The 72,089-nt window shown below is 39.7% G+C and overlaps 2 protein-coding genes across 3 annotated transcripts; one reads left to right on the top strand and one right to left on the bottom strand.

Moving 5' to 3' along the window:
* The first annotated feature begins 38,875 nt into the window (after positions 1–38,875).
* C1GALT1C1 (C1GALT1 specific chaperone 1) lies at positions 38,876–42,879 on the top strand. The gene is made up of 2 exons (XM_065901163.1): positions 38,876–39,046; positions 41,126–42,879. The coding sequence occupies exon 2, from the start codon at positions 41,131–41,133 to the stop codon at positions 42,085–42,087; it is 957 nt and encodes a 318-aa protein (XP_065757235.1). The 5' UTR covers positions 38,876–39,046; positions 41,126–41,130; the 3' UTR covers positions 42,088–42,879.
* A 10,532-nt stretch (positions 42,880–53,411) lies between these two features.
* On the bottom strand, positions 53,412–62,072 carry MCTS1 (MCTS1 re-initiation and release factor). 2 transcript variants are annotated; one of them, XM_065900782.1, is made up of 6 exons: positions 61,724–62,072; positions 60,379–60,531; positions 59,747–59,844; positions 56,391–56,524; positions 54,379–54,446; positions 53,412–53,618 (listed from the first exon to the last, which is right to left on the bottom strand). In XM_065900782.1, the coding sequence occupies exons 1-6, from the start codon at positions 61,732–61,734 to the stop codon at positions 53,537–53,539; spliced, it is 546 nt and encodes a 181-aa protein (XP_065756854.1). In that variant the 5' UTR covers positions 61,735–62,072; the 3' UTR covers positions 53,412–53,536. The 2 variants fall into 2 exon arrangements, with proteins under 2 accessions (XP_065756854.1, XP_065756853.1); XM_065900781.1 differs by lacking the exon at positions 61,724–62,072 and adding an exon at positions 61,102–61,115 and having other exon boundaries at positions 53,537–53,618.
* Positions 62,073–72,089: the final 10,017 nt, after the last annotated feature.

Raw genomic sequence — 72,089 nt, 5'->3', positions numbered from 1 at the left:
AGGCAGGGTTTCTGTACTCCAACCTTTGTTTGGAGTCACACAGCTTGTCCTATGATCCATGACATGCTCTCTTGCCTATCTTTGCCTCCTGGATCTTGGCAATGACGGCAGGAAGTAAGGGAGGAATGATGATCAAAACAAAGAAAAAATAAGCTGAGAAAAGAGCATGGTGTTCTTTCAGAAAAGCACTACAGGAAATAAGTTCAAGAAAAACGATTCTTAGGCATTTGTATTCATTAATAGTTCATTCCTAGGTACACCTGTTCAGTTTAGCCATTTTGGTTGTAATTTCCAATACCGCACTTTAAGATCCTCACTTTAGTCCCTTGCCTCATCTCTTCAGTCTCCTAATTAACCAGAACATTCAACCATGTGTTTGCCACTTAATATTACCTAACCTCAATATTCTAATTTTCCTTTAGTAAGAGTACTCCTAAATGTTACTTAAATCTAACCACTTCCTCAAAGCTTATCTGGACTATTCTCACTAACTCAACTTATTTCTCCAGCCATCCTTCTTCCTTTTCATTTCCTTAATCTGTGATGCTTTGCGAATACCTTTGTGTAGCTCCATAATTCATGGACTCTTTTATGATTTACCTTAGGTAATTAGTTTCCTGGAATATAGCCATAGTCCACAAAACTAATGTTCATAGCTCTCTTGGGACTACCTGAAATCCTAGATGAGCATTTCTGAAGACAAGTTACATAAAGAGGTTTAAGAACATACGGGACATATAGAGTCAAACGCAAGAATGTTCAGTGAAGAATTGTTTGTAATAGAAAAAGACTAGATAAATCCATCACTTGGAAAATGGTTAAATGTATCAGGGCACAACCATCCTGTGGATTAGTATGAATCTTTCCTGTACAAATGTACACAGTTTGTCTTAAGTTGGGTTTGCTAGAAGCAGGGCCTGAGACAAGGATTCTTGTGCATGTGATTCATTGGAGAGGTGCTCTCAGGAGAAGGGAGTAAGGCAGTCAAGAGAGAACCAGGGGGGAAAGCTAGGCAAGAATTTGGTCTTAGCTGGAGACTAGCTTCAACCTGACCCCACAGAGATCCTCTGGAGTATACATTGCACTACAGAGTATCCCTCCCCTAACTCGAGGAAAGGGCCTTTTGTATCCCCATGCCCATCAGTCCAACAGTTCTCAAAACGTTGGAGTTCCCTTTCTTCAGTGTACCAAATAAACGGCCATGGGTCCCTTTGGGAAAGGATGGAAGGAATCATTACTACATACACTTGCAGTTTATGTATACCTTGCACTGGTATTGCAGGGTCCTTTCTACCTGGAGACTTGGACCCCCATTTAGTCCATGGGTTCCAGGTCTGAAAACTCTCATATCCAGAAACTCAGCAAGAGGGCATGACTTTGTATTGGAGCAACTGCTCTCAGCATCCTGATTATTCAAGCTTGATTGCTTTTGATTTTGCAGATTGAGCAGTGTCCTTGTTGCCTGCCCATCTATTTTGCCCCTAGGGATATCATATGATATGCAGCACCTCCTCAACTCCCACTGGGTCAGGCCCCCTTGGCTGCCACTCTGACCTAGTTCCTTATTATGATTGTTGCATCCACCTAGCTTCTGGCAGTTGAGCATAACCACCTGGCCTCTATTACTTCAGTTTCCCCACCACCCGCTTTGCTAGTTATGAGCCTAACTCTGTGATTGCCTCTCCTGCTATCCACCCTGGCCTGCATGTGGCCTGCACATGAACTTCTCAGTGATGCTGGCGCCCTCTCACCAGCACATTCCTCATGGCCTTGGTGAACGGTGTGTTCCCTGAGCCCTCACGTGCAACATAATCCTCCAGTGGATCTTCTGGCCTCACATAACATATCCACTCCCAGGGTCCACTCTGAGCCTTCTAAGCCGCTGTCTGTCATGGCAGTTCAGGCGTTTCTACCCAAAGTTAATATCAACCAACATGTTTTCCATGCTTCTAGGATCCAACCTTCTAAGTGTGTTCGTATCGTTATACAGGGTCCTTGCCAGGGTGTTAAATCCTGTATCACAGGAGAATATTCCTATATTCACAAACTATCTTTTATCCAAACTTGTGTTCTACCCCTCCATGGTTTAGCAAAATCTTTGCACATACCTACTCTCCCAGCTCCCACTGATACATTTTGACAGATGCTGCAGTTTTATCAGGGTATTGTCCCTTTCCTATCTTAGCAGCATAGCACATCCCCAGTTGGATTACATGGTGATTTAACCCTTGTTATTGGAGGAGCAAGGTGGGGAGGTGGGGAGGCAAACCCTGAGGGGGGAAGGCACATATTATCTTGTAATGGAGAGGCCTCTGTACTGTGTTCAAGCAAATGAGGAATGCTAGCTCTTAATAAGGAGGAATGGGCCACTTCTACAGGCTCAGAGGGTCAAGGCAATCTGGAAATTTAAGGTTTTCAAGGCCCAGAAGTCCCTTTCTCATATGTCAGTCTCATTCTTTTCCCCCCCCTTGGCATTGCAGACCTGCCTTAGTTGGGATTTTAACTACCTTTGGAGATTGACTACCCTTATGACTAAGTCTTGGGCCTGATCCTTCCCTTTCTCTCTCATCCTGCTGCAGGAGTGACAGCCTCTTTATATGCTACCAAAGAGGTTCTATGGCTTTCACACTTAACTTTAAATTGCCAACTAATCGCTTTCAGCTTTTTGTAATCTTTTTCCAGAGTGTCAATCAAACTTAGAATAACCACCAAATTCTATTATTTTACAGATTACTAGTCTCCCCATATTTCTAAAATATATATAAGCCAATAGCTAATATATTCCCTTGCACCAATGAAAGTTTTAACTGCACTGTGACCTCGTGTCAGGGAATATCCATGCTCCATCTCTCACCAGTATGGCATCTTCAGTGCCCGCCAGGCAGTGGGTAATCCAGGTCCAAAACCCTGTAACACGTGCTTCCACAGACCACTCTGGGCACCAACTATCACAGAGTCTGGGTTCCCCAGGCAACAGACTCTGAGATAGGGACTAGTGCGTGAGATGTTAATTTGGGAGTGCCCTTCGGATCAACACCTGTGGAAAGGCAGTGGAGGAAACAGCATTGGTCAGTGAAGCTATAATGCAGTCCTAACAAAGGCCTCAGCCAACCCCATGGTAAGCTCTGGAAATAGAATAACTGGTTGTCCCAAACTGGGTTAAGAGGCCTGGGCCTCTATACCCCTGCATTGATTAGTCATCGGATGTAGGCTTCCCTTGGGTGAGGCACTTTTCTTTAGCTGAGGTGATCCCTAAGGAAAGCTGACACCTGAGGGCCATCTTCTAGATGCGCTCCCAGCAGCTGAGGGAATAACATCTTCGTTGCTGAAAGGAGATCTAGGCAGCACATTAGAGCATTCAGCACATGTGCTGATAGTCACACCGTGTGAATGCAAACTTTCTGATCTGCTTTCTAATGGGTATAGAAAATAACACATTCACTAGATCAATAGCCACATATGTTAATCTGCTCTAGTGATGATACCACATTTGACACAGCAGTTGGTACTACTACTTAGTAAAATTTTTGGTACTTCATTTTGTCACCTGCCGTGATTCATCTGGTTTTTTTTCAGGGGCCACACAGTGAGTTAAATAGGAACCTGATGGGGACTGCACTGTATAAGTTGTTGAGAGCACTAAATTCTGCAATTCTCCCTGGGATGCAGTATGGTTTTTAAATTTTATTTACTTACTTAACTTACTATCTTGATATGCGGGAGTGAGGAATTTCTGAGGCTTCTATTTGGCCTTTCCTACCACAATAGTTCTTACTCTACTGGTCAGGGAACCAATGTGAGAGTTCTGCCAACTGCTGAATTTCTCCAGTCTAGTTACACAGTCTGGAACTAGGGAAATGACCATCGGGTAGGTCCATACACCCAGCAGACCCATGATGAACCATTCCTGGGCCAGGACTCCATTAGTTATCTGACCCCCAAATGTTCCCTCTTGAACGAACTAAGGGCACTGGGTTTCTCCACTGTAAAGTTACTATTTTTCCCCTTGCAATCAGTAAGTATCTTGGGGGAGGTACTTTGAGACTACACAAATATCCGATTTCTTCTCAAACTTTTGCCCACTTATGTTAGCATCTATCTTATCCACAACAATTATTATTATGATATTTGTCTAATGGTGATTTTGTATTTTTCTCATTTTTTCTACATTTTTTACTTAGAATTCATCTGTAAGGTTTGTCCCTTCTCCCCAATATTTAGGTGACTTCTAAGCTCACTTAGGGGTCATTGTATTCATCACAATTTGTAATTTTGTTTTTCTGTGTAATTGGTATGGGTCTGTCCCTACTATCAAGTAGTCAAGCAGTCCCTAAGCAGCAATGCATTGGCAGCTGCTAGGTTGACTTACTACACTTTCATGGATTCAGCCAATTGGAAGACAACGAGCCTAAATGGATACAGACAGTTTATTACTTACACAGGCAGCAAAAACAAGATCATCATGGTGTCGGCACCCCATGTCCCTAGTCCCACAGGATGACATTGAATTGGAGGGACCACATGACAGATGACATGAGCAGTGAGTCACTGTTGCAGAGGAGCCAAATCTAAACTACAGCCAAGCAGCTTATACTGCAGCTATACTGAAAGGGATTGTGTCCGTGATGGTGGAAAGCTCTATGCCTTACCAGAACCAGAGAGACAGATGAGAAACTGTTTCATGGTAGCCTCCCACAGGATAGGGAGGTAGATAAGAAATAGTCTTGTAACAGTTCCTCACAATGTTGCTTATCTTGCCATGTTCCAGAGAGGATTACAGGGCATTCCTCTAAGACTTGAGTCAGACCATTGTTGAGCCTTGGCTACGTGGCCTGTGTGGAGACATTCATGGTCACCAAGGCACCGTGGAGGAACTATTCCCCTGCACCCACAACTAGGGTGAAAGTTCCATGATTCTAAATTCTATATCTGGCTTGTTCACTGCTATACCCCCACTGCCCAGAATAGTGCCTGACATATAGGAGGTGCTCAGTAAACACTTGATTTATGAATTAATTAATTAATAGGGACATAATGTCTGCTCTTCTGAAGTGAGGAGATGTCTGCCATCCCTCTCTCTACCTCAAAGTGGGATCCATGTCCTTCTCTTTCCTGGTTCTTCTTTAGCTCTAATGATTTACCTCTGTCACTGCTATTCAGTTTGCTTGCACTACTAAAATCAGACTCAACAAATGACATTTCTAAGATGTTTTTTTACTCCCCTTCCCTCTTCCCCATTGAATGCTCTGAGACCAGTCTCTGAGAAAGTTGGACTGACTCTTAGAATGTTGAGTCACTGACTTTCTGTTAGAGCAGTGTGGTTCTCAACCCAGGCTGCACCTTAGAATTAGCTTTAAAAGAGAAGAAAAAGGAAACTTTTTCCCAGGTTTCACCCTTAGACTCTGATGTATAATAATTACTCTGCTGTGGGGCCAGGACATGGGTAATTGCTTTAACTCTCCAGGTAGTGTTAATGTACAACCAGGGTGGAGCACCACTGCCTGAAGTAGAGGACAGTAACCCACACCAAGTGCTTTTGGGTGCACCTGCTTTTGAGACCTTAAATATTTTTAACAGGAAACAAAATGTTTCATTCCACAAAAGAGAGAGAACAATGAAATGTAAATGGCACCAGAGATGAATTAGACTGGACCGAAAGACAGTAGTGCTTGAGCGCTGGGTTCTGAAGTCAGATGACCTGGGTTGGAGCACAGACTCAGCCACTAACCAGCCAGGTGATCTTGGGCAATTCACTTAAGTTCTCTAACCGAAGTTGGAAAGCACCAATCACCATGCCTGGCATGTAACAGGTCCTCAGTATGTGTTTATTTACTCTGAACATGAATCTCTGAACTTCATCTTAAATTGAGGGTAATAATGCCCACCTGCCTGCCTACCTCCTAGACTGAAAATAAATAATGGCTGTAAAGGCACTTTACAGATGTTTAGGTGTTATAAAAATGTAAAGTATAAACATTATTTTTCTTTTATGGAAATGTTAAACATATATATCACTTTTTGGAAACTTTTCTAAGAATTTTTCTGCCTGTAGTCTCACAGAGCCTCACAACAGCCCTAGGATTAAACTGGGCAGTAAATTAACTAATAAGAAAACTGAGACAAGAGAAGTTGTTGCTCAGCAGAACTAAGAACTGGATCCTAGAACGGTTAACTCCAAGGCAGAGACTCTCTTCACCAGATGACTGTTATGAAAGGTCTATTCATAGATCCCCTAAATAAGTAGGTTGGTCATCTGATCAGTGCTCTGGACTGTTGAACATGTTGGGACAGTTTCTATTACTTGTCCCTTTCAAAGCAGGAAGGAAATCCAATCACTATTCCCTGGGTCTGTGTTCAGTCCTTAGGTACACAGTTTATTTAGTTTTTGGTTTCCCTCCATCTCTGTTTTCTCATATAAAACATTTCAGTGACCATGCTGCTGATACATCGAGAAAAAAAAAAAAAGACACCTTCCCCACTTCGCTACCATCACCTTAGTTTCTTGCTATGTGCCGCTTTTCTAATTTCAACACTGAAAAACACTGTGACAATGGCAACACTAAAGACCAATAGCCACAAGATGGCAGAGTTTACCATTTCATTTTTTTCTTGCTTACATCATTCATTCATTCATTCATTCAAGAATTATTCTTCGAATGTCCACTATGTGTCTAGTGCTTTTCTAGGAGTCAAAAGGATTACAAAAGAGGCACACTATGTGATATGATTCCTGTCCTTGATGAGCTTGGGGGAGGGCAGCCTGTGGGGAAGAAAAAACACACCTGAGAACATTTAAATGAAAATACACATTAATGTGTGATTACAGGCCAAATGAATGATACAGGCTGCTGTATGACTTTACAATGAGCCAGAATGGGCAGGAAAGCCTGCATGGAGGGGGTGAAAAATGAGCTGGGGCTTGAAGGATTAATAAAATAGATAGGTTGGAAAGAAAGAATAAATCCTAGGCAAAGGGACCAGTGTGGGTCATGCTACTGAGGTAGAAATGAGCAAAACATGTGCCCAGGTCAATGATGAGACTAACCTGGTTATAACAAATGGATATTGGGTAAACAAGATTGAAATAAATTAGATCTCCATTGATTTTGCTAGAATGATGCTCACCATAAAAGCTAAAATTGTCTATTAAGTCTGCCAATAACTGTAGCCTTTGGGCAGGCAATTTGGTCTAGCTTCAGTTCTGTCATTTGTGAAATGTGCAGGTTGGACAAGATGACCTCTAACAGCCCTTCCAAATATCCTACCACCTTTTTTCAGAGCCCCTATGTATTTAGATCTATTATTATTATGTAACTATAGTTACCACAGGCAGAGTTATGAGACTCTGAAGTCAGACTAGAACTAAGTCCTCATTCTGCTACTATCTTTGTGACTTTGAACAAGTTGGCCTTTTCTGGGACAGTGTTTGTTCTCAGACTCATGAGACTTTAATGAGATCACACATGGAAACTGCTTAGTACAGTGTCTGGAATATAACATGCACTCAACAATATTACTGTTACATCTTACAGATGATTGATTAGTCTGAGCAAGTACCTATTAAAATGTACAGCAAAACCAGAATATCAAAGGGCCTGTGACAGTATGCTGTCTCAGCCTGCTGGGGAAAAAACTCCCTCATGATATACAAACATGATTGAATCTTCCTGTAACCTTGAGAAATAAAGGGAACTTTGAAGGAGGCAAGAAAAGCTACAGAAGGTTGAATTGGGGCCTCCGAGAATTAAAATGTATTGTTTACTTTATATGCTAATAACATCATCTGGAATGCAGAAACAATGGAGTAGGCCCCAAAGGATTGGTTTTCGAAATGGTAGCAAACCTCTGAGGGTACCAATATAAAATTTATACTTGATCTAATCTATCCTACTTTGGATCTTTGTGTCCCTGATTCTCCAAAACTCCCTGATTACCTTGAGAAAACTGAATTAATTTCCCATGTCCTTTGTTTGGGGGAATTAGCTAACAGCCCATTTTCCTCCACTCCAGTGTTATCTGATGTGCTTAAGCCACTGCTGCTCCTTTGAATAGATATCATTCTAAAAGGGATCTTTGGGTAGGAAAAGCCTTCATGAGGCAAGGGATTGAATCTCCAAAGGTGGAATCTAAGAAAATAAGACATGCAGTGGAGGAAATAGATTCAGGAAGAGCACATCACTCTGTGTGCTTCAAATCAGGCAGTGGCCAGGAGCAGGTGTTTAGAATCAGACAGATGGGATTTCAAATCCAATTTCAAGTCCTAGATCTACAACATACTAGCTGGGTGATCCAGGTAAATAAATTAAGTCCATTTCCGGAACTGTAAAATGAGGATAATAAGGATCTATCTTACCAGGTTAGAAAGATTAAGTAAGATGACATAAAGTTATCCAAGAAGAATCTGGGGTTTTTTTTGTTTTTTTTGCGGTACGCGGGCCTCTCACTGTTGCGGCCTCTCCCGTTGCGGAGCACAGGCTCCGGACGCACAGGCTCAGCGGCCATGGCCAACGGGCCCAGCCACTCCGCGGCATGTGGGATCTTCCAGACCGGGGCACAAACCCGTGTCCCCTGCATCGGCAGGCGGACTCTCAACCACTGCGCCACCAGGGAAGTCCCAGGTATAATTTTTTGAATGCTTACATATTGTTATTATTTAATCACATCTGGTGATTAAATAGAACTGACCGTGTCCTAGTCTTTTCTGAAACCATGGTGGGCTCCTCCCAGAGAGCCCTGGGGCCTGTGAGGTGGTCCACCCTCTTTTATTTCAGGCAGAGGGTGGAAGGAGCAGCAATGATGGGAAGCCCAGACCTCTCTCTGGCCACCGGTCCCTCTTCATGGGTAATAGCCACATGCAAGACACAAAGAGGGAAACTTAGAAAGACAGGTGAAACCCATACCTTCCTCACTACAAGTGAAAAATAAAAGCACAATTCAGAATAAATTATGCCCAGACTTCTGCTGGGAGAAGTTTGCCCACTGTTTTACATAAAGGCCACCAGGTCTATTAACACCCTGAGTGCTTAAAGAGTGGAGTTGGGGGAAGCAGGTAACAGGCAAGAGCTTTCCTCTCTTCTACCCTCCCAACAACTACCCTTCCCAGCAAACCTCAAACCTCAGTTTTTCAGACCCCTTCAGTCTGCTCCCAGAAACCTCAAATGGTTTCTGCTTCCCACTTTAGAGCCTCCAGGCTTTTCCCAAGTCGTTCCCCTCTATCAAAATGTACCTATTTGTTCCCTCAAGTCCTTACTCTTTACCAGATGTCAGTGATATAATTCGGGGTTAAAGCACACTAATATTTTGATGATTTTGTTTCCACTAACTGCAGATAAGAGTTTCAAAGAATGCATTATGAAGGATATTAAATCAACAAATATTTTTGAGGGCTTAGTGTGCACCCAGCATTGTGCTAGATCCTTTAACACTGTACCAAGGAACAGAAGATTTGCCACAGTGGGTCTACCCAGGCTACTACCCAGCTGCTAACATTAGCAACAAAGAATATGCTCAGGAAAAAACAGAGATGGAACGTTCATAAAACCTTTCTGGCTGGCAATTTAGCCAAACAAAGCAAAAGCTTTAAATTTTTATATAATCCTTGACCCAGTAATTTTGCTCCTAAGAATTTTTACTAAGGAAGTAACCAGAGATATATACAAAGATGCAAGCACAATGATGTGTATTGCAGGATTATTATTTATAATACCAAAAACTTGAAAACAATCTATCCAGAATAGAGGACTGGGTAAATAATTCATTCTGCATCCACACGATAGAATACTGTATATACATTAAGGTCATATTAATACAAAACTCTTTAAAGAGAGAAAAAAATTATTTATTGCTGAGTGTGAAATTTTTTCTTTTAATTTTATGCATAGAAAAAAGATTGAAAAGACATATACCCTAAATGTTGAAAAAAATGATTATCTCAAAATGATAGGATTACTAAAGACCTTTTTTTCAACTACATGTTTTAAATTTTCCTGAAGAAACATTCTTTTTTAATTGGAAAAAACAATAAAACTTATCTATTTTTTAAATTTAATATTCCCTGAGGACTGTCTTCCTTATAACATCAAAGAGTAGCTAAAATCCCAGCTTCTCCTAATGTAGCCATTTATGGTTTTGCATTTATAAGTGTGTCTAACACTTTTAATCCTTTTGATTTCTGGTTAGTAACTTCTTATATTATTATCTTTTTAATCACTATACATTCAAAGAAAGTTGCAAGAAATGTATAGGGAAGTCCCATGCAATGTTTCCTTGGTATCCCCAATATTAGCATCTTATACAACTATAATGCAACATCAAAACCAAAAATTGACATTGGTACAATTCACAGTGCTTATTCAGATTTCACTAGTTATACATGTATTCATTTGTGTCTGAGTATGTGTATGGGTGGGTATTTAGCTCTATATAATTTTATCACATGTATAGCCTTGTGTAACCACCACAACAATGAAGATATAGAATATTTTCATTACCACAAGGATCTTTCATGTTGCCAAACTTACCCACCTCCCTCTCCAATTCCCTAACCCCTAGGAACCACTAAACATTCTTCCATCTCTATAATTTTGTTGCTTCAGAAATGTTGTATAAATGGAATCACACAAGATGCAACCTTTTGGGAGTAGCCTTTCTCACTAAGCATAATTTGGTGATTCATCCAGGTTGTTGTATGTATTCATAGTTTGTTACTTTTTCTTGCTAAGTAGTATTCCAAGGTATGGATGTGCCAGTTTGTGCAACCATTCATCCACTGAAGGACAGTGGGCTGTTTCCAGTTTTTGGCTATTACAAATAAAATTTCTATGGGCATTCGTGTGCATTTTAGTATTTTTTTAATTCTCAATTTATGTCACCCAAGAACCCAAGAAAGCCTCCTTCTCCTGTATACTAGGACTTGTTGAAAAAATCCATGTTTACCTTACCCATACTGGCACAATTTTATGAGAAACAAGTTAGACTAAGAAAAGAACATGGAGTTACACTGTATTTTCTCACTGAATTTTTTAATTTATCTGTCTCTGTCCCTCGACTATGAACTATATGGAGGCAGGGATCATGACTGAATTGCTTCTACTCCTAAGGCAGGGCACAGGACCTAGCACAGAGTAGGTGTTTAGAAAATGTTAGGATCTCTAGTGTGGGTGGGGCCCAGGGATAGATGTTCTATGAGAAACTCCACGGATTATAATAGGCAGTCAAGGTTGAGAACTACTATTCAGCTGAATAAATTAATATGTAAAGGAGAAGAAGGAAAGCTCATGATAGGAGAGGGCAGACTCAGGACAGAGGTGTGGATAATGATGTTCTATTATCCTTCTCCACCTTAAAGAGAGAGTTCTGTGTCCAGATTAACCTCTAGACTGCATGGTAGAGATCAGTAATTTCCAGTGCTGTGTTTGAGAAGTGCTATTGTTGAATTCCTACCTCTGACTAGGGCAAAGAAAAGCCAGCTTTTGTCTTCCCTGTGGTGTTTTCCCTATTTGAAAGGCTGCCCCACACATCTCTGGAGGCCCAGACACCTTGAGGAGTTTGATGGAAAAAGAAACTGGTGATATGAATTACCTGGAGGCGCTTATTTGTTTAGATGGCATAATTACATTTGGCAGAGCTTTGGAGGAGAGGAACAATGGCTCCTTATATTACTGGATCGCCTGGAAAACACAGCCTAAAATTGTCCCTTGACAAATGCCAGTCCTGCCAGACCTCAATAAAATACATTGGACATATAAAATCACAACAGGGGCTGGGCACAGACTGGGGAAAGATGACTGAATGTCCAGGGCCCAACATTTAAAAACACTGGGGGGATTCTGTAGACACTACAGGACCTGATTAAAGGACTGTTCAAAGATTGCAAAACACCACAGTGAGTTGGCTCCTGAGATCAGAAACAGAAGACAGAGCTGAAGAAGGAGGGGAAGGCTTGTAAAAATACCAGGGCCTGTCAGTCAGAAAGACTTGTTCTTGGGGCTCAACTGTGTTGCATATCAGAGTAAAGCTGCTGGGGGAGGCCTTCAAGATGGCGGAGGAGTAAGACGTGGAGATCCTCTTCCTCCCCACAAATACATGAAAAATACATCTTCATGCGGAACAACTCCTACAGAACACCTACTGAACGCTGGCAGAAGACCTCAGACTTCCCAAAAGGCAAATACATCTACACCTACCTGGGTAGGGCAAAAGAAAAAACAGACAAAAGAATAAGGACGGGTCCTGCACCTCTGGGAGGGAGCTGTGAAGGAGGAAAAGTTTCCACACACTAGGAAGCCCCTTCCCTGGCAGAGGCAGGGGGTGGGCATGGGGGAAGCTTCAGAGCCATGGAGGAGAGCGCAGCAACAGGGTTGCAGAGGGCAAAGCAGAGAGATTCCCGCACAGAGGATCAGGGCGACCACCACTTACCAGTCCGAGAGGCTTGTCTGCTCACCCGCTGGGGCGGGTCGGGGTGGGAGCTGAGGCTCGGACATTGGAGGTCAGATCCCAGGGAAAGGACTGGGGTTGCCTGCGTGAACACAGCCTGAAGGGGGCTAGTGCGCCACAGCTAGCCGGGAGGGAGTCCGGGAAAAAGCCTGGACCTGTTTAAGAAGCAAGAGACCATTGTTTCAGGGTATGCGAGGAGAGGGGGTTCCTTCCCTGTCTGCCCAAAGAAGGCAGAGCACCACCTAAAAGAGCTACAGAGATGGGCGCAAGCCGTGGCTATCAGCTTGGAACCCAGAGACAGGCATGAAAGGCTAACTCTCCTGCTGCAGCCACCAAGAATCCTGTGTGCAATCACAGGTCACTATCCACACCTCCCCTCCCGGGAGCCTGGGCAGCCTGCCACTGCACTGTACCATTTTTCTAGGTTCCCATAAATGCATTAATACACAATATTTGTTTTTCTTTTTCTGACTTACTTCACTCTATATGACAGTCTCTAGATCCATCCACGTCTCTATAAATGACCCAATTTCGTTCCTTTTTATGGTTGAGTAATATTCCATTGTGTATATACACCACATCTTCTTTATCCATTCCTCTGTCAATGGCATTTAGGTTGCTTCCATGACCTGGCTATTGTAAATAGTGCTGCAACAAACATTGGGGTGCATGTGTCTGGCTTTCTCTGGGTATATGCCCAGTAGTGGGATTGCTGGGTCACATGGTAATTCTATTTCTAGTTTTTTAAGGAACCTCCATACTGTTCTCCATAGTGGCTGTATCAATTTACATTCCCACCAACAGTGCAAGAGGGTTCCCCTTTCTCCACACCCTCTCCAGCATTTGTTGTTTGTAGATGTTCTGATGATGCCCATTCTAACCGGTGTGAGGTGATACCTCATTGTAGTTTTGATTTGCATTTCTCTAATAATTAGTGATATTGAGCAGCTTTTCATGTGCTTCTTGGCCATCTGTATGTCTTCTTTGGAGAAATGTCTATTTAGGTCTTCTGCCCATTTTTGGATTGGGTTGTTTGTTTTTTTAATATTGAGCTGCATGAGCTGTTTATATATTTTAGAGATTAATCCTTTGTTTGTTGATAAATTTGCAAATATTTTCTCCCATTCTGAGGGTTGTCTTTTCTTCTTGTTTGTAGTTCCTTTGCTTTGCAAAAGCTTTTAAGCTTCATTAGGTCCCATTTGTTTACTTTTGTTTTTATTTCCATTACTCTAGGAGGTGGATCAAAAAAGATCTTGCTGTGATTTATGTCAAAGAGTGTTCTTCCTATGTTTTTCTCTAAGAGTTTTATAGTGTCTGGCCTTACATTTAGGTCTCTAATCCATTTTGAGTTTATTTTTGTGTATGGTGTTAGGGAGTGTTCTATTTCATTCTTTTACATGTAGCTGTCCAGTTTTCCCAGCACCACTTATTGAAGAGACTGTCTTTTCTCCATGGTATACCCTTGCCTCTTTTGTCATACATTAGTCGACCATAGGTGCATGGGTTTATCTCTGGGCTTTCTATCCTGTTCCATTGATCTATATTTCTGTTTTTGTGCCAGTACCATATTGTCTTGATTACTGTAGCTTTGTAGTATAGCCTGAAGTCAGGCAGTCTGCTTCCTCCAGCTGTTTTTTTCCCTCAAGACTGCTTTGGCTATTCGGGGTCTTTTGTGTCTCCATACAAATTTTAAGAGTTTTTGTTCTAGCTCTGTAAAAAATGGCATTGGTAATTTGATAGGGATTGCATTGAATCTGTAGATTGCTTTGGGTAGTACAGTCCTTTTCACAATATTGATTCTTCCAATCCAAGAACATGGTATATCTCTCCATCTGTTGGTATCATCTTTAATTTCTTTCATCAGTGTCTTACAGTTTTTAGCATACAGGTCTTTTGTCTCCCTAGGTAGGTTTATACCTAGGTATTTTATTCTTTTTGTTGCAGTGGTAAATGGGAGTGTTTCCTTAATTTCTCTTTCAGATGTTTCATCATTATTGTATAGGAATGCAAGAGATTTCTGTGCATTAATTTTGTATCCTGCAACTTTACCAATTTCATTTATTTGTTCTAGTAGTTTTCTAGTGGCATCTTTAGGATTCTCTATGTATAGTATCATGTCATCTGCAAACAGTGACCGTTTCACTTCTTCTTTTCCAATTTGTATTCCTTTTATTTCTTTTTCTTCTCTGATTGCCGTGGCTAGGACTTCCAAAACTATGTTGAATAATAGTGGTGAGAGTGGACATCCTTGTCTCCTTCCTGATCTTAGAGGAAATGCTTTCAGTTTTTCACTGTTGAGAATGATGTTTGCTGTGGGTTTGTTGTATATGGCCTTTATTATGTTGAGGTAAGTTCCCTCAATGCCCACTTTCTGGAGAGTTTTTATCATAAACGGGTGTTGAATTTTGTCAAAGGCTTTTTCTGCATCTATTGAGATGATCATATGGTTTTTCTTCTTCAATTTGTTAATATGGTGTATCACATTGATTGATTTGCATATATTGAAGAATCCTTGCATCCCTGGGATAAATCCCACTTGATCATGGTGTCTGATCCTTTGAATGTGTTGTTGGATTCTGTTTGCTAGTATTTTGTTGAGGATTTTTGCATCTGTATTCATCAGTGATATTGGTCTGTAATTTTCTTTTTTTGTAGTAGCTTTGTCTGGTTTTGGTATCAGGGTGATGGTGGCCTCATAGAATGAGTTTGGGAGTGTTCTTTCCTCTGCAATTTTGTGGAAGAGTTTGAGAAGGATGGGTGTTAGCTCCTCTCTAAATTTTGATAGAATTCACCTGTGAAGCCATCTGGTCCTGGACTTTTGTTTGTCGAAAGATTTTTAATCACAGTTTCAATTTCATTACTTGTGATTGGTCTGTTCATATTTTCTATTTCTTCCTGGTTCAGTATTGGAAGGTTATACCTTTCTAAGAATTTGTCCATTTCTTCCAGGTTGTCCATTTTATTGGCATAGAGTTGCTTGTAGTAGTCTCTTAGGATGCTTTGTATTTCTGCGGTGTCTTTTGTAACTTCTCCTTTTTCGTCTCTAATTTTATCAATTTAAGTCCTCTCCCTCTTTTTCTTGATGAGTCTGGCTAATGGTTTATCAATTTTGTTTATCTTCTCAAAGAACCAGCTTTTAGTTTTATTGATCTTTGCTATTGTCTTGTTTCTATTTCATTTATTTCTGCTCTGATCTTTATGATTTCTTTCCTTCTGCTAACTTTGGGTTTTGTTTGTTCTTCTTTCTCTAGTTTGTTTAGGTGTAAGGTTAGATCGTTTATTTGAGATTTTTCTTGTTTTTTGAGGTAGGTTTGTATAGCTATAAACTTCCCTCTTAGAACTACTTTTGCTGCATCCCATAGGTTTTGGATTGTCGTGTTTTCATTGTCATTTGTCTCTAGGTATTTTTTTTTTTTTTTGCAGTACGCAGGCCTCTCACCCCTGTGGCCTCTCCCGTTGCGGAGCGCAGGCTCCGGACGCGCAGGCTCAGCGGCCATGGCTCACGGGCCCAGCCTCTCCGCGGCACGCAGGATCCTCCCGGACCGGGGCATGAACCCGCGTCCCCCGCATCGGCAGGCAGACTCTCAACCGCTGCGCCACCAAGGAAGCCCCATGTCTCTAGGTATTTTTGATTTCCTCTTTGATTTCTTCAGTGATCTCTTGGTTATTTAGTAACGTATTGTTTAGCCTGCATGTGTTCGTGTTTTTAACGTTTTTTTCCCTGTAATTGATTTCTAATCTCATAGCGTTGTGGTCAGAAAAGATGCTTGATATCATTTCAATTTTCTTAAATTTACTGAGGCTTGATTTGTGGCCACAGATGTGATCTGTCCTGGAGAATGTTCCATGCACAGTTGAGAAGAAAGTGTTATCTGCTGTTTTTGGATGCAATGTCCTACAAATGTCAATTAAATCTATCTGGTCTATTGTGTCATTTAAAGCTTGTGTTTCCATATTAATTTTCTGTTTGGATGATCTGTCCATTGGTGTAAGTGAGGTATTAAAGTCCCCCACTATTTTTGTGTTGCTGTTGATTTCCTCTTTTAGAGCTGTTAGCAGTTGCCTTATGTATTGAGGTGCTCCTATGTTGGGTGCATATATATTTATAATTGTTATACCTTCCTCTTGGATTGATCCCTTGAACATTATGTAGTGTCCTTCCTTGCCTCTTGTAACATTCTTTATTTTAAAGTCTATTTTATCTGATATGAGTATTGCTACTCCAGCTTTGATTTCCATTTGCATGGAATGTCTTTTTCCATCCCCTCACTTTCAGTCTGTATGTGTCCCTAGGTCTGAAGTGGGTCTCTTGTAGACAGCATATATATAGTTCTTGTTTTTGTATCCATTCAGCAAGCCTGTGTCTTTCGGTTGGGGCATTTAATCCATTCACGTTTAAGGTAATTATTGATAGGTATGTTCCTATGACCATTTTCTTAATTGTTTTGGGTTTGTTTTTGTAGGTCCTTTTCTTCTCTTGTGTTTCCCACTTAGAGAAGTTCCTTTAGCATTTGTTGTAGAACTGGTTTGGTGGTTCTGAGTTCTCTTATCTTTTGCTTGTCTGTAAACCTTTTGATTTCTCCATCAATCTGAATGAGATCCTTGCCAGGTAGTGTAATCTTGGTTGTAGGTTCTTCCCTTTCATCACTTTAAATATATACCTTTTTCCTATATTTTTTGGTTGCATGTCTTTTGATCACCTCTTCATCCAATACACCTTTTGTAGTACAATTTCTATAGAGAGAACAGAAAAACAACTCAGTTTTTTTCTGAGAGTTTGAAAAGTATTTTGCAGCTTCACAACTCACCACCACTGGTCAATGTCATGTAAATTTTTTGGATTGTTATAAAATTTGGGAAATCCTCGGTCATTTCTTTTATACGTAAGCTGTAAGATTTTACGATGTGTCACTTTTTTAAGTAATAACTAATCTTAAATAAGCTTTAGATTTACCACTTCAGAAATGTTTCCACAAGTCATTCCTACACTCGTACAGCCAGCAATAACTTAACTATATGCAGAAGTGATAGCAAACCACATAAGTATATCCCACTAACTCCAAATAAATGTATACGCAATTCAATTTCTCTTTGGTTTGATCCCCAAAAGAATAGCTCTGATGAAGACAGAACTCTCCCTAGAAAACAAAACAAGGTAGGGAATTCCCTGGTGGTCCAGTGGTTAGGACTCCATGCTTCCACTGCCGAGGCCCCAAGTTCAATCCCTGGTCAGAGAACTAAGATCCCACAAGTCACTCAGTGCAGCCAAAAAAAAAGAGAAGCAAAGCAAGGCAGAAAATATGAAAAGGCAGAAGTGTTTTCTGGGTAGGAAGAAGGTAGAAGACACTCATTCTTAATATACCTTGTATCATTCAAAGTTAATAAAAGTATTCCCTTCCCATGTACGTTTGAAAGTATTCTAGCATTGTGAATTCCATTGTAGAATTTGGAACACCACACCCCAGAAGAATGAAGCCTCAGAGGAAAGCTGGTGGACCTAACTTAAGGTAGGAGAGGTTTCACCCCCATTGAACTTCAAACCTAGGCTGTGGCAAAAGATTTTCTAAAGGAAGACAGCAAGGGAATTCCCTGGAGGTCCAATGGTTTGGACTCTGTGCTTCCACTGCAGGGGGCGCAGGTTCAATCCCTGGGCAGGGAACTAAGATCCCACAAGCTTCACAGCGTGGCCCGCCCCAAAAAAACAGAAGAAGAAGAAGACAGCAAAGACCAAAATCCTAAAAGAAAAGATAGACAGATTTAACTGTATTAAACTTTAAAACATCTGTGTGGTTAAAGTAAACAAAATCAAACATCAAACAAAAAAACTAGAAGAAAAAGTACCTGTCATTCATATTACAAAGGCTTAATAGCCCCAGTACAGAAACCCATTAAAAATTTTGAAGCATGAGGAATCTAACAGGAGAACCATCAAAGAACATGAACAGGCCATTTACAGAGGAAGAAATACAAAAGGCAAAAGTTGAAAGAACTGGCCAAGATTTAAGGAAACTAAGCCCTCTCACCCTGCTATCAGGAATGTAAATTAGTTCACCTTTATATGGGGCAATTTGACAATATAAAAATAACACTAACATTTATAAAGAGCTTACTATTTACCAAGTACTCTGTGAAGTGCTTTATACTGACTGAGCTATTCAATCCCCACTCAACTTGTATGGACATTCAATGTGTATCATGTGTAATAACGAAAAACTCAAGATTCCTCAGACACTGAACAATAGGGTTTGGTTAAATAGAACATGGAATCTCTATACAGTAGGATTGAAATGATTTATATTTACCAACATGGAAAACCCTGTAAAATGTAGTAAGTTTTTAAAAAGGCGACAAAAGAGAATGTACAATATACCTGTTAAGTAACAAAATTCAACTAAGTTGTTTTTTAAAGATTTATTATTTATTTATTTATTTATTTATTTTTGGCTGTATCAGGTCTTAGTTGTGGCATGCAGGATCTTTGTTGAGGCATGCAGGATCCTTCCTTGCAGTGTGCAGGCTCTTCGTTGTGGTGCGTGGGCTTCTCTCTAGTTGTGGCATGCAGGTTTTCTCTTCTCTAGTTGTGGTGCACAGGCTCCAGGGCACGTGGGCTCTGTAGTTTGCAGCACATGGGCTCTAGTTGAGGCACGCAAGCTCAGTAGTTGTGACATGCGGGCTTAGTTGCTCCTCGGCACGTGGGATCTTAGTTCCCTGACCAGGGATCAAACCCACGTCCTCTACATTGCAAGGTGGATTCTTTACCACTGGACCACCAGGGAAGTCCCTCAACTGAGTAAGCTTTAAAGATTTTATTGGCTTTATTCAACAATTCATGAATTGGGCAGCATCCCATCTAGCAAATAGAAAGGAACTCTGAAGAGCAGTACAAAATAGAAGACGTTTACAAGCAGAAGGTGGAGGGACAAGGAAATTACTAGCAACGAGTGGATTGTTTCAAGCAAGGTCACCTTCCTTTGGGGGACAGCAGGGGTCTATCAGGTGGATTACCTCACTACGGCTGACCAGACAATTCCAGACCGACTGGAATTACATTCCTGGGAGAGGCTGAAACTGCAATTAGGTTAGGTATTAAGTCTCAGTTTGGTGATGTGGGCTTAGCACAAGTGACTCCATTTGGGGCCTATTGTCTCTTTTTTAACAATTCCCCCCTTCTGATCAGACTCTCAGCTTAACTGGGAGATGTGATCAAAATTTAAGGCATTAGTGGCACTTTCAGCTACCACTCTGAAGTTCCCACAGTTTTTGCTGATCCTCTGTGTAGTATTCACAGGTCATGACTTTTTAGCTGAACCTCTGTGTCATTCACGGGTCATAACTTCAGGTTCACAATTTTTTAGCTAGTCGTTCTCTTCGTTCTTTCCTGACATTCCAGTCTTAGAACATTTGCTTGGTGGTGAGCAGCTGCAACCATGCATTTAAAGCTTTTGAGAGAACACAGCACACCAGGGAGACTACTATGACTGTGGTAAGCAGGATAATTCCCAAAGTCTGGAGTGCACTTTGGAGTCATGGTCCCCAAGACCCAAACCAATCAACTACATCAAAGAAAGAACCCGTTGAAGGAGTTACTTTCTTAAGCCAGTGGCTTATTCAGTGATCTTATACAGCTGAGTTTCAACTTCAGCAGTACTAATCCAGGTGCAGCAAATGGTGCTGGCCACAGCACAAACAACTCGTTGCTCAGCTAAAAGATAATCAAGGGTTATCTTTTTATCAAGAGCAATCTTGATCAGAGAGTGTAAGGACTTTTGTTGGGCAGCTATGGCTTTTGCAGTAGATTCTGTAGTATTTTCGAGAGTTAAGGAGAGGTTCCTGATCATAGCCTTACTTGTATTCACTCCTAACCGGGGAAGTAGGGACCTGCCAAAGGAAGTGAATCCTGAATCACGAACACCTCCTGGGAGGTCTTTTCTAACTGGACGATGTAAATTCAGGGGAGTTGACCAATGAGGTGTCTCAGTTTGATTGTGGACAGCTAGGGGCACATTTAGATAACCTAAGAGGCATTGATTGCTCAGTTATGCACCAGCCATCTAGGCATTCATAGGCTCGAGGAGAATGACAAACACCACAGACAAAGATAAATCCTGTCAGGGCACAAACCATTCCCACCAAGGTGGTATTGTTAATGGATTGCTGCATTTGTCCATTCAAGCCAGGGGTCAGTTAGGTTTTCAGCACAATTGGAAAGTAAACCTCTAAGCCTGAAATGAAAAGTTGTTCTAATTCCTTGCAAAGATGAGTGCTGCTGGTGAGAGCTTTTCATGATTGGGGGAAGATCTGATTTAGATAATCATAAGAGCATGGGGGTGCATATGTACTATGATTTATACAGGTATTTGTATCTAACTGGGCAAGTACAGTTATAATTGAAGAAAAGTCAAAGAAGGCACAGGATGTTCTGGCCATGAAAGTCAGACTCTAAGTGACTCCTGGTGGGGGCGGGGGGCGTCAATTGGGAATAGAAGAGAAATTGGTCACAGGGAGAACCAGGGGGTCTTCTGGCATCACAGACAGGCATTTTTGATGACAAATCCAGCAGTCTGAAAGGTTAACTCTATTAGCAATGGCCTGGAAGAGTAAAGGAAAGAAAGAGAAGGAGAGAGAGTTTCATGTTTAGCTAAAGTATGAAGTCTTGATTTGGCATCTTGGCAGTCTACATCAATGTTAGCTACTTCTCTTCCTCTGATTTGGAGTCTCCAGTGTCTACACAGGACCAGTTGTCGGGTGCAGCCTTCTTTAGCTGTGAGATGTGTACCCAAGGTTCAAGTCCCTGAAGTTTGGCTGCCATCTGGATAAACAAGGAAGACCTGGTATAGTCCCTTCCAAGAAAATTTAACAGCAGCCTTTATTCTTAGTGATTCCAAATCAGAAGGGTGGGAGAAAATTGGAAACGTTAGTTTGGAGAGCCAGATATTTGAGGAAACTAAAAGAATTGAGGATCCAGTCCAGTTTACAGGTATATAACAAAACTTCAAAGACAGTTAACAGGACTAAAATCTAGTATCTACAAAGATGCAAACATAATTTTTCTCTCTACAATCACCTCCATTTTTTTACCAAGATAATCACAGTAAAACTAATTTGTTTGCATTAAAACTGGCCTTGTGGGCTTCCCTGGTGGCGCAGTGGTTGAGAGTCCGCCTGCTGATGCAGGGGACATGGGTTCGTGCCCCGGTCCGGGAAGATCCCACATGCCGCGGAGCGGCTGGGCCCGTGAGCCATGGCCGCTGAGTCTGCGCGTCTGGAGCCTGTGCTCCGCAGCAGGAGAGGCCACAACAGTGAGAGGCCCGCGTACTGAAAAAGAAAAAGAAAAAAAAAAAAAAAAACTGGCCTTGTTATTTACATAAGTGCAGCAAGAATAGTGATTGACCATATAAGTTCTTTTTAAGACAGCTTTGCTGGAACTTTTCATAAGAAATCTCAGCTTGAACTCTTAAAAGCCTCTGAGGACAGGAAGCCTAGCCAAGATTTTGCCTATAGTTGTGTGAATTCCTCTCTTCTTCAGATCCCCAAAATATCCTGAGCTTTCTAAGCCTGCCAGGAAGTGACCTTCCTTACTTACCTGGTAAGGCTGCCGGGAATCCAGTAAGCAAAGTACCAGGTCGATGTTTCTGAGAGGCTTTATTGGCTCCATGAAGTCAACCTTAGTACCTTAAAGCTGTCTGGTCATATCTGAGTCTATGCATGTCTCTCTCAAATATGACTTTCCTGTCAAAGCCTTGGTATTGTAATACAGCCAGTATTTCTAATTGTGTTCTGTTACAAGGAGAACAAACAAATCCTTATTGAACTTATTCAAATAACTAATTAGGGCTTCCCTGGTGGTGCAGTGGTTGAGGGTTCGCCTGCTGATGCAGGGGGCACAGGTTCGTGCCCCGGTCCGGGAAGATCCCGCATGCCGCGGAGTGGCTGGGCCCGTGGGCCGTGGCTGCTGAGCCTGCACGTCCGGAGCCTGTGCTCCGCAACGGGAGAGGCCACAACAGTGGGAGGCCCGCATACCGCAAAAACAAAAAACAAAAAACAAAAAACTAACTATATTGCCATGAAAAGAATACTCAAGAGTTTCTAAATTATGGAGGGATTGGGTAAGGAGAAAAAGTACATGTTTCATCTTTGCTTACAAAGGTATACTTTACCAAATTGCTGCATGTCATAGCTAGCTTAAGAGAAAAAGTTTCCTTAAATCTGGAAAAGCAAAACATTAAGGAACCAGCAATGTTTCAACCAAAAAGTCATTAAAAATTATAATCATCCTCCTCAGTTCATTCAGACCCATGTAATTAATACTTGTTCTGCTTGAATCCAATTTTTCCATTAGCTCTGGAAATTCTCACTGAGTTCAGCTTTATGATATTAAAGTTATCAGAAACCTGTACTTGTCAAAGTTCATTCCGTGAATCTCCTTGAAGATGGAAGTACTTTGCAGGAACATTTTTTACAAAAGTATCAGAGTAAAAGAGTAACTGTCTGTAAAAAGACTTAAAAAATGCTCATTGTTAAAGATCTGATGAGAATTAATTACAATGGAATTGATGAAGAAATTTGGTTATTTCTGTGACATACAACATTTTAAGATAATAATTGGAATTATTACTGATAACATACCAGGACACTTCAAATTCCCAGGAATTTCATACAATTTCTGGATCACATATATCTATACAAATACAACATAAAGAAGGCTTAGTACTACTTATTTGACAATGCTTCCCATGTAATTTAGCATATCAAATATGCCTAATAAGTTTAACATCTCTCTTTTTCTAAGGAGAGTAATGTTGTGATTTTCCAGGGGCTTCTGGAAAAATCTCAAAGTTACTTCCAGGTCAAAAAGACTTCATTTAGAATTTGATTTTTTTTTGGTCGGGGGGGCAGTTTTCAAAAATATCAAAAGGCTTTAAAAACATTTGGTCAAATAGGATCATAGGTCACTGAAACAATACTTAATTATCTATTTAGCCATAGTGACAATTAGACTTCACAGGCAAATACAGAAAATTGAATACTTGTAAACAAACCAACAAAATACCTTAGCTCTTTTAATAGAGAAGACTCAATTTTCTTACGTAATCAAAGACTTGATAAAGACAATGTGAAACAGGAAATTATTATTTTTTGCGGTACGCGGGCCTCTCACTGTTGTGGCCTCTCCAGTTGCGGAGCACAGGCTCTGGATGCGCAGGCTCAGCGGCCATGGCCCACGCGCCCAGCCGCTCCACAGCATGTGGGATCCTCCTGGACTGGGGCACGAACCCACGTCCCCTGCATCAGCAGGCGGACCCTCAACCACTGTGCCACCAGGGAAGCCCGAAACAGGAAATTATTTTGATAAGACACAAAATCTTTATCTTCTAGGCAAATTACTTAAAAGAAAGAAAAACCATTTACAATCTCTTACAAGAGCAGATCAATAGTGCACAAAATCTTTGTCCTTTTAACAGAGAGAAAACCAAATTCTAATATTGCACCAGCTACTTTTGATATTAAAACTCAATTTTCACTCAAATAAATTCATTCTAATATTAGCCAGCTTAACCATGCATAAAATTATTTCCCAAGATTCCTTTCCCATAAACCTTTTACAACTTTCTTTTTTTACATTTAGATTTTGTCCTATGTTTTCCTTCTTTTCCATTCTGAAATAACCAGCCTTAGGACAAAATTACTTCCCTTTCCCTCAACAAAAATGCATTTCCATTCCTCATACCTTCTTTTACTGAAAACATACATCCTACTTGCCTTGCATATGGAAACTTTCCCTTATTATTTCTAGTAGTTTTAATTACATATAACTTTTAACCCTTAAAAACTTTAATTTCTACTGAAAATAAATAAGTAAACAATTGTGAACTATTTTATACATTAGCATTTTGTGGCAAATTTATAAACATTTTATATTTTCTAGAAACATATGCTTTTGCATAGTGATTTTTTTTCAGTGTGGCACAAAACATGTTTACTAATAAACCCAAATATCTTTAGCTGCTCTGTAAAACAAAACCAAAAGTGGATAAACCTACATTCAGTAATTAGTGTTTCAGTATTTCATCTTATTTGGAAATTATCTAGATATTTAATGACTATCATTTAATTTAACTTAGCAAAACTTTAAGGTTTCAGGTTACCAAAAAGATTTGGGGAAACTGCTTAAGCAGATATACTGTAAAATATAATTATTACTAAAAAGTTCACCTAAAAACTCTTATCTCACTTACATCTATTTAATTCACTTGTTTTCAACAATTATGCTTAGATTACTTCATCATACCAAGTTATGTTTCTTACTGACAAGTTTTATAAGAGATATCATGAACTTATTTGACTAATAAACCTAGGTAGAATAAAAGTTGTATGTCTGCATTATATTCAATGTTGATAACTCTAAAGACATGTCTATTTTAATTAAACCAACAGATTTAAATTAGCTTTAATACCAAATATTTTCCTAGATCACACGAACCTGAAAAGCATTTGGGTTAGTTTCTATTATATTTTTTGAGAATTTTATAAATACTTAATTCATATAGGCATTCATTTTCTTTAAGCCAATTAAACAGAACTCTTTTACAAATTAATTTTGGCAATACCATCTGGAGGTAAAAAAAAAAATACCACACATCTATAACATATATAGAGACACACATAAACATACAGATGCAAACTTTATAGTTGACACTTTATAGTTCTTGTCCTAAAATTTTAACCATGAGACAGATACGATAATATAAAACTCACTAGCTTATAAAAGAACAGTTGAAATAAGTATACCTGCTCCAATGGCTATGGCTAAAGCTTCTTCTAATAATATTTGTGGAGAAGACACTGAAGATTTGTATTTGTCCTTAACAAGTAACCTTATAGAAGCTGTGGACCAGATTTGGGGCAAGAGAGCTTTTATAGCAGTTTGTATTTTTTAAAAGCCTTCCCCCCACTTTTTTCTTTCATTCTCAGGAATTAGCAATGGTCTAGATAAGAGTTCCCAGATAAAGACTAGGTAAAACATTTACTTCTCAAAGGCTCAGGGAAAGTATGCAAGTTCCTCCAAGAAGGACTTTTGTTCTTTAAAGACCAGAATTTTTACAATACTTACAAGCTTTCTGAGATAAGTAGGGGAGGTTTTCGGATAGGTAAAAAAGATAGGTGGATTTTGCATTTTTTCTGGAGCCACATTTCTGGTTTTGCAAAGATCTGTAAGATAAGGACAGTTGCTTTTAATTTCTCAAGAAATTGGGTTGCAACTGAAATGGCATCATAGGTTGTTCCACTCATCCAACCACATTATCTTCAATCTGCTTTTCTGTATCAGGGAAAAGATTCCCAACTAAGATGAAAACCAAAATATTTCTATGTTCTGGATTTAGAAATATTTGTCTTTGGAATGTTTTAGTAAATCCTTCCACAAAGGCTTCAGAAGGTTTTTCTTTCCCTCTGGGTGTATAGTTTTCATTTTAGCTTGGGGGAGAAGGCCTTTAAAAAAGTTCCCAGGGCTTCCCTGGTGGCGCAGTGGTTGAGAGTCCGCCTGCCAATGCAGGGGACACGTGTTCGTGCCCCGGTCCGGGAAGATCCCACGTGCCGTGGAGCGGCTGGGCCCATGAGCCATGGCTGCTGAGCCTGCGCGTCCGGAGCCTGTGCTCCGCAGCGGGAGAGGCCACAACAGTGAGAGGCCCGCGTACCACAAAAAAAAAAAGTTCCCAATAGGTTTTGACTATCAGCTTCAATTTGGCCAACTTCTGACCGCGGAGCTACTTTAAAAAAAAAAAATCCTTTCAAATATCTTGTCAGGTTTCATCCGGGAAAAACAGTAAATATTTCTGGCAGTATTGAACAATTCCTTGGACTAAAGAGGTGCCCCCAAAGAGGGTGCAAACGGTATTTTATTTTCCTTTCTCTACAGGATACAACAGACAGAGATCTGGGAGAGCCAACTGTAGCAAAAATTATTACCCTTAGCCAGCTTCTGCCAGTTTTCCCAGGATCCCATCTGCAAGCTCTGAGTGGGGTTTAAAGTAGAGAGTGTAAGCTCTGGTATCTACCAGAATTTGGTAAAGTTTTTGATTGATTTTAACTTTAGTTTCCCCTTGGCTGCTTAAGGGAATAAAGTAGCAGTTTACTAGAAAAATCCCTCAGAGTCTCATCAACTCTCGCCCCTCCTTAGAAGGTAGATATGGGGGCATTCAAGCTGATGTGAAGAATTTGCATAGGACCTTTGAGGATCTCTTTTCCAGTATCCCAGTTGATTACAATAGATATCAATCTCTAGGACAGCATTTTGATGATGGACCCCTAGGAGGGTGTAATTCAGGAGGCCTTGGTGTTGTTTTAGATACCTTTTGTGTCTTTGATTTTCCATTAGCCTTTTACAACAAAATTTTCACTGAAGCTATTTTGGAATCTAGAAGCCTTTTGGAAGCTTCTACATATCAATTAAAATAGGTATCCCATTCTGTTTGTTTGATTTGGGAACCTTTGATTTTTAGTGAACCTCTTAACTGAACGATCTTGTCTACTTGGAACATTCCCCATAATGGCCATTGTAATTCTAGGATTTTTTTTAGCAAGATTCTGCCATTTTTGTAGATATTTATAGCTTCCGGGACCATAGTTCTTACACATAAAATAAGCAGGTGTGCCAAAAGGTGGTGCATTCAACTCTGGAATTTAAGGATCCCATTTCTTTTAGCTAATCCTTTTTGGTCTCTTGGAGCCAAACTACAGTAGTCTGTCCTTAATCACAGGGGAAACATTCCAAGAAAGACCCCTAGTGGATGCCTGAAACTAAGGATAGTACCAAACCCTATATATATTTTTTCCTATACGAACATACATACATATTGTAAAGTTTAATTTATAAATTAGGCACAGTAAGAGAGTTACAATAATAACTAATAACAAAATAGAACAATTATAACAATATACTGTAATAAAAATTATGTGAATGTGGTCTCTGTCACAAAATATTTTATTGTACTATACTCAGCCTTCTTGTGATGATGTGAAATGATAAATGCCTATGTGATGACATGAAGTGAGGTGAATGACGTAGGCATTGTGATGTAGGGTTAGGCTACTATTGACTTTCTTATGATATGTCAGAAGGATCATCTGCTTTGGGTGATCCTAGATCATCGAGCCATGATGTTGATGGCTGGATGTCAGGAGCGGACAATGTCACTGGTTGGGGATCCTGGGCAGGATGGAGCTGGAGGGCTCAAGGTTTCATCAAGCTACTCAGAATTGTGTGCAATTTAAAATTTATGAATTGTTTAATTCTAGAATTTTCCATTTAATACTTTCAGACCATGGTTGACTAGGGGTAACAGAAACTATGGAAGGTGAAACTACAGATATGGCGGGACTACTGTAATACCTAAGAGGGTTGTGCTGCTGCATTGGGGATTGTGTGGTGTTTTACAGCATACCTCATTGCATGGAAATTTTCTTGAGGTTGGTGATCAACTTATCCTAACACAGGAATCTTAGAGTTAGGTGGTGAGTGCTCCATCAGTTTTTAAGTACTTGACCCATGCCCACCAATTTTGTGACTTTTGGCTTCCAACAATCCCATTAGCAATAGCCCTTATCTACACAAAACAAGACAAACAAACATGTGCACCTTAACACACCAGCAGTAACCAAGAGATGTTACTGTGGCCTGGACAAGAGAAGGCCCTGTACACACCACCAGCAATTCCCAATGTGGAACCTGGGACTCGGGAAAGGACTGAACCAGAAGACCCAGCAAGTGGGGACTACAGACTGGGATTCTAAACAAATGGGGAACTATTGACAGAATCGCCAGCAGTTCCCAACGTGGAATCTGGGGACTAAACTAAGGGCTGGGGTTTTCCAGTCAAATAGGGGATTGTGGTCTAACTACCAGAAGGTCCCAATGTGGAACTGCAGAAAGCCAATTAGATTGAAAGCTCAAGGCAAAGAGAGTGGAGCTCAGAACCAAGAGGAACTTACCCACGGCCCTCGGAAATGGCGAGAAAGAGAACTCAAGGGGTTCACAAGGTATCACTCCTGTGTTTCTCATTGTCCCTGAAGCCATCAGAAGTCTCCTTCAGTCCCACTGCTGCCACCGAATCTGTTAAATAACAAAGTTCAACTGAGTAAATTTTAAATATCTTATTGGCTTTATTAAACAATTCATGAATTGGGCAGCATACCATCTACCAAATAGGAAAATGCTCTGAGGAGCTGTACAAAATGGAAGACTTTTACAGGTAGAAGGAGGCAGAACAAGGAAGTTATTCTAACAGAGAGCTGGTTGTTTCAAGCAAGGTTACCTTCCTCTGGGGGACAGCAGGGGTCCATCAAGGAGATTACCTTTTTAGTGCTAACCAGGAAATTCCAGACTGACTGGTTAAGATTACATTCCTAGGAGAGGCTGAAACTGTAATTCAGTTTCCTATGTATTAAGTCTCCATTTGGTGACATGGGCTTAGCACAAGTGACTCCATTTGGGGCCTTATCTCCTTTCTTTAAAAATTAATTTATTAATTTATTTGTTTATTTTTGGCTGTGTTGGATCTTCGTTGCTGCACATGGGCTTTCTCTGGTTGCAGCGAGTGGGGGCTACTCTTCGTTGAGGTGCATGGGTTTCTCATTCTGGTGGCTTCTCTTGTTACGGAGCACAGGCTCTAGGAGCATGGGCTTCAGTAGTTGTGGCACGTGGGCTCAGTAGTTGTGGTTCGCGGGCTCTAGAGCACAGGCTCAGTAGTTGTGGCACATGGGCTTAGTTGCTCCGCGGCATATGGGATCTTCCTGGACCGGGGCTCAAACCCATGTCTCCTGCATTGGCAGGCGGATTCTTAACCACTGTGCCACCAGGGAAGCCCCCTTATCTCCTTTTTAACATACAATTTCCATAGTATAAAAAACTGTATGAATATGTGTCTATATATGTATATGTATACAGAAACATCTCTTGGATATGTACACCAAAATAACAAGGGTTGTTTCTACGTGGTGGGAGTTTTAGATGATCTTGATTTTCTGCTTTATACCTTTCTATTATGTCTTCTGAATTTTTGTTATCACTATTCCTGCTGCCCAGGAGTAAGGTCAGCTTGATGAGCATACAACCTGTGCTATCACACAGGGTCCCATGCTTAGAAGAGCCCATGTTTGGTTTAATATTCTGCTGTCACTATTTTGAAATTCTGAGTAATTCATGAACAAGGGGCCCCACATTTTCATTTTGCACTGAGCCCTACAAATTACATTGCTGGTCCTGTCAGGAGTATAGCTTGCCTCTTCAACTCTCATCCGGAAATGTGTTGTTCTACAACCACCACGTGAGAACTTGCTACTCTCATTTTTGTTCCTTCAAGTAGAAGGGTAATACCTCTCAACAAGGAGGCTTTTGACCTATTTTTTCCACTGTCAGCAAGACTATCAATCCTCTCCCTGAAGGGAAGGGAAAGCCTCTGAGGGCAGATTATTTTTTCTTCCCTACTAGATTTTAGTTTTACACTCTCTCCCAGCCCCTGACAGGATGGATTGCAGGTGTCCTTAATAGAGTACCTACGTTCCAACATGCCAATTCTAGGAGGAGAAAAATCTGTTCTCCTGTGATCCACAATCAATCCCAGCCACTACTCTAGCATCAAATGCATATGTGTACATTTACATATGTGAATTATTGTTAAGTCATTCTATAATGAGCCTTCGTGCCTAGAGCCTTGCCAAGCAAGGTTTTCATAATATCCCTAAGTAGTTTAGCAACAACTCAGAGCAACAACTAAAGCCAATCTTCATAGCTATCAGTGAATATACCCACGCCCATATTCATGAGATTTCCTTATAGTTTATTCCCATCAGCTAAGCTTTTTATTGTCAGGAAGTTTCATGTAATTCTCCACCTGGAGATTTCACTGTGCATTCCTTCCTTTGGATCTTTTATAAAGATTTTTTTTAAACTAGCCTCCCCACCAATCCCTAAGAAATCATATTTTCAAAATGTCAAAATAATGTCCTTAACCTCCTTTAACTCTACGTCTGTTTCTTATTTCTAAGGTGATATCTACTGAGAGGAAAGAGGGTCAAGGTCCTATAGTGACTCAATTCCCTTAAAAACAGTGGTCATGGGAATTCCCTGGTGGTCCAGTGGTTAGGACTCTGCGCTTTCACTACTGTGGGCCCGGGTTCAATCCCTGGTTGGGGAACTAAGATCCTGCAAGTGTGGCATGGCCCCAAAACAAACAAACAAAAACCTAAAAAACAAACAAACCCAAAACAGTGGTCGTAAGATCTTGTCAAAAACTTTTGGAGGTCAATTTATATTATATCCATCAAATGTCTTATCTGCATGTTGTTTAATCCTTCAAATAAACCCACTTAGCTAGATAAGAATTATAGAAATCACCACATTTCCTCTAAGGAGTTCTTTTGGTTCAAATATCCTCTACTAGCTTTACTGACATGACATCAAACTCCCCAGTTTTTGAGTGACCTCCATTGTTCCATAACTGTCACATAAACAAAAAACTTTTAATTATGGATATTTTCAAACACACACAAAAGTACAGAAAATAGTGCAATGGAATTCCAGGTAGCTACTACTCAGCTTCAGCAATTACATTTGCCTATCTCAATCATCACTTTTTAATTTTGTTTCTCGATTTAGAGGAAATTTTGAGCATTAGATTCTAACTAGGAATACAGCCAAGTTCATATTCTCGCTTGAAATAAAGCTGTCACCTAAGTAGCAGTTATCTAGTTAAAATCAAAGAGCATCCCCATTTCCAGATTTTCCATCTCTAACCAACCTTCTTTCTAACTCCCTCTCCTCCCGCCCCTGAGCTGCAACTGGCACTTGTCCCAGCTAACTGGTCTAATCCTTTCAACTACTTAAATGTAGGACAGGAGGACTTTGAGAATAGATTTGCTTAGCATACTGCAGAAGAGGCAAAATTGCCCTCTGACCACTGCATCCCAGGGCAATTCCATTTCAATTCTTTAACTTCTGTAGAAGTGAACAAATAACAGCATTGGAATAAAGCTTATTTTTCAGAACTTTTGTTCAAAGCTCAGTGTAAAAGCATGCCCACGTCTATCCATGTGAAAGTGGATATTACACAAAGTAGGCAAGAAGAGCAAGGCTCAGAGGGAATAAGATGGAAGATTAAGTTATGGATTAAGGGAAAGGAAGCAATGTTTTTAGCCTCCTTCTGGGAGACTTTATCTCCTTTATCTTCCCAGCAACTTCAGGTATAATCTAATTCCCATTTTACATATGAGGAAACTGAGGAAATTCAAACCTCAGAAGTCCTATGGCTCAAGACATCAGTTTGTTAATGTTGCAGGAGGAACTGAATCTGATCTATTTGACTCCAGAGCCATGCCTTTCTAAGTCAGGAGCACTGGAAATTGGTTGGGATCCCCAGAACAATCCTTTCTGAGGCCTGAGCCTGCAAACAAATACCACTTTGTAATAAGACTTTCTCTCTTTCTCACCAGATGGTCCCCTAAATTAGTTGAAGCCTGTGGGCCTTAAATATAAAATAGGCAGATGCAGCTTGATTATAATACAGCAGTTTGGTTTTAGTTGCAAGTGTTATGCTTAAAATGCAAGAATGTGATTGATTTACAGAATTTTTTTTAAAGGATAGGGGTTTTTTTGTGCTTGGCCAGCCCAGCTCCTGAATGCCTGGCTGCTCTCCAAAACAGACAGAACTACACCTAGGCAGGCCACCAAAAGTAAGGGTTCTATTTCTCTGGGACAGCCCTGAGCAACAGGACCTTCGCGCAATCCATACTGCTGATGCTGCCTCTATGAGACCCACCGGAGGCAGTTCTTGCTCTTCCTCCCTTAGCCAGACTAGGCGAGAGGTATTTCGTCAAGAAGTCCCCAGCTTGCTGGAATAATATCCACCCAGCTCCTTCTTTGCCATTGGCATTTACCCTAGCCTGCCTGGATCTAGAAGCTGATCCCTCTGGACTAAAGATCGTGCCTCTTCTTCTCCAATGAATTGAGGGGACAAGAGGCAGCTTTAAAACTTGCTTCTCTTTTACTCACACTTAGTATGCCTGTTTCGTCTGTACGTAAAGACTCCACTCACCTACAGCTATGAAAAACCCCGCTCTAACTTTGGAACTGAGAAATCATTCTTTATTCAGACACGTGCTTCCTCCACAAAGCATAGCAGCTGGGTGCATTGGAGGCAGCAGTGAGGGTGCAGGATCCAGGAAGGATGGGGAAGAAAGCAATTCTGAAAGGGAGTGAGGAGCAGTCTCAGGGAAGGGAGATGTCATCAGAGGGTTAAGCAGGCAGCAGGAAGGAAGAGGAATTCACTATTGAGGAGAAATGGAGAAGGGACTAAGTACCAAGCACTATGCTAGATGCTTCACATATACCAAGTGAGGAGGGACTGGAAATGGAGAGAAATTTATGAATGCTATTAAACTAGTGCAGGCAAGAAGTAATTAGGGACTTAAGAGAGTGGTGGCAGTTTGAATGGGAAAGAGAGGACAGAAGCAGGATTCACTGTGAAGTGAGGCTCGGCCCGACTTAGCAATTGATTGGGTGTAGAGGTCAAGGAGAAGGAGGAAACCAAGAGCTTTGGTTTTCATAATAAGTGACTGGGAAGATAAGAGGAAATGATTGTCAGGAGATGGATTTAGACAAGGTTAATCAATTCAGTTTGGGGCCTATTTAAGCTTTAAAAAATTTTTGTTATGCAAATTTCAAAACATAGACGAAAAGAGAGAATAGGATATACCACTACCTAACTCAACAATTATCAACTCACAGCCAATCAATACCCTTACCTATTCCTTCTCTCCCCAACGGGATTATTTTGAAGTAAATCCCGGACATCATATGATATTATCCATAAACACTTCAGTATGTATTTCTGAAAGATATTCCTAACATAGCCACATATAATTATCTCACCTAAAAAGGTAACATTAAGCCTTTAATGTCATCAAATACTTAATGTCATTGGTAATTATTCAAACTTCCTCAATCGGCCCCTTGTTTGTTTGATTTATATAGTTGATTGGTTAAAACCAGGATCCAGATAAGCAGTCCCATTGAATGTAAGATTCTGTCTGAAACAGCCATATGGAGATATCAAGCAGGCAACTGAAATTTTGGGTCCAAAATTCAAGAGGTAGCGGCCAGAAATATAGATGTGGAAATCATCTTCCCAGAGAGAATCGTTGAAGCTATTTGAATAGATGAAGCTATTGAGTATGTATTAAAGGGGAAGAATATAACAATAAAAATGGCCCAAGGATAGAACCCTGGGGAAAAACTACATTTTGAAGAGAAGAAAGAGACTGAGGATGGGGACGAGGAGGGATTAGTCTGGGAAAGAAACAAGAAGCTGAAAAGTTGAAAAAGAAAACAAGATAGTGTTGTCCCCAGAACCAAGAAATGAAAGTGTTGCACAGAGGGAGGACCACACAATTTTCCTCACTCAATGTTTTCCCTCAAAAGAGCCTTGTACTAGGACTCAGTCCCTACTCTACTGTGTGACTTTCTAGCTGTGTTACAAGTTGAGCAAGTCACCTCCCTAAGTCCAAGATTCTTCAGATTTAAAAACAGATAAGACCAGTCCTGATTAACAGGCTGCTATGAGGATCAAATGAGAATGGAATCATGTGAAGAAGGCCTTTGTTAACTGCAAAGCACTGGACAAATAGGAGAGGCTGTTCGTTCAATACATCCTTATTGTTATTTTTATTAATTATGTGAAAACATAACTGCTGAGTGGAGGATTTAAAGTTTTTAATATTAGGAAATCCTGAATTTGAAAGGCCATGATTCTTCAAGAGTCTCATTAGATATAATAGCCGGCTCTTAGGAGCATCTATTGTGTGCTAGACACCATTCTAAATCCTCCACATACCTTAACTCATTTGATCCTCAAAAAAAAATCTTATGAGATAGGTACTACTATTAACCTTGTTTTACAGATGAGGAAGCTAAGGCTGAGAGAAGTGACCTAACTTGCCCTAGGTCACACAACTAGGAAAGTAGCTGAGCCAGAGCTTAAGCCAAGTCTTTCCTATACCAGAGCCTGACTTCTTAATCACTACACCGAACTTCCTCTTAAAAATATGCCTTGGAAAATTAGAAGACCACCATATTGCAACCCTAATGAATTATGGATCTAGGCATCAATAGCAGCTACCATCACAAAGACAACCAGACAGGGCTTCCCTGGTGGCACAGTAGTTAAGACTCCACCTGCCAATGCAGGGGACACGGGTTCGAGCCCTGGTCCAGAATATCCCACATGCCGCGGAGCAACTAAGCCCACGTGCCACAACTACTGAGCCTGTGCTCTAGAGCCCATGAGCCACAACTACTGAGCCTGCGTGCCACAACTACTGAAGCCTGCGCACCTACAACCCATGCACTAAAACGAAGAGCAGCCCCTACTCGCCGCAACTAGAAGCCCGTGCACAGCAACAAAGACCCAATGCAGCCAAAAATAAACAAAACGAAATAAATAAAACATTAAAAGACAACCAGACATAATGTTCCTGAAGGAAGCACATGCCACCACCTATGAAGTAATTTTGCACCCCCTCCCTCCCCCGCAAAAAATTGAACCTGAATCAAACAAAGCTTTTAGATTAGGGTTATGGTTGCCAGATGAATTTCAGGATGCCCAGTTAAAACTGAATTTCAGATAAACAACAAATAATATTTTTAGTGTAAGCATGTCCCATGCAATATTTAGTATGTCCCATACACTAAATCTAGGACACAGTTATACTAAAAAAGTATTCATTGTTTATCTGAAATTCAATTTTAACTGGGAACTCTGTATTTCTATTTGCTAAATCTGGCAACCCTACTTTAGATCCAACTACCCATTTATAAGGAACACAAACAGCAGAGAAACACATTAAAGGAACCAGAATAAGGCTATCTGCACCAGACTGGGTAAATGTACAAGACAAACAACCAGATTTCTTTAACAAAGAAATGTCAAGAGCGAGAGAGAAAGAGAAAAAGAGAAACCTATAGACTAAAGAGACTTAAAAGACACAAAACTCGATCACTATGTGTAGACTATTTAGATTCTGCTTCAGATTATTAAAATACCATGACACTTGTGATATTATTGGTAATTTGAACACTGTCAAGTAATTCCATAAGTATATTAAGGAATTATTCATTTTTTAGTTTTCTAGTGGTATTGTGGGGTTTTTTTTATTGTGGGGTTTTTTAAGAAGCCCTTATCTCTTATACATTTTGAAATGTTTATGGATGAAATGACATGTCCCAGAAGTGCTTCACAATAATATGGAAAGGAGGGAAGTGGAAAGAGTATAGATGTAATAAGATTGGCTTTGAATTGAGGATGTTGAAGCTTCCTTAAAAAGTACACGTGATTTCATTATACTTTTCTATTTCGGTATATGTTTGAAGTTCCCCATAATAAAAAAAGGCTTTTGAAAAAAACAATAGCTAAAACAGAGCCTGACCTGTAAACACTTAATACATATTTGTTGGCAGGCAAATGGGTTTGTTAATTTTAAAAAAGGAAAGCTTCCAGATGGTCATCAAATGGAAAAACATTTTAAAATGAGATTGCAAGCATGAATATGCCTGAAAACACAAATGAGATTCATTTAGGGACCAAACTATACTCAAATGGAAACAATAATGAATTTGCTCAGACAAGGGAATTTGTTTATTAAAGATGAACAGTTGTGAAATTCTGGGCAGAAGAGGTTCATATATTATAGCTATTAATTTTGGTAAACACAGAAGACATTTTAAACCCTTCAAAAAGATGTTATGCAGAAAACAATCCACCTTAGATTTTCTTCAATATTTATTATTCCACTGAACTGTTGTAGAAAGTCATGTTAATTTCCCAAAGGCCTTTGGACAGATTTCGAAAATTTGAATGTTCAAATGCAAGTGATCGCCAATTACTAAAAATTAATGATTTCTCATGCTGAATAATGCATGCACTTGGCAGGAGGACTTTACCAAAAATGCAGTGTTGTCAGTTTTTAATGCAATCTTGCCTTACCTGCTGGGTACATGAAGGCAACCAAATTCAAAAGCAACCCTCAGCCCCCCACACACAAGGAGCAGGTTAGTGTGTTTACTGAAGTGTTTAGTGCAGGTGAGATAAGCTGTTTATTTTATGCTTAATGTTACACTATATGGATGCACCGTAATTAATTCAACCATTCTCTTATTGATGGATATTTCCCACTATTATCAACAACAATGCATTTGACCTTATACATTTAGCCTTACATTCTGGTGCTTTAATTTCTGGGGGAGAGATTACAAGAAATGGGTTAGCTGGGCCAAAGAATATTTATAAATAGTTTTAATTTTAGCAGAAACTAATTGCATGTATTTTTAAAATTAGGGCTACGATGTGGAATGGCATTTTAAAAATGAATCACCTAACTACAAATCAACCATCTCACTAACCTCACTTCAAATGCAAAGTATGTTTAAGCTCTGCTTTAAGTAGAGAACTGGGTTCTTAGACAATCTCTCATTGACAGCACTTTTGGTGTTGAAAATTCCATGGTTTATTCTGTTTCAGAGCATCTTGTATCAGTACTTCCAGTTTGGTATTCCTTCCTGTACTAGAAGGAAGCAGCATCTTAAACTGACTCCTTGCCACTGTCTCTGAATTCTGAGTGCCATTTCTGTCTTTCCTTGGTCCCTTTTTGCAAGGAGAGACTGGCTGTCCGCACTCTTTAAAAGGTATTTTTATTGGTATCTTTTCCTCTTATTCTTTTTGTCCCTCTAATTTTAAAGATCTTTTTATTTGCTGTTCTTCAAATTCAAAAATAACAAATGCTTGTTATAACCAGTGAAACAAGGCAACAGGAGGATGTATAAACACAAAGCTAATCATCACACGTCGACCTCCTGATGTGATCAATATTAATAGCCTGCTGAGCAGCCTTCCACAACTCCCCTTGCTCATACAAACAGATCAAACATATGTGCACATATGTAAAATTGTTTGTTTTCACCAAAGTATAATCATACTATACACATTATTCTGCAACTTGTTTCACTTAACTATATATATATATATACACACATATATTTATATATATGTGACAATAGACAATATATGTTATTTAAGAAAATATAGTGGAGATACTCTGCAGTCATAAGTTCTTTTCCAGTTCTAGAATTCATTTTTGTATTCCTTTAGAGAACATACAACCATGTATTTGTAATGAATTGTTTAATGTCTTTCTTCCCTGCTAGACTGAGAGCTCCTTGAAGGCAGGGGGCTAATTTTGTTCACCACTATATCTCCAGAATTTAGGGTAGTGCTGCCAGGACAGTAATTGCCTTTATAAAATCTATTTGTTCATTGTTTCAGTGCTTCTTGAAACCTTCAGTCCACTTAAACTGGGTCATTGCCAATACTCAAATGTACGTGTCTTTAGAAACTCAGGCCTGAGTAAATCACCACTCAAAGTTATTTAGATGGAAACTGGTGACAGTACATTTAAAAAATTTGTAAGACTTCGTGCTTTTTAGCAAAAAACCCTTTCTGCCACAAAAAAAATGAATTTTAAAGGACAGATCACATGTTTAGCAGAAAGAGAGCTCTACACTTATAATTAGAGCTTAATTCTAGTCCCACCTCTGCCATTAATTACTGTGTGGCCTTTAGAAAGTTCCTTATCCTTTCTGGTCCTGGTTCATCTGTTGCTCTAACATTCATTAATTCCAAAACTATGTACTGTCCCCTGCGTGCGGCACTAGGTTAAGTGCTAGTGATACAGGGGTGAGTGATTTAACAGCTAACAGTTAACGAATGCTTACTGCATGCTTGGTCTTTTGCTAATGGAGTCAAAGGCACTATCTCATTTAATCTTCCATGATAGCACTACCGTGATACTTTCTGTACTTTACAAAGGAGGAAACTGAGGCATAGCGAGGTAAAGTAACTTTCCCAGCATACCAAAGGACGCGGTGAAGACAGGATTGGAAGCCGGACAGTGGGGCTTCAGATGCCGTTCCAATAACCTTAGTGATCCTTGCCCTCATAATTCAACGACTATTGGCCTGCATTTAATCCCAGCCCAGTACCGGGGGGAGCGCCCTCTTGTCAATGGGAGGTTGCAGTACCTCAGGTGCTTGTCAGAGAAACCACTGAGAGACCTGACACGATCTCAGTCAGGTGAAACACTCTACCTCGCTCTCGCAGTTTCCACAACCGGAAAATGAAGCGGTGGGACGTGTCAGCGGGTCGTACGCACGCACGCCTCTCTGGGCGTCCCATTGGGTACGGGTGAGCGTGCGGGTCACGCCAGCAGGACGCGCTTCTCTGAACTCGGCACGGGGCGGGGAGAAAGGGCGCGCTGCGTGCGCGCTGGCCCTTCCGACGTCGGCGCGGGCGGGCGGCTCCGCCTGGCCTAGGGCTCCTTTGCCCCGCCCCGCTGCCCGCGCCCTTGTGGCGTCTACTTCCGGGCCCTCAACGCCTTTAGCGAAACCAACGAGAAGAAACCGCCTGCATGTAGAGCAGCCCGACCAGGAACGTAACCGAGTAGCGCGCGAACGTGAGAGGAAAGCCGTGCGCGGCTGCGCTTTACCGCCCCTGAGCCGCTCTAGACGCGGGTGAGTGCTGGGGCATCGGCCCGCACCTGGAGCTGCTCGCGGAGCGGCCCCCGGAGCGGCCTGACCCCGCCCCTCTCCGGGGAAGGCTTGGGCCCTGGCCCACTCCCAGCGTACTCCACGCGGTGTGTCCGGGCAGGTGCAGTGTGAGGAACAGTGAGGGAGCTAGTTAGAGCGTCGGCTTCCTAGAGGCGCTCCCTCGGCCCCTCCTTGGGGTGTTGAGATGACCATGTTCTCTCCCTCACTTTTGTTCTCCATTTCATCCTCCTCCCTTTTCCATACTCCACCCCAACCGCCTTCATCTAAAAGAATTCATCTCAAAAACCACTCCGGTCGTTTCTGCCTCGCTTGTGCTCGTGTGCGGTTTTAAGTTTCCCTTGCCTCTGCACCATATATCCTATCATGTGCATCTCTAGATGCTACTCCTTAGAAAAATTTGTGCAAATGATTCATAAGTAGTATCCCCATCAGGAAGAATTCTGACATACATATACCATTGTCAATCTAAGAGACACTAGTGAATTATTATATAATGGCCAGACATATTGAAAATTGTGTAATATGAAATGCCAAAATCCTATATAAAAATTCATTTTGGAGTGCATCTGACAATTCTAAAACAAGCAGAGCTTGTTTCCTGTGAATTTTCTTTTCCTTATTAGAGCTGTGTTTGTTCACCAAGTTCTGTGAGTGACACAGGAAAGCTGTCCTGCCTCTTTCCCACCCGACTTCCCACCCCTCCTTAGGAATTACATCTGTCAAGTTGTTCCACACGTTGTCCTTCTAAGGTAATGGAGGTCAAAGTCCATTTCCTCTAGAAGAAAACCAAGGGATGGTTTCCTTGTAGCAGTACGGTGATGCTGGATGCAAAATATCAATTATGGTTAAGAGATCCTACATGTTTTTCCATTTGTAGGAAAACAAGGTTATTCAGTAACTTTTTATTAAATTCTCAATAATATGGGTGGAAGCACTGTTGAGATCTTTATTCTGTAATAGAAAAACCATTAAACTGATGCCAGGATATCTGATTTCTAGTTCAGTTCTATTGCTGACTGTGACTTTGGGTCAGTTACCTAACCTCTGTGGACCCTCTGTTTCCCTATCTGTAAAATGAGAAAAGTGACATTAGATAGCTTCTAAGGCCACTTTCAACTTTAAGAAACAAAGGAAAAATCTAAGTAGCTCAGTAGAACATTCCTTGTGGAGATAGAAGGGAGATTGGGAAAATCTCAACAGTTGTATTTAATGTTGGGTTTTCTTTTAATTTCTAATTGAAATAAAAGTGTAGACTTTTCCCTTTTTACTTCCCCAAAGAATAAGGAAATGCCTTTGGAGGAAATAAAAATGTTCATTAATAGTCCCCAGATATGCCTATATTGACTCAGTTCTCATCCAAATAATTTAGCTATTTTCATTATGGGCTTTTATTATTATACATCAGTTAGTTGAGATACTGTATTGGAAACCATTTAGTCTTAGGAACAAAAGGGTAAATATTAACATATATGGTATCAATTCCAAGATGTACTCAAAACACCTAAGGACAGCAGCCATCAGTTAAATAAAGCACTAGGTTGAGAACAGAGACCAGCACAGATACCACTGGTGATTTACCAATTGTAGGTGGTTTTATCTCTTCAATTTAAGGTTTTGTTGTAAAAGTCCATTTATATCCGCAGAGGTATTTAAATAATATAATGCAAACTTGTGAAATGAAACTCCTTTAAAGAGAATGATGGACAGACAACCTCTGTAATATCAGTTTCTGGGGTTAGTGCTTTGGTTTAGTACTTGGTTAATTAAATCCCTATAGATGAAGTGCAAAAATAGCCTCCCAGAAAATTCTGTGGCAGCAAGGTGTTGCTGCAGAGTTCCACTTTGTACTGAACAGTAATCAGGTATCATTGGAAGCAAAAAATTCTTAAGACTCTCTTGTGCTACTTGCACTGACTCGATTTCAAGCTTGGGAGCCTTTTTTTTTAACATTAAGAGCAAAATGTAAGTATAGGGGGAATATCAAATCAAATCACTAGACTCCTTTTCTATTAAGTATCCTAAGGATCTTTTTCTTCTTTATAGGAAAAATGCTTTCTGAAAGCAGTTCATTTTTGAAGGGTGTAATGCTTGGAAGCATTTTCTGTGCCTTGATCACTATGCTAGGACACATTAGGATTGGTCATGGAAATAGAATGCACCACCATGAGCATCATCACCTACAAGCTCCTAATAAAGAAGATATCTTGAAAATTTCAGAGGATGAACGCATGGAGCTCAGTAAGAGCTTTCGAGTATACTGTATCATCCTTGTCAAACCCAAAGATGTGAGTCTCTGGGCTGCAGTGAAGGAGACTTGGACCAAACACTGTGACAAAGCAGAGTTCTTCAGTTCTGAAAATGTTAAAGTGTTTGAGTCAATTAACATGGAAACAAATGACATGTGGTTAATGATGAGAAAAGCTTACAAATACGCCTTTGATAAATATAGAGACCAATACAACTGGTTCTTCCTTGCACGCCCCACTACGTTTGCTATTATTGAAAACTTAAAGTACTTTTTGTTAAAAAAGGATCCATCACAACCTTTCTATCTAGGCCACACTATAAAATCTGGAGACCTCGAGTATGTGAGTATGGAAGGAGGAATTGTCTTAAGTGTAGAATCAATGAAAAGACTTAACAGCCTTCTCAGTATTCCTGAAAAGTGTCCTGAACAGGGAGGGATGATTTGGAAGATATCTGAAGATAAGCAGCTAGCAGTCTGCCTGAAATACGCTGGAGTATTTGCAGAAAATGCAGAAGATGCTGAAGGAAAAGATGTATTTAACACCAAGTCTGTTGGGCTTTTTATTAAAGAGGCAATGACTAATCACCCCAACCAGGTAGTAGAAGGATGTTGTTCAGATATGGCTGTTACTTTTAATGGACTGACGCCTAATCAGATGCATGTAATGATGTACGGGGTATACCGTCTTAGGGCATTTGGGCATATTTTCAATGATGCATTGGTTTTCCTACCTCCAAATGGTTCTGATAATGACTGAGAAGAAACAAGAGCATGTATATGATCACCGTGTAGGACATGTGGTGTTATTTGTAGTAACAACTGCATATCCAACACAGAAGTATGTTTCTTTTTTTTTCGTTTTCAGTTTGGTGGCACTGGTTTATTCACACATTGAAGTTTAGTAATACATTTTAAAATAGGGTGGGATTTTTTTCCTTAAAACACACATGAGAATTTCAACTGTGTTGGAAAGAAATGTTTTAATAATAATAATTTTACAAATAAAGAATATATTTATAAATAATATATTTATGTGATAAATTCTAAATTATGAACATTAAAAATCTGTGTGGCACATGTTTTTGCTGATTGGTTAAAAAATTTAACATGTCTTTTTAGCTTTCTAAGATATGCAAATGAAATCTCTAGTTGTGAATTTGTGATTAAAGTAAAACTTTTAGCTATGTGTTTCTGTTACTTCTAACGTTGGTTTATGTTCTAAGCCTTCGCAAGTGCCAGTGGATTTGCTTTCTCAAAATACACAACCAAGCAATAAAGGGAATGTTCCCAAACACTGTTAAAGTGAAAGTTGAAATCTATCCCTGAGAGAAAAAGTGAAAATTAATTATAAAGGTTAATAATTTTCCTGGGAGCTAATTTAGTGGCCTCCCTCAGCATACACAATTTCAGTGTAACCCTCTGTACTTCTCTATGCAGATATTGAAGTTGGAGTGGTGACTGTAAAGAATGTAATGTCATTTAACTGTATTGTTTCCCAGTTAATCAAGCCCTCAGCTGTGGCTTGGATAAAAATATATCAGTTGAGATTTATTTACTCCTGCAGAGCAAACGAGTTCTGTGGAAGTCTTCTTTGAAGAACTCCTTTCGGAAGTCTGGCAGTTTCACTTACTTGAATTGAGTCTGTCCTGGCTTTTGTTTACCTGTTCAAATTTTTAGATTTTTCCCATGTTCATGATTGCACCATATCCAACAGTTTTTGGTGTGGAGGCCTTAACCTCACCATTCACCTTGGATTACTCTGCCATTTGCCTGATTTCGGTGGCTACCCAAACGCTTTATGGATGGTGGATACAACAGCTTCTGTGTTTATAAATGTGTGAAACACTTGGAGCTGACTTGTCCTAAAATCGGGCCTGCACATGCCATATTAAGTCAGATCCATAAGCCCCCATAGGGTGTGAAACCATGACATTTTAGAGGTTAATTTTTCTTGTAACTGGCTTCATGATGTTAATGGTCTCCTACAGCTTTTGCAAGCCAGAAAGAATTTCCTCAAGAGGACTTTGGGCTTCAAATTATTGATCATCAGAGTAGTGTGTAAAACCCTTTGTTTGAATTTATAGATTTTCCTCACTGGGGCTCTTGATTAAAATGAAAGTTTATTAATTTTGAAAAATAATAAAACCCTTTTATCAAGCACCCAAATATGTGGTCTCAGATGTAATTACTACAAACCAAATCATATTCAGTGTGAGTGCAATGATAAACAGTATCTCACTGAGTGTGACACCCAGTTTAAAAGTATCACATTGCCCCCAACACCAGTATCTTAAAACTTTTTCTACTATATTTATCGCCTTCAATTACATTAGTGTATCAAGGTATAGTTGTAATAAATATATCAGAAAATGCATTCCATTGTTTGATTTCCTAGTGGGTACTAAAGTAACAATTGCTTTTTAAACCAAATTGATGCTCTTGATTGTATTTTTTTTTTTTTTTTTTTTTTTTTTGCGGTACACGGGCCTCTCACTGTTGTGGCCTCTCCCGCTGCAGAGCACAGGCTCCGGACGCGCAGGCTCAGCGGCCATGGCTCACCGGCCCAGCCGTTCCGCGGCATGTGGGATCTTCCCGGACCGGGGCACGAACCCGTGTCCCCTGCATCGGCAGGCGGACTCTCAACCACTGCGCCACCAGGGAAGCCCTTGATTGTATTTTTATACATGAGTATTCCTTTATAAAATGTTAGTTGTCTTAAATAATATGCTGTCTCCTTGAACTTATTTGTACCTAGTCTTGTAGATAAATTTGGAATCAGTAACACAGAAAATTGTGCTACAGAAGTCATGGTTACAGATTTGATCATCATGCATTCAACAGCCAAAAACTATAACCCTAACTCCACTCTGTTATTGGGAAGAGAGTCGGGAAGAGTGGAGGTCTAATGGGAATTGATCATGATTGTGAATATATTTTACATATGGCTGGGTAATGCCTACTATATTGGACAACACAGGTCTAACCAGTTCTGGAAGTGTGAGGCCCACTGGCTGAGATGTGAATGAGAGAAAACTTCAAGTTTCTTCTAAAAGTTATGTTTATCTTTCTGGTTTTCTTGAATGCAGTGGAAACTGCAACCTGACTTTCAGCAGGCCCCAGGCCATCTCCTTGCACAAGTTCAATCGCTAGACCTTCTTTCTCAAAACATTGGATTTGGAGCAAAATATAGATTAGACCCCTTGGCTTTTTTTTTAATGTAGCTAAAATACTGCTTGTGTATCAAATCTGATTTATAATGCCCAGATTCGGGGAACACCTGTATTAGAAAAGTTACTGAAAGCACAGAGTTTAGTAATGGTGTACCACTAATTTTCCACTCAGTTAAAGTATTGTGTTCCTTTTAGTACTAGCTGACTTGGATTGATGCATTCAATGCATGTCTGAGTGTTTATGTGAAGAGCCTGTTTGTAAAAGTTTAACTTTCTTTTGGCATTCAAAGAAATTCAGGGAAGGTTTTGCCAACCTTCCCACCAAGGAGTCCCCCAAAGTCTAATGAAAAAATAATCACTCAATTCCAGTATCATCAAAGATAAAATACTATAAAGTATTCAAAGGGTAATGGGGGAAATGACTTATTTAGAAAGTATGAAATGATGGTGTATGTCTGGGGTCTCTAGCATAATAGAAAGAAAAGTCCACTTTTATTAGTGTGGAATCTATATACTATACTACTCCTTGTATATATTGAGTATCTATGAGCTTAACACTAGACCTGGTATTTTGTGGAAAGCAAAAAGAGCCCAAACACATGATTCATACAGGGAGTCAAATAATCATTTCATGTAAGCTTTGCATGAGCAATAAAACAAGCCATTGTTTACTATTAGAATATGGTGGTCCTCTTTGCCTTAAATGTCCTCAATTTGATAAGTGCTATTTCTCTTAACCCACATAATTCCCATTTCTTTGATAGTTTTCACTGATTCCATGCAAGAATGGCCACATTGGTTTTGCCATTGCTTTGGCAATTTAGTGAAAGCCCTGGCAGGAAGAGCAGGGCCTAAAAATAAGACTCAGATGTTCTATGAATGGATGGATGGATGGGAGTGAGGACGGATGCCATGAATTATGGGACAGGCTTGTGTTTGGAAAAAAGTAAGAAATGCTTCTAATGAGTGACTGATAAGAGACATCCACAAAGGTACTCAAAGTGCTGAATAAATGGGGATGTTCTAACAGTCAAAACACCAACCCCATACCATCTGAGGGGAAAAGGGGAAAAGTGGTCCTAACTTGATGAAGACTTTATTTTTTAATTAATTTTTACTGGAGTATAGTTGATTACAATGTTGTGTTTCAGGTGTACAGCAAAGCGAATCACTTATACATATACATATATCCACTCTTTTTTAGATTCTTTTCCCATATAGGCCATTACAGAGTATTGAGTAGAGTTTCCTGTGCTATACAGTAAATCTTTATTAGTTATCTATTTTATATATAGTAGTGTGTATATGTCCATCCCAATCTCCCAACTTATCCCTCCCCCCAATGGAAGACTTGAAATACTGGCACTGAGAATCTTCTTTTCCATATTTGCCACTCTAAGGTATTCACCTCCAGAAGGAAGCTTCAGGGAATACTGCCTGTTCTCCATCCCAATGCCATCCAACAGAAATATAATGGGAGCCGCATGTGTAGTTTAAAATTTTCTAGTAGCCACATTAAAAAAGACAGAGGTGAAATTACTTTTAGTATTATATTTTACCTAACCCAATATATCCAAAATATTGTCATTTCAACATGTAATCAACAGAAAAAATGAGATAGTTTACATTCTTTTTTTAATTAAGTCTTCAAAATCCAGTGTGTATTTTACAGTAACAGCACAGATCTAACCAATTCCAGAAGTGTGAGACAACACCCCACCCCGTGGCTATCATGTGAATGGGAGAAAACTTGAAGTTTCTTCTAAAAGGCCTGTTTATTTTTCTGGTTGTCTTGAAGGCTACGGAAATTGCAACCTGACTTTTAGCAGGCCCCAGGCCATCTCTTTGCATGAGTTCCATCACTGGATCTTCCTTCTCAAAATTAAGTCATTGGATCCTCCTTCTCAAAATTAACTCATTAGATCTGGAGTAAAATATTGATTAGACCCCTCAGCCTTTTTCCTTAGATTATAATTGAACCAAATTGCTCCTGTCAATTTTAATATTCACTAATCCTTTTCCCAACCTATCTTTTGGATGTATTGATAGTCACAAAGCAGCTGCTAGTTCTGCCTTTGCACTTACACTCTACCCTCATCTCCCCCACTTAACCAACCCTCCCCCTTGTATCCTTTTCTTTAAAAATCCAGGAAAGGCTTCTAAATGGTATAACCTTTACATGGTCACAAATCACCTAGCCTGAAGGTGACAGAAAAAGTTCCGACCTCAGGACTAAGTTCAATTTCAAAAGATTCTCCCAGAATATCCTGCTAATGAAGAGGGAAACAGAACATTCCTCAGAAGCACACTGCAAGCAACCCAGTCTTACTGCATTCTAATCCTACCCATATTTTCCCACTGTGGAATAGAGGCTTGGCTAACTTACACTTCTCTCCAATAGCCCATAAACAAAGATGGTGATGCAACTGTGGGCCAAGATTAACATTTTATGAAACGTGAGGGGAGATTTTCTGCAAAATAGGCGTTGCGGGAGGGAGGTAGGGAGGTTTAAGCAAATTCTGAGTGTAAATTCTTTATACGTGAAGTATGAATGGAAGGTAGAAAAAGTCTCTTCTAGCATGTAATCTCTTTGTCAAAGAATATTTCTCTTGACTGTTTTAACACTTTACCACTCAAGTATTTTTACAAGTTCTGAATTGATTCCAAGTGTTTTATGTATTTTTTCATATTTACATACCATCTTGCCTGAAGTTCTTGCTTTTTTTTTTACTTTATTGGAGTATAATTGCTTTACAATGGTGTGTTAGTTTCTGCTTTATAACAAAGTGAATCAGTTATACATATACATATGTTCCCATATCTCTTCCATCTTGCGTCTCCCTCCCTCCCACCCTCCCTATCCCACCGCTCTAGGTGGTCACAAAGCACCGAGCTGATCTCCCTGTGCTACGCGGCTGCTTCCCACTAGCTATTTTACGTTTGGTAGTGTATATATGTCCATGCCACTCTCTCACTTTGTCACAGCTTACCTTTCCCCCTCCCCATATCCTCAAGTCCATGCTCTAGTAGGTCTGTGTCTTTATTCGTGTCTTACCCCTAGGTTCTTCATGACATTTTTTTTTTTTTAGTTCTTGCTATTTTATTCAACCATGGTTAAATTTTAGAAAAATTCCAGCTTGTTCTAAAAACTGTTTACTTGCATATCAGTGATACTTAGATTTATTATCAATAAGTTAAAAGCTTAATTTTGAAATTTTGGTGCATTTTCAGGTGGCCTCTCATCTTCCTGAAGATTGATACTTATTTGCTAAAGGCCTTACAGATGTTGAGATACTTAGCTTTTAATGCATTTGTATAAGCACATTTATAGATTTCAGAAAAATTGTCTAGAATTATCCTACTTTTAATGGTGAGAAAAGGATGCTGTGTTTAAATTTTATTTTAATATTAAAATATTAGATTTTTTAAAATAAAAAATATATGATAATGTAAATATAAAAAAAAAACAGGCTTTGCAATCAGGGACACTTAGGTTCAAATCCCAACTCTGCCATTTATTAGCAGTGTATCTTCAGGAAAGTTATATAACCCTTCTGGAGCCTTAGCTTCCTCACTTATCAAATGAGAATTAAAATCTACCTCATGGAATAGTCATAAAGATTAAGCAAGATATATAAGTAGAGCTTGTGCGTATAGGAATGTTATTTACTTCCCTTTCCCTCTGACCCATTTGAACAAGTTTAACTAGCACTTTACACAGTTAAATATGTATCAATCCTTTTATTAAGTATCTTTCTGGTAAAATATTAAAATATTGATGTGAATAACAGCTGGTATTGAATATTCAAAGTCACAAGGGAACTCCTTAATTAATAGTTCTAAGATAACATCTGTACATTGAATCTGTGCCATGCAATAAAACAGTTCTTCCTCAAGCAGCTTTTTAATAAAGTAAATATTTTTTAAGGAGAAATTTGGAAGTTGCTTTTAAGAACATTAACTTAGAACATATTCCCCCTTCACAGTAAATTAGACATTATTGGAGCCGAAATTGCCCAAATCAGTATGGTTTCTATCTCCTCACACTTTAATCAAGATGCTTCTATTTATATTGACAAAAACCACTGCTTAAGTGACACTCTTGCATCCCCAGTAAATGCATCTGGGCATTCGGTACTTGAGAGAGAATTGGATTTGACAACACCCAGAAGCTCACAAGGCCATGTGCCTTCTCTCAGACCTCTGCATTTGAGAGCAAGAAAGCAGAATTACTTTGTGGACTCCTTTCAAAACATTTTACAAAATATAAAATTTTTATCTTGTAAAGCACAAAATAAGTGCAGTGTAAGTTTCCAAGTTTTTACTATATTTTAACCCCTACTTTTTAAAAAACAATAAAGCATTGCCAGTGAAAAATATCTTCCAGTCATGTGCATTTTTGAAAGCGATTTAGGAGATAGAGATTAATTTGATGGGTTAGAGACTGCTGTTATCCCACCAAATGAAGCTGTTTCTACTCTATATTCAGATACAATTCAGGTCGAACTTTTTGCGGGATCTTAGTTCTCCGACCAGGGATCGAACCCGTGCCCCCTGCAATGGAAGCACGGAATCCTAACCACTGGACCACCAGGGAATTCCCAGGTTGAACTTTCTTAAATCCAAAATGCTTACACAAGCAAACTTTAGAAAGATCTCAGTCTCACAAAAGCATTCTTTTTCCTAATCCTGGATAAGTTAGCTCTCTAAGAAAGCTGTCCAGAGCCTACAGGGCAAAAAGGACTCTCCTCCCATCCTCCTCACCCTGCCCAATTTAATCCAGATGTTTAAGTGAACAGTGAATTTTAGCTTTAAAAAATGAATTCTGAATGGGGCAGCATTAGAACTGATGAGAACAGTGTCCAGACTAACAAGTACAAACCAAATCTTTCAGATCATGAAAAACTAAAAATTTGTTAAAACATTGGTATGAAGGGACTTCCCTGGTGGCGCAGTGGTTAAGAATCCGCCTGCCAATGCTGGGGACACAGGTTCAATTCCTTGTCCGGGAAGATCTCACATGCCACGGAGCAGCTAAGCCCGTGCGCCACAACTACTGAGCCTGCGCTCTAGAGCCCGTGCTCCGCAAGAGAAGCCACCGCAATGAGAAGCCCACGCACTGCAATGAAGAGTAGCCCCTGCTCTCCGCAACTAGAGAAAGCCCGCGCACAGCAACGAAGACCCAACGCAGCCAAAATAAATAAATAAATTTAAAAATAAATTAGGGAACCTAGATAAACAAAGTTAAATATTTACCACATTTTGTTTGGGCATACATTCATTTCATATTCCCATTAATATATAATTGCTACATTATTAATATTCTCATGAACAAAAGAGTGAAATATTTACTATAATGAAATACGTCTATAAATTTAGTCATTTGCCATTCTTGTATCTTCTGAAGTACTATGCTTAGAAATATTGTATCCTCGGTAGTGGATTTGTACGTGCAGGGGGAACTCGGCTGGATATAATCATTATTTGACAAATGCCATATGACTTTATGTTTGGGGACTATCAAATCCCTCAAATTAGAAATGTTCATAGCTGTCCTTTGGATAAATCCAGCTGCTTGTTTTGGGTCCAGAACATTAAAAAAAGGAAAAATGCAGCTGCCAACAGAACACCACCAAACCGCTATAATAGTCTGCTAGAAGAGGGTTTATCAGGCCTTTATATTGCCACACAATGGGACAACAATCTGAGTTGGAATGCTGAATTGTTGCAACTCCAAGACATCTGGATTTTTTTTAACCTCACATTGGATATAATCTAGGAATATTTTTATATCTGGTTCATGTATAATTTGCAAATTTTGATGACTGAAATTGGAAATGTATTAGTAACTTCCTACTGGCTTTATAAGTTGCTATTGGGCTGTCACCATTACCCAGATTTTTTTAAATGTAAATTTACTCACTAGACTGGAAGCTCCTTAAGGGCAAGGGCCACTTGTCTATTATTCATCTTTGTGCCACATGCCTAGAACCTAGTGGATATTCAATAAATGTCCATTGAGTTGAACTGACCTCGGCTGAGGAAAAGTGTGTCAGATGCACAAAAATGACTAGGTTGTAGGTTGGCTTGACACAAAATGTGTCAAGCTTGACACCCTAACTAAAAATGAACTGAAGACACATTGCCTGTGAGAAAAACAGGCTCTCCCTGTATTCCTACTCTCAGGAATATGGGAAAACTAAGTTGCCTGTAAGCATAATGCATAAAGAGGCTGATAGTTAAACCTCTTTGAATTGGCTTCCTTGCATGACCTAATGTTTAGAAACAGACTGGGCTCCAACCTATGGAGTGACACCCCGGATTAACTCTATAACCTGAGGCTTCAGACCCAGGGGGAGCAGGAAATATACATATTTACTCCATATTACCAAGGCAACAAAGTCAATGTACCTGAACATAGTAGGAAAACAAGCACAGATGATGTTGAATATTTTAAAAGTGTTCCCCACACCCACCATAACAGTGGTTAGAAACATGGATAAATTATTTCTGAAACCACACAATTAAAACTTCTCTAATATATGTGTGTGCTTTGTTTTTCATTGCTAACACTCCATAGGCAATCTTGGTCAATTAACATTATCTTAGTACCAAAAATAAGGTTCAAAGTTTGGTTTTGACATAAATGACTTATTTTCTTTTTAAGCATATAAGGAGCTATAGACCTCGAATAGGCTGCCTCTCCCCCAAATGGGGAAACATCTGAATTTGAAACTAGTAAATCAGCATAAAATAAGACTATCTGTTGAAGAAACCTACCCTGAAAGATCATTTATAATTGTGCTACTGATGAGATTATTTACACTTTTACCCACCAGGAATAAATAATAAAATATAAAAATATAGTAAGCTGTAGAATATAACTGTCATAACAAAGAAAAATATTCTACATAGAACTAAAAAAGGATATAGGAAGAAAAGTATCAGGGCACCTCTACAGGCTAGGAAAGAAAGGTTTTGGCAGACATGAGCATTCTAATTAATGATGAAGCAGGAAAAATTCTCCAAGCCTTACCCTGGCCCAGATGAAATACTTCCCCAAATTATCAACCTTCCTTTACTCTTATCCATCTTCACCAAGAAACTTCCTGTTTACTAATTGTTTACCCTAAGCAGACTTACCACTATAAATTAATACATTTACATTCTAACGTGGGAATCTCCAAGTCTTATAGGTTTTGTTACTGGAAAATAGTTTCTCAATCTGAGTCAGACCCTGGATCTATACCCTTCACCCATGTTATATCTTGGGAGGCCCAGCTCCAACAGCCAGCCAAATGGTGTCTCTCTTTTTACTATCCACCCTCACCTTTCTCACCAACTTCTAACCGTAACACAGGTCACCATAATCTTGTAAATGTCTGTATCTATCTGAAAAATAAAATCACATGTCATATATTTGTAAACAACCAAATGAAGATGGCTGAAACACAGTATTGGGTTGGCCAAAAAGTTCGTTCGGGTTTTTCTGAACAAACATTTTTCCAAACAAACTTTTTGGCCAACCCACTATAACAGCAATGTTATTAGGAAGAAAGACCTGTTATCACTGTATAAATTCATAACTGCTGTTTAATTCTCAAAACAGCTTACTGTTCTCACTGAAGTAGGTCCATGGTCTTCATATGCCACTTATGATAGGAGATACGCATTCTTTGGGGAATACAGTGGGGACTCAAATCTGGAAGTTCTGGGCATCTGTGTAGTATGATTCAAGAGAGGGCATTAAATAAATTGAACTGGAATCTGATCAAGCCGATCTGTTTACAGGCTATACAGGGAGTACAAAAACAAGTTAAATTACTTTACAGTGATACAATCAACAAAATCCAGAATGTGGGAAGAAACGCTATATGACAAAACAACTAGATTTCTTACATAATTAATTTAAAGGGAAAACGGAGGGGGAACTTAGAGATTAAAACAGACAAATAACAACCAAATGCAATATATGGACCTTGTCAGATACCAATTTCAAGCAAACCAATGGTTAAAAAAATAAAAAGAGAAACAATTGGGTCCATCTGTCACATAATTGAACACAGTTCAGATATTTGACCTTATTAAGAAATAGCTGAGACTTCCCTGGTGGTCCAGTGGTTAAGAATCTGCCTTCCAATGCAGAACATGGGTTCGATCCCTGGTCGGGAACTAAGATACCACATGCCGCAGAGCAACTAAGCCCGCATGCCGCAACTACTGAGCATGCAAGCCACAACTAGAGAGAAGCCCACGTGCCACAACAAAGATCCCGTGTGCCACAACTAAGACCCAATGCAGCCAAAAATAAAAAATGTATATATATTTTTAAAAAGAAATAGCTAAAATTTTTAGGTGTGATAATGATATTATGGGTTTTTTAAAAAAATACATATTTCAAAGACATATTAAAGAAACCGGATGAAATGATCTATCTGAGATTTGCTTCAAAATAATCAGAGAGTGGGGTGGGAAGGAGTGAGAGAGATGAAATAATATTGGCCACGAATTGAAGCTGGGTGATGGATACAGAAAAGGTCCATTATACTATTCTACCCATACTTTTCTATACGCTCAAAATTTTCCATAATGAAAAGTTTAAAAGCAGCAACAGCAAACAAAAAACACATACAAAAGAGAAGGGGAACTTCTAGGTGCCCTGGGGTAATGGGATAAAAATCCCAGTCTAGCTTCCAGCCCCATTAAGTAGTCAGATTCTCTGGGGGGGTCAGCCATATACTAGCAAGTTCATTTACCAAATCTTGCCCTTCATCTTACATCATTAGCCTGAGAAAGGACATTAAGTTGTCTGAGTTTGGTTACTTACCAGACACCTTTTAATGTCCAAGTTTGTAACCCAAATTTAACTTGAGTTTAAGAAAAATTAAAATAATTTTTGAAGCTAACAGAATTTTAGCATCTGTTGAATTTATTCAGCATAACCACAGAGGTATTGTCTTCATGTTGTCACACATAGACACAAACACAGATACAACACAATATCCATTTTTAGCCCAAGTGCATTCCTTCTGAGGCTCATTTATATGTCTTCATATGCCACAGCCCATCATTTAAATAATGGATATTTTCAATGCCAATTCCTTTGTTGACTTTCTCACTGCAGAAGGAATAAAGCACATAAACATATTGTTAAGTATTTTTATAGGCTTACTCATGGTAAATATAGTTCAGGGTGCATTGCTATCTTGAAATTATTGAGCCACATGTAGGGAATTTATTTATATTACACTAACATTATCATCTACATTAAACTACATTACTCTGCTGCAGTTCATGTCTTAAAGCGATTCTAGTGATCTAACTAGTGGGTCCACAGAAACAGTAATGATGTCACCAAACCAGGAGAACATCAAAGTGTTATAATTAACCCTGAAACAAAATTAATAGGAATATTTTGGTCATGAGTTCCAACGTTTTTAAGTATATTGACTATATTTTGGTAATGTATCTTTAATGTTTCCTTAATATTTTATACCACCATGTTAAAATATAAGATAAATACTGTGTGGTACTAAATTATGTCACCGTTTTTAAAAACTAGCAGTAAAATATCTTTCCCCACACCTAATCTAAATCATACTGAATAAAAAAAATTCCTAAAGTACCACACACATACATATAATACAGCTGTGTTGGCACACAGGTTCTTTTCAGAATGCTAAAGGAAGAATGCAATCCCAGAGACAAAATAGGTTTCAATGGCTTCCTAAGTGTTAGGAAAAATCAGAAATGAGGCTTCTGTGCTTAAATATTTATAAGATGTGGTATGAATGAGAGCAAATTCACCTGTAATTCTGATTCTTCCTGCATAGGTTACCTATATCTTAAAAGCTAAGGAGGCCTAACAGGAGACTTACATATCTTCTGCAGACATCTTCATGACTCCAACACACAGAGCATGCTGTTTTCCTTCTGCCATGATTGCCTGAAAACACACAGCTAAGAAAACTATTTATCTATCAAAATGCCTTGGAGAGGGGGTGTCACATTACTACTTAAGCCACTGTGAACCCAACTTGCACCTTCACCTAGTCCATTAACTCCTTGAGGGCAGGGACCTAGCAAAATTTATGGGCAGATTGCAAATACTCAATACATGCTAAATGAATGAATCTAATAATCATTCTCTGCTTTTAAGTCAAATGTTAATAATACCAGAACCCAATGCCAACAAAAGAAGAAAAAGAAGTCATGCAAAAAAGGAGACAAAATTTCTTGCATATAAATATTAAAAATGGAAATAAATATCAATTGTTCTAGTGCTTTAATCACTAAATGGTGGTTTTATATAAAGGACACATTAAAACAATAATTATATCCCCAATCAATCTTTAAGAGTCCAATGTAAGTTGCAATCTATCCAGAACAACCAGAATGTTCTTGGTTATCATTTGAAGTGTCTAGAATGTTAAACACTGCAGTACATATTTTAAAAAGTAAAGGTTCAAGGGTACACAGCCCCTCTCTGTACTAGTTTTGCAACTTTCCCAAAGTCTATAATTATTTCAAAATAAAAATTATTTTAAAAGTAAAGGCTAAGTACTAGGAAAATTTTCCATTTAGGGGAAACCCCAGAACTATAAACTTTAAAAACAGAAAAATCATAAACATAAAAGGGTAACCTGTCCTCACAGAATACTTTTATCCCTTGGTTTTCAAGTCATTCATTCATTCAATGTTCCACAAATATTTGATCACCTATTATGTGACCAGTATCTATATCAACACAAGCTGTTCCTAAGATATAAATATATTGATACAACTTATACTACCCCTTAGATATAACTGCCACAAGAGAGAACACCCTCCTTTTGAGCACAGGACACACTCTTAAACCCACTCTAATGGCCTTTCCGCTCCAGTGATTTCCCCATTCCCACCAAGTATGGTTCCTTTTCTCAACCTGAGGCAAATGACCACTTTATCTATGACAAAGGAGAAGATGTCCTCCTGTCCAGACTAGGTGATAAAAAACTAATCTGGAATATAGCTGAAACAGCACTGTAGAAGTGGAAATAATGCAGAATTATTCAGCTCCATCATGTGTTGAATAGATTCTTAAGGACTATCTGGGACTTTATCGTTTCTCTTTGAGAAAACATGTTCTGAGGCCCAAACAACCAACTTAAAAATGAACTTTAGGGGGCTTCCCTGGTGGCGCAGTGGTTGAGAGTCCGCCTGCCGATGCAGGGCACACGGGTTCATGCCCCGGTCCGGGAGGATCCCACATGCCGCGGAGCGGCTGGGCCCGTGAGCCATGGCCGCTGAGCCTGTGCATCCAGAGCCTGTGCTCCTCAACGAGAGAGGCCACAACAGTGAGAGGCCCGCGTACCGCAAAAAAAAAATGAAAAAAAATGAACTTTAGAATAAAAGTTCATTGGAACTTTAAAATAAAACCACTGGGATTGCCAATGGTTCCCACTACTCACTTCTAACATTCCACCTGGTGCTTAAGTTCTTTTCCCTTTTGAGTGCTTTTACTCCAGGGTATCTGGGGTAATTCAAACATAAAAGTAGCAAGATGATGTCCAAATAAGTGATCCAATCATATCATATACAACCTCTCTATTAATAATTAAGAGTTTTATACTGTGTTCTGAGTCTGATAACACTGGTCTCTAACTGAGCTGAAATGCAGCTGGGACTCTTTTGTTACTTGTTCTCATTTAATCTCTAAGATGGGACAGAATTTAGTCTCAAGAAATAATGTTGCTTCCCACATCTTCAAATGTAGCCAGAAAGGCATGAGATAACAGTAAGAGTAACCTCCAAAAAAGTACATCTAATGTTCTCCGGGATGACAGATCTTTCAGCAATAACAAGAATACAATGAACACATTTTTCAACAGTTACAGCCTGGGAAGGATACAACAATCGTATCTACTGCAGCAGGGTAAAGTTTAGCTCCAGGAGAAGTTAAGCCTGGACACATGATATTTGCTCCACTGAGAACAAATTTGATGGCTCCTTTATCAACCTGCTGGTGTGGCAGGATAAAAGGATCTAGAAGAAAAGAAATGCATTACATAAATTAGTAAGACTAATGACTCAACAGAAAAAGGCAAAGGACATGAACAAATATTTCCCCAAATTACAGTATTCTGTGACACATGCAAAATAAAACTGAAACACCCTCCTTCACTTATCAAATTGGTATATATTTTTAAGAAAAGTATTTCCCAGTGCTAGCAAGAGTGTAGGAAAACTGACATTCCCATATACTGCTAGAAGACTTATAAATGGGTACAAGTTTTCTTTAGGACTACTTGGCAACATGTATCAACAGCCTCGAAAAGGTTCAAACTCTGACTCAGTAATTCTACTTCTAGGACTTTATCCTAAGAAAAAAATGAGAGATGTACAATATATTTAGATAGAAAGATATTCATTATAGCACTAATATTTATATTAGAAATAAACTGGAATCAACCTAAATGTCCAGCAATAAAGTAAGAGATAAATGACTTAAAGTATGTCTATAATACCTATATAATAGGACGATGTTTTTGGAGAATACCCTGGGAAATATTCAAAATATATGATAAGTGAAAAAAGCAGAATAAAAACTGCCAGAAATGGGGCTTCCCTGGTGGCGCAGTGGTTGAAGAGTCCACCTGCCGATGCAGGGGACACGGGTTCGTGCCCCAGTCCGGGAGGATCCCACGCGCCGCGGAGCGGCTGGGCCCATGAGCCATGGCCGCTGAGCCTGCGCGTCCGGAGCCTGTGCTCTGCAGCGGGAGAGGCCACAACAGTGAGAGGCCCGCTTACCGAAAAAAAAAAAAAAAAAACTGCCAGAAAGACCAGTGGTTGCTAGGGGTTGGAAGAGACGGGGAGGTGGGAAGGATGAATAGGTAGAGCACAGGGAATTTTTAGGGCAGTGAAACTATTCTGTAAGATACTGTAACAGTGCATACATGACATATGCAGTCGACAAAAACCACAGAACGTACAACACAAAGAATGAACCCTAACGTAAACTATGGACTTTCGTTAATTATAATAATGTATCAATATTGGTTCATCGATTGAAGCACGGCAATGCAGGATATTAATAAGAAAAGAAGGATGGGAAGGAAGTATATGGGAACTCTCTGTACTTTGTTCATTTTTTCTGTAAATCTAAAACTGCTCTAAAAAAGAAAGTCTATTAATTAAAAAACAAAAACTATATAACAGAGAGCCCAATTTAAAAAGGAAAAAAATATGCATTTACACATAACACACAGACACACACACAATACAGGAAATAATGGGATGGAAGTACACTGACATACTAACCATGGTTACCTCTAGGTCATGGGAATACAAGTGATTTTACTTCCGTATTTTACAAATCTCTAGAATGAACACATACTCCTTCTGTAATCTTAAAAAATTTATTTGTGTGTGTGTATGTGTGTCTATGAATAATTCATAACCTAAAAACTAAAGGATCCCCGAAGGATTTAAAACAATATCTATGGGAAAAACTTTTTAGGCCTCTCAGGGCTCTCTAGGAATAATAACAATAATTGGTAAAATGTATTCATTTTAATGTCTTACCACTAGCTCTCCCACTAGTCAGAGAACAAATAAGTCTTTTTCCTACCAAGACTAGAAATTAATTTAAACACAGCTCCAAATTAAACATCTTACTGAAAAAAAGGAAGCTGAATGAATGAATGTGTTTACTACTCAGAAGCCATAATTTGTTTTCTAGATCTCCATCCTCATTAATATCTGTCCTTTAATAATAATGATAATGATGATCCTGATCATGGGGATGATGACAAGTAGTAGTAGTGGATGGACATTTACTGAACAATTACTACATCATAATAATGGCTATTATATATTGAGCACTTACTATGTTCCAGGCATTGTGTTAGGTGCATTACACGTGTGTTACTATCTTATTTAATCCTCACAACCCTGGGAGATGTAACATAAAATTGCTTCCACTTTTAAAGATAAGGAAACAAAGCTTAAGTGACTTGACAAAAGTGACATGCACTGGGAATTGAGCCCAGACCTGCCTAACTCCAAGTTCACACTTTTAACCACCATATCATCCTGCTTCTTGCACAAGAATAACTTTAAGATGTTCTAAAAGGTTGGTTCCCAGCAAAATATTATTAAACAGGAACATCTTTTTCTTCCAACTTATTGTGAAAATGCTTAACATATAGAAAAACTGGAAGAATAGTTCAATGAGCACCTGGATACCATCCACTTAGTTTCAACAATCGTTCATTAGCACTTTGCTATATTTGCTTTATCTCTTTCTATTTATACACACATATTTTTTTCCTCTACCATTTGACACTTCAGACACAATACTTCACCATAAATAAGCACACATGCCAGACACATACCGGCTTGAAAAGCAGAAATTTTACTTTGCAGTTGAAAAACTCTTGTACACTGGGATAGCATCTTCCTTTGGGTTTTCTTTTGTAATGTAATCAATCTAACAACATGCAAATGTGGGTACATAATAAACATTATTTTGTTTCTTAACACCTGACCTTGGCACTCAACTAACAATAACTGGGACTCCATGCTTTCCCTTATACAGACTTACCTCTATGAGGCAAACCTGGATACAAATGTAAAAGAAAATGCTCACAGCACTTATTACAGTTTGTGAATATATATTTGTGTAATTATCTAATTGTTGTCTATTCTCCCAACTAGACTGTTAGCTTCCTAGGGACAGGGACCATATCTATCTTTGCTTCCTATCACATTCTCAGTACCTAGCTCAGTGCCTGGCACAGAGTAAGTTTAAAAAATAGTTTTTGAATTAAGTAATGAATGAATGAATGCTCTTTCTTGGGCTTTCTGGAATGCATAATGAGAGAAGTTGCATTTTTCAGATTTACCACAAGATGGGGAGGGGGGAAATCTTTTCAGTTTTTTTTTTTTTTTTTTTGCGATACTCGGGCCTCTCACTGCTGTGGCCTCTCCCGTTGTGGAGCACAGGTTCCGGACGCGCAGGCTCAGCGGCCATGGCTCACGGGCCCAGCCGCTGCCGCGGCATGTGGGATCTTCCCGGACCGGGGCACGAACCCATGTCCCCTGCATCGGCAGGCGGACTCTCAACCACTGCGCCACCAGGGAAGCCCTCTTTTTAGTTTTATATTCCATATAGCCTAGTACTAATAAGTTAACTACCAGAAGTCACTTTCAACTCCTTTTGTGTCTTTCCATATGCCCAAATACATATTTTCTAACAAGACTTACATTTGTGAAGTAATCTTAGGGTTGGATAAAAAGGCCCCTCTCTTTGTCTAAAAAATAGTAACTCTCCATTTACTGTAAGGATCTCTATATGTTCATGGCTGTAAGACAAATGTCACAAAGTACCAAGTTAGATATTTTCTTTCAAAAATGAATATGCCAAACATCCTTTAAATAATGTATAATATGAAGCATGCATATACAGAGATACAGTAAGCTTTTAAAAAAAAATTTCAATAAAGATCCAGGGCAAAAAAAAACATTTTTTTTAACTCATACCAGTCCAGTAGAGAAAAAGGAAAAATATGACCTGCTACAATTTTATTTCACATTTTATTATTTTAATTTCCTTTTCAGATAATTAATAAAACAAATCTCTAAAGCACAAACTGAAATAAATCAAACTCTGAATAAAAACATTTAATTAACTCTTTAATAAAACAATCAGTACACAAAGCCACATTTTCACAAACATAGAAAAACACTTGAAAATACAAATATTGATAAGTTTTAGAGTTACTCATTTAGAGTAGATAAATAGTTAATGTGAAGATAATTACATTTATTATGAGTGCAATCTAATCATTCAATATTCAGCTTCTCTGAACTTTACATAGAAAAAAATAAAGACTTACCATCGCACTATTTTGACAGGATCTTTCTTAGGCATGATTTGATTAAGCCATGGTTCAATACCTGGAAATTGTTCTAACAATTGATTCTTAATACCCTTTATAACTGAGGTTTTCAACTGGATGCAGTTGGACACATTTTCTTTTTCATCAAATCTGCCAAATGATTTTTGCAAGGAAAAAAAAAGGCATTTCCAAGAAGACATATCAGAATAACTAAAGGTATTGTTTTAATTAGTCATCTATTTCCAAGCAAATATTTAGACGTCTAAAATAATTATGAAATAAATTGTTTTTTTAAATACCATTTCCCTTTTATTGTGTCCAGCACAAAACCAAAGTCTTAATACAATATTAAAATAAACTGTCATAAAGTCACAATTAGCTGGGCGGGGGGAGGGCGAGGGGAGAAGGATATGAGGCATATTTCACATTATAATCTGTAATTAGCTACACAAATGCCTCTCCTGGAAAATCTTACTCAACTCTACCCAGGAAGAAACAGATTCCCACCTATAACAGAACCTGTGTAAAAAAAAAAAGCAAAACAAAACAAAATGAAAATACCCTCAAGCGTTGATATACAAAAGACCAACCCAAATATAACAGTGAAAATCGGCCCCTCCTAGGCTATGTAATCTGCTGAGATTCTTTTTTAAGTGATGATGACGACGGTATTTAACATCTCTATTTATTTTTGCTCGAAATGTCATGCACAAAACCCACCTCCCTTTGCCCATGATCCCCCTTTGCTTTTTGCGTCTACCAAATCTGGAAGGCAAACCCACTAGGTAGGTTCCAAAGAATTTTTGTCTTCCTCACACTGAATAGCCTATGGGGCAGTCACGCTATTTTCAAGACAAGGTTCATCTGGCAGCTAGGCAATACGTATCACAGTCCGCTAGCTTCCTGTCACCCAGACTCCTTCACTCCCATGACCCAGGAAATCAAGCCTTCCCTTATTCAGTTCATAACTAGTAACCACAAGGCAGTGAGTGCAGGGCTCTCCTCTCTGCTAAAGAGGATATGTCCCCAAATCACAGTGCAAGGATGTGATTGGTAGAACCCTAGGAACGGAGATAGGACTAGGAAAGGGGGCAAAAGAGAAAGAGAGGTAAGGAGAAAGAAAATGAGGGTGGGAGGACCCAAACCCAACTGAGGATTAGGGACGAAAAGCTTAAAGAAGTGTTGCTAGTTGCCAGTTGAGAGAATAGTACTATAGAAAACCTTAGGGAGTAAGGATGGCAGGGGCGGGGGAGAGAGAAAGAGAATCTGCTCTCGCCCTCTTCCCCACCCCCACCCCCACCCCCTTTGTGAGCAGCCAACGGAGGCCACAGCATGTCCTTACTTCTTGAACATGATCCAAGGTGAAGGGGGCGACGATAGGGAAGGGCCCGGAAGGGGGAAAAAATTGAATTAGCAAGGGTCCGGCAGATCCCCTTACACGAGGAAGGCCGGAACTGACAGTCGGAGCTGTTGTCGTTATCCGGAAAGGGAGACAGCCAGCCGCACTTTACGGTTCTCAGAGAAATTTGACTACTTCCGCTCCTTAAAATCGTCGGCTCTTTTGCCGGCCCTTTTTGGTTTACCGATCCCTATCCAGAGCGGGTAGCTGAAAAGGCGGGACTTGTGAAGGAAGAAGAGATAGAGCAATCATTGTAAGAGCAGGAAGAGAAGATGGAGGGGGCGGGGCAATCAATCAAGGCAGTATTTAAGGCCGTTGCGTCACTACGGGTTCCTCAAAGGGTCAAAATTCTTCCGTGTTTCATTGCTGCCTACGGTTATTTCTTAGTGGGAATGGTTTTTGTTCCCTGAGACAACCGAATGGATTGGTGCTTACCGACCAGCTTGAAGCCAAGCAAGCCTCTTGACATCATGTTTATGTACTCGTGGGCTTGCCAAATTTAGCAAATAAAAATATAGGACGCCCTGTACAGGACATTTGGATTTCAGAAAAACAATGAATACTTTTTTTAGTATAACTATACCTCATCCAATATTTGGGACATACTTATACTAAAAAAAGAAAAAAAGTACGTGCTATCTGAATTGAATTGGGCGTCCTGTATTTTAATCTGGCAACCATATTCACTGGCCACAGTGAGGTGCCCCCAAAGAATTATTCACTACGCTGCTGTCCCCTGCCTCACCCCCATGGCTGTAAGTTGAGCTATTATAAATATAAAGAGGTACCTTCCCTGAGTGATAGAATGGCCTGTAGCCGATCGATACTAGACTAATCCGACTGAAGAGGTAACAGCTAAAGAAACACGTTTTACTTACGTGATTTTAAAAAAGAGCAAATCAAGGGTTTTGATCAGCAAAGAAAGCATAGAAAAATGCAAAACCTAAACAGGCACTACCCAGGTGGTGAGATGGGTGTGCACTGATCTGTAAAACAAATACACCAGTCTCTCCAGGGAGCAAATACTCTATACTGGGGAGATGGGCCTTGGCAATGACAGCAAATGGTATTATGTGTTTGAATTGTACTGCTAACCCACCTTGCCTTGATTCTATGGTAGCAACAATCTTCTGATTATAATTTAGCTTCCCACGAAGATCTGCCCGGAAAGGACTTGCTATTTTCAAATCATATCTGCGTGAACAATTGTCTTTATAAATTAATAAATTGGCATTATGGTTTATACATCAATCTCTTGAGAACGTCCTTAGCGTGAATCCGCATTCCCAGCATCAGTCAACTCTGTGACATTTAAATATCGTTTATGAACATACAAAACTGAAGCCCAGACCCCAAGCTGTGGTTAGTGCTACACTGTTAGGCTTCTTACAAAACAGGAGAACTTTCCTCTACTGGCAACTCACATCGCCCTGGAAGCCTGCCATGTAACAGTAAATATATTATAACAACTATAAACAGTTATAATTAAGCGGTTGGAGGTAGGAGAAAATAAATATTTTGTATTCAATCTAAACATAACACCTTAGTAATAACAATGTATTCCACTAGTAAATAAAATTTAACTTGATAAACTCCAAAATTAATAATACCTAGATGGACTTCCTAATTTCTTGAACCTACTAACTTTAGACTTATTAAAAAGTATTATGCTGAGTATTTGCCGTGCTAGAAATAAGAGCTAACTTTTAATTCTATAAAAATTATGCATAAGGACTTCCCTGTTGGTCCAGTGGTTAAGACTCCACGCTTCCACTGCAGGGGGTGCCAGCTTGATCCCCGGTGGGGGAACTAAGACCCCACATGCTGCGTGGGACGGCCAAAAATAATAATAATAAGGTTTTAAAAAATAAAAATAGGGCTTCCCTGGTGGCGCAATGGTTGAGAGTCAGCCTGCCGATGCAGGGCACACGGGTTCGTGCTCCGGTCCGGGAAGATCCCACATGCCGCGGAGCGGCTGGGCCCGTGAGCCATGGCTGCTGAGCCTGCGCGTCCAGAACCTGTGCTCCACAGCGGGAGAGGCCACAACAGTGAGAGGCCCGCGTACCGCAAAAAAAAAAAATAAATAAATAAATAAAATTTATACATACTCTAAATTATGACAAATCCCACATGCATGGAATAGATATATAGCTACATGTGCATACATATTTTAATCCACTTTCATATACTCTGATAATCACAGAAACTGAATCTGAATTATGACAAATGCCAAGTTAGGTCATTAGTATTAACGAGGGAGATATTTAGTTCTGTATGTGTACATGAATACCTTTATTCGTAACCCATCTACACAGATACATAAGCAGGGCCCGCTTTTCACTGTAATGTGTTTCTGGTTTTGTGTTGTAAACAGGATTATTTTTCCAAGGTTATAATCGGGGGTTTACTCCTGACAGAACTCATCTTCAAATAAATCACTGCTACAACAAACAATATGTCATAAAAGAAGAAATACCTCAAAATAAACCTCTTCCAAAATGGAAATAATGAACTTCATTTATTCATGCAATAGTTATAAAGGACCTTTATGTTTTAGACATATATGCTGTCTATACTAGAATTCATGCATAGATGTTCTGTGCAATTTATTTTACAAGGGACATCAATGTACATGCAGCACAGGACACAAAAAACCCAAGTCTAGCATACAGTTTACTGAAATAAGTAACCTAGCTATAATAAGTATTAAACATTTAATGATTGTATTTGCTGTCTTAGAACTTTGAAACAATTTTATAGGATCATCTTGACATAAGACTCTAAAATGCTGCCCAAGGAAGTTTACAGTAAGGCCTCCTTTTCTTCTTCATAAGCTTCCTTGAGCAATAAGCATGGTACCAAAACCCTTCAGAGTGTCCAGTAAAAAATGGTTTCTTTAGGAGGTGGGCCATAGCTTTGAACACGGGAGGAGGTGCTTTCACTGCAAGAAAGAATTGGGCCACTGCCAGACCCCTACTGGGTCTCTCATCTCTCAGAATCTACAGCCTGTGAAGTCTTCCATTAAGGTCACTTTTCCCACAAACCGCCCCGCAGCCTTATACTTCAGAGCCACCTGCAGCCTGACTTTATATCCCCCACAGGGTCAAGACACACCTAAGAATCACACCACTACCCCCACCACCAATCATTGTGCAGAGCACAGGTGAGAAAATGCATTGGCCACGGCCTGGATTTTTCCATGCAGAGCAATATAAGGAACACCAACCAAACAGCATCATCAACCTCTAGTACCAAATACAGCTAAATTTGGAGAAAGCTGAGAGACCTCTATTTATCAAAAGACCGTCAGAAGTAACCATCTTGACAAATTTATGATAAGCCAAACTCACTGTGCCTCACTCACATCCCTATTTTCTTTTGTCATCACCCAGTATGTAAGCACCAAGTTCAATCTATTATTATGTGACCTTGGGCAAGTCACTTAAACTCGTGTGCCTGTCTTCTCATCTGCAAAATAAAGCCTCTACTTTATGAGGCTGTTATGAGGATTAAATGAGAGAATACAGGCAACGCATTGTTAAATTATTAGTATTGTTATTATTAAATTACTATCGCTGTCATTGTTATTCCTCTCTTCTAACCTCATTCCCATATTCCTCTGTGCTTCTTCTCCTGCCACCTGACCTCTCATTTCTACCTTAATTTCCAGGTGCTTCTGCTATGCCTCCCTAGAACACAATTCCATGATTAACAAACTCTCCTACCCATCCTCCAACTTATCTCTGAATGTCCAGTGATATTCCTGGCTTTCCCATGAGATTGGAGCTTCCCTTACAGCCCTTTCAAGTGAAAGTGATTTACACCAAGACGCTGCATGTACTAGGGAGTCAGGAGGTGATGTGATGTCCTCTTCCAGCCACACTACAACTTCTAGACAATTCCTCCTTCACCCTCAGGTAAAAAAAAAAAAAAAACCCTGATTCTTCTTCCTCCAAGTTTCATACTATCTGGTTACACCTCGACTTCCTCTTTGCTGTCCTCTACTCATTCATTGAAGATCCTGGTTCACAGCCTTTCCTCTCCACCCTAGAGTCGTTAAGCACTGCAAGAGAAAAATCACAGTTAAATAAACAGGTACCACCCTGAATTCATAGTCACCAGTCTCAAATGGACCTTCAATATTCCTGGGGAAATCCTTTCATGTTTTCAGGTCACTCTCTCATTCTCCCCAGTGATTCTTTCAAAGCTTGCCCATTTTCCTCGAAACTCCAACACCTCAACAGCCCCTTCAATCCACCAAATAACTCACCTCTTAAAGATAAGATAGAAGTCTCCATATGGGAAACCAACTTCCTACTACCTACTACTACTAAACTAGGAATATATTCAGAGCCATCCTTCTACTGTTAAAATGAGAGAGAGCCCTCTTCCAAGCTAGGTCTAATTCCTCCATCTTCCAGATCCCTTTCATGTACAGGTCCTCAGTAACCTTACTCAAGCTGTCACTACCTCTGTCCTATACCTTCAACCTCTCCCTCTCTACTGGCTCCTTCCTCTCAGCTCTTTCAACGGAAATACGTGAATACACCCACATCGTATAACATTCAAACAACATGGAAGTATAATGACCATAATCATAGCTAGCATCTACTGACTACTTATGCTATGTCAGGCACTGTTGTGAGTGCTTTCATGTATTAACTTATTTAATTCTCAGAGTGACTTTATGAAGTAGATACTATTATTATTTCCATTTTATAGATGAGAAAACTGAGGAAAAAAGAGGTAAAGTAGCTTGCCCAAGATTACCAAGCTATGAAGTACCAGGATCTGGAATATATATGTATATAAAGTCACTTTGCTATACACCAGAAACTAACACAACATTCTAAATCAACTATACTTCAATTAAAATTTTTTTTAAAAAACACACACAGGGCTTCCCTGGTGGCACAGTGGTTAAGAATCCACCTGCCAATGCAGGGGACACGGGTTCAAGCCCTGGTCTGGGAAGATCCCACATGCCCCAGAGCAACTAAGCCTGTGTGCCACAACTACTGAGCCCACGTGCCACAACTAGAAGCCACCGCAGTGAGAAGCCCACACACCGTGCAGCAACAAAGACCCAATGCAACCAAAAATAAATAAATTCAAAAAAACAAAAAACCAAAAAACACACACACACAGCCATGCTAACCAGCTTCATTTTAAATTCATGATCACTAATCTCAAGTGGGCCCTTAATGCTGCCTGGCAATTATAGTATATATCCTTAGACTAGTGCTGTCCAATAGAACTCTCTGCAATGATGGAAATATTCTGTAATCTGTGCTCACCAAAACAGTAGCCATTAGCACATGTGGCTACTTATGTTTACATTTAAATAATTAAATTAGATAGACTTTGAAAAACCAGTTCCTTAGCCATATTAACCACATTTCAAGTACTCAGTAGTCACATGTGGCTAGTGGCTAAGTATTGGACAGCTCAGAATAAGCCATTCAGTCTCCCCTAGATGACTATTTCTCTCCTTCAACTCCCAACACTTTTCACAGACTCCCACCACCCCATCTACCCACTTCTACCAGCATCTCAAACACATGTCTAAAACTGTACTTCTAGACTCTCTCCATTGCGTCCCCTCATACACTCATCTGTCCCCAAACCTATTTTATCCACAGTCGTCAGTTATTGACAACTCCATCCTTTCATGTGCTCAGACCTGAAATCTTAGGAATTTCCTTCACTCCTCTTCCTCTCACACTCCACCCCCAAGTCATTGGTAAGTCCTATTGAGTCTTCAAAATATATCAAAAATTCAACCACTTCTCATGACCTTCACAGCTACCATCCTAGTTCAAGCCATCATTATCTACTGCCTGGATTGTTTCAATAACCCCCAAACTGGTCTTTTACCTCTGTCTCGCACCACAATCTGTTTTCAACACAAGCCAGATTTTCCTATTAAAAGTGAAATTCAAAGTAAAGTCTTTTCTCTGCTCAAACCTCTCCAACAGCTCTCCATCTCAACTAGAGTAAAACCGATATCTGTACAATAGCTTACAAGGTCTTTAATTGTCTAGGTTCCTGTTACCTCTTCAATTTAATTTTCTACTCTTCCTTCCCTTTTCTTACTCTTCTCCAGTCACACTGACTGCCTTGCTATTTTCCAACACACCACATCTTAGGGTCTTTGCACTGGTTGGTCCTTCTACCTGGAAAGCTCTACCCCAGATCTCCACATGACCAATTCCCTCACCTCCTTCAGACCTTTGCTCAAATGTTACCTTCTCAATAAGGTATTGCCATAGTCTCTCCTTTTAAAAATGCCATCTAGGGACTTCCCTGGTGGTCCAGTGGGTAAGACTCCACGCTCCCAATGCAGGGGGCCCGGGTTTGATCCCTGGTCTGGGAACTAGATCCCCACATGCATGTAAAGATCCCACATGACGGGCTTCCCTGGTGGCGCAGTGGTTGAGAGTCTGCCTGCCAATGCAGGGGATACAGGTTCGAGCCCTGGTCTGGGAAGATCCCACATGCCACGGAGCAACTGGGCCTGTGAGCCACAACTACTGAGCCTGCGCGTCTGGAGCCTGTGCTCCGCAACAAAAGAGGCCGTGACAGTGAGAGGCCCGCGCACCGCGATGAAGAGTGGCCCCCGCTTGCCACAAATAGAGAAAGCCCTCGCACAGAAACGAAGACCCCACACAGCCAAAAATAAATAAATAAATAAATTTATAAGATCCCGCATGCCACAACGAAAAGCCAGCGTGCTGCAACTAAGTCCCGGCGCGGCCAAAATAAATAAATATTTAAAAATGCCATCTACCACCCGTCCCCGTCCCTTTACTCAGTTCGGTTAATAATGACCTCCGCCTTGCCAAAACCAAAAATCATACTCAATTCTCATTTTACTCAAACTCTCAGTAGTATTTGAGTTGACCATGATCTCCTTCTGGAAACACTTTGGTACCTTGACTTCCTTAACACCACCCTCTCCTGATTCTCCTTAGCCAGGTTCATAGCTTTCCATACCATCTATATACCATGGACTTCCAATTTGAAATCTCCAGCCTGGATATCTCCTCTACACTTCAAACTATCCAAAGTTGACATCTCCACTTGAATAATAGACACTGCAAATGAAACATGTCCAAAATAGAATCCTTGATTTCAGCCCCTTCCCCAACATGCAATCTTCTTCATCTCAATAAATGGGAGTCCCACCCACCTATTTTCTTGGATCAAAAATCCCTGAAGCCCTCTCTTTCTCTTACATCCTTCATTTAGTCCATCATCAAATACTATCACCTTTACTTTCAAAATATATCCAAAATCTGATCGCTTCTCACATACCTCCAACACTATGACTCTAGTCAAATTCACTATCATCTGTCACCTTGACTACCAAACTCGTCTCTTACTTATTTTGCTTCTTGCTTTCACTCTTATGCCTGCTGCCTTACAGTCTATTTTTTACACAGCAGGTAGGATGAACCTTTTAAAACATAAGTTAGATCATGTAACTCCCTTGCGCAAAACCCCCAGTGGCTTCCCATCTCAGTTATAATAAGATCCAAGGTCCTCATCCTGCCCTGAAGGCTCTACACAATCTGGCCCCCATCCACCCCTCCACCTCATCTACTACTACTCTCCCTTTCTCTGCTCCAGCCACATTGGCTTTCCTGCTATTCCACAAGCATGGCAAGCATGGTCCCTTGCTTCTCAGAGTCTTATTTTTTTTCATTGGTTCTTGGATGAATAGAATTAAATTAATCATAATCTTTGATTCATGGCACATTCTCTTTATTAATACAAGTATGGTTCATTTTTAATTAGTTTTTTAAATAACATAATAAGTATCCATGAACCTAATAACTAAATCTAACCATATGGCCCTAATCTCATTCCTCTGCCTCCCCCCACCCCCTGGCAAAGAATCATTATCCTGAATCCTGTGTTCATCGTTTTGTGGTGCTCCATTTAATACAATTTTATGTCATACATATATATGCACACACACATATGTATATATATATATACACACACACATATATAGATATGTACATATCTACATACATATATGGATATATATATATCTTTCTTAAAAGTATAATTTTTATTATAATGTATTTTAACTTTATACAGCTGTATGCTGTATGTACTCTTTGGGAACCTAATTTTTCCCCCTCCATATTTACTTTTCTAAGATTCACCCATGTATATTTGCATGTTGCTGTGGTTCATTCATCTTGATTGTTGTATAATATTTCATTGTATGAATAACACTTCAAGACCTTGGCACTTTTGCCCTCTGCCTAGAATGTGCTTCTCTTAGATATCCACATGACTACCTCCTTCACTTCACTCACGCCATTATTCAAATGCCACCTCATCTTAACACTATCTAAAATAGTGCACCATTTTACACTCTCTCTTTTACTCTTCTTTACTTTTCCCCATAGCACTTATCACTACTGCTCTGAATATTCTCACTTTGCCTCTCCGGATCCACTCTACCCCTTTCCACCCTGCTCTGTGCCCTGCAGCAGATCTTTATGATCTGCAATAATAGGCTTCCTTGCCTTCTGGTTTCCCCTTTGGTTTTGCCTGTGAGAGATACCCTCAAGAGACAGGAGGGTGGGAGAGACTGGAGTTGTAGCATTTATTCCCCAGCTCCCTCCCTGCTGTGATTTTCCAGCAGCTGTGACGCTCCTGTCCAGTGACTCTCTCCTATTGCCATACTTCTCTCCAGGTTGACTCAGGGCCAAGCTATGGTAATGTCTTCTCATTCCCCTCCCACCTGTGGCTGCTGAATCATTTCTTGTCCTTTCACTTACTATTGTTTACAACTTTGTAAATACTCCTTCATTAAATGCTTATCAATCCTTCTGTTTGAATGCACCTCTCTTTTCTGCCAGTACCCTGAGTGACAGGACTGCCTGACGTTAAAATTATTTATTTTTGTTGTTGTTGATTGTCTGTTTCCCCAGTAGATAGTAAGCTTCAAGAACGTAGGGGCTTCCCTCGTGGTGCAGTGGTTAAGAATCCGCCTGCCAATGCAGGGGACACGGGTTCGATCCCTGGCCCGGGAAGATCTCACATGCCACGGAGCAACTAAGCCTGTAGGACACAACTACTGAGCCTGCGCTCTAGAGCCCGTGAGCCACAACTATTGAGCCTGCATGCCACAACTACTGGAGCCCACGTGCCACAACTACTGACGCCTGCACGCCTAGAGCCCGCACTCTGCAACATGAGAAGCCACCGCAATGAGAAGCCTGCACACCACAATGAAGAGTAGCTCCCACTAGCCTCAACTAGAGAAAAGCCCACGCATGGCAACAAAGACCCAATGCAGCCAAAAATTTAAAAAATTAAAATAAAATAAATTTTTTAAAAAAGAAGGTAGGGACTTTGGGACTTCCCTGGTGGCGCAGTTGTTAAGAATCTGCTTGCCAATGCAGGGGACACGGGTTCGAGCCCTGGTCTGGGAAGATCCCACATGCCACGGAGCAATTAAGCCTGTGCGCCATAACTACTGAGCCTGTGCTCTAGAGCCTGCGAGCCACAAGTACTGAAGCCTGTGTGCCTAGAGCCCATGCTCCGCAACAAGAGAAGCCACCGCAATGAGAAGCTCACACACCACAACAAAGAGTAGCCCCCGCTCGCCACAACTAGAGAAAGCCCACGTGCAGCAATGAAGACCCAACACAGCCAAAAATAAATAATAAATAAATAAATAATTTTATTTAAAAAAATAAAATAAAAGAAGAAGGTAGGGACTTTATCTGACTCCCTGCTATATCCCCAAGGCCTAGAATAGGCTGAACTCATAATAAGCATGCAATAAATATTTAAGTGAATTATCAATACATATAATACTGCATTTTAAATGCTTACACACAAAAAATTGCTTGCACATACCTCTTTCAAAACAAATGCCATTATTTCTTTAAGCTACATACCTAACAGAATTGCAGAGTTGAGGGTTAAGTGGATATTTCATTTAGTAGATAGCACCAAATTTTCCTCCATTCTCCTATAGAAGGAATCAGGGCTCCATGGAGAAATGGCTGACTCTAGGACTGGAGCATGGAAAATATAAAATGAGTCGGGAGCACCATAAAAATTTTTTTAATTATAAAAAACTGAACAAACATAAAAACAAAAACCGCCTGCAATTACAGAAGTATGTCAAAGGGATATAGGAGCCAACTGAAAGAGCTTCCAATGGCCAAATTTGAAACAATATGAGCAACAAAATTATCATTGGATTATAATTCAAAGTATAAAATAAATATCAACAAATCCATACTGATATTAATAAATGATTGAATAAATAAAT

Source organism: Phocoena phocoena, chromosome X (assembly GCF_963924675.1).
Source record: "Phocoena phocoena chromosome X, mPhoPho1.1, whole genome shotgun sequence".
NCBI classification, from domain to species: Eukaryota; Metazoa; Chordata; class Mammalia; order Artiodactyla; family Phocoenidae; genus Phocoena; species Phocoena phocoena.
This window is presented reverse-complemented; position numbering and strand designations above follow the sequence as displayed.

Bases quoted from the DNA above. Each gene is read 5' to 3' on its own strand.
- MCTS1 (XM_065900781.1), bottom strand. The intron at 56,525-59,746 runs GTAAGTCTTGTT...CTTTTCTTCTAG, and splicing joins CCTAAGATTACTTCACAAAT to ATCCTTTTATCCTGCCACAC. The intron at 54,447-56,390 runs GTATCCTTCCCA...GTGTGTTTTCAG, and splicing joins CTGCAGTAGATACGATTGTT to GCAATCATGGCAGAAGGAAA.
- C1GALT1C1 (XM_065901163.1), top strand. From the start codon at position 41,131: ATGCTTTCTGAAAGCAGTTCATTTTTGAAGGGTGTAATGCTTGGAAGC.